The 72089-nt window shown below is 37.6% G+C and overlaps 1 protein-coding gene across 1 annotated transcript; it reads left to right on the forward strand.

Moving 5' to 3' along the window:
- The first annotated feature begins 10302 nt into the window (after positions 1–10302).
- LOC101442415 (gamma-aminobutyric acid receptor subunit rho-3) lies at positions 10303–59975 on the forward strand. The gene is given in 12 exon segments (XM_071214486.1): positions 10303–10378; positions 15576–15700; positions 30599–30710; positions 37175–37242; positions 41292–41354; positions 41357–41415; positions 41857–41961; positions 45449–45531; positions 46752–46804; positions 46806–46893; positions 59235–59247; positions 59807–59975. Coding segments are annotated over 12 exon segments (1014 nt in total).
- Positions 59976–72089: the final 12114 nt, after the last annotated feature.

Consider the following 72089-nt stretch of genomic DNA (forward strand, 5'->3'; position numbering starts at 1 on the left):
TCACTTTCTTTACAAACTCCTTTGAAGTGAAAAAGTTTTTCATTTTGGTGAGGTCACATTTACCTATTTTTTCTTTTGTTGCTCATGCTTTTGGTATAAAGTTTTTGAAACCATTTCTTACTACAAGATCTTATATTCCAGGATCTTTATGATCTTGGCCCTTATATTTAGATCTTTGATCCATTTTCAGTTAATTTTTATATAAGACATGAGATGCTATTCCTCTCTCATTCTTTTGGATATGGATATCCTTCTCTCCATGCACCATTTGTTGAGGGGGTCTTTCTCTCCCAAGCTTCATGACCTTGTCAAATATAGGTTGACCATAAATGCAAGGATCTGTATCAGAATCTCAGTTCTGTTCCATTGGTCATTATGTCTATCTTTGTGCCAATACCATGCAGTTTTGACCACTGTAGCTTTGTAGTATGTTTTAAAGTCAGATAATGTGGTACCTCTAATTTCACTTTCCCTTTTCAATATGTCTTTGGGTATTCAGCATCCAAGACCCTTCCAAATAAGTTTCATAGTTAGCTTATCCAATTTCATAAAAAATACTGTGGTAAATTTTATTGGGATTGCATTAAATCTGTAAATCAGTTTGGATCAGACATCTTAATGATGCTTACCCTTTCTATCCATGAACAGGGAATATTCTTCCATTTATTTAGGTCTTCTTTGATTTTCTTTAACATTGTTGTGTAGTTTTCTACCTACAAGTCCTTAACATCTTCAGTTAAGTTTTTTCCTAGGTATTTGATTCTTTTAGTTGCTATTGTAAATGGAATTTTTTCTTGATTTCCACCTCAGTTTGCTCATTATTAGCACACAGAAATGCTACTGATTTTGCACATTGATCTTTTATCCTAACATTTTGCTGAACTCACTTATAAGCTATAGAAGCTTTGGTGTTGATTTCTTGGAGCTTTCTCAAGGCATAGGATCGTGTCATCTGCAAATAGTGAAATTTTTACTTCTTCCTTTCCAATTTGGATGCTTTTATATATTTTCCCTGCCTAAGTGCTCATGCAAGTACTTTTAAATCAATGTTAAATAGGAACAGTGACAGTGGGCATCCTTGTCTTTTTCCTGATCTTAGAGGGAAAGCTTTTAAGATTTCACCATTGAATATGACGTTAGCTGTGGATTTTTCATATATACTCTTTATCATGTTAAGGAAGTTTCCCTCTATTCCTATATTGTGAAGTGTTTTTATCAAGAAAGGGTGCTGTATTTCATTGAATGATTTTTCTGCATCTATGGAGATGATCATGTGAGTTTTTTTCTTTTTATCTGTTTATATGATGTATTACATTGATTGATTTTCTTATGTTGAACCATCTTTGCAGATGAGGAATGAAACCCATTTGATCATGGTGTATAATTCATTTGATGTGTTGTTGAATATGATTAGCAATTATTTTGTTAAGGATTTAGCATCTAAGTTCATTAGAGAGATTGGATATAGTTTTCCTTTCTTGTGGCATCATTGTGTGGCTTTTACTAGGGTGATGTAGGCATCATAGAATGAGTTAGGCAATGTTCCTCCCGCCTCTTTTTTTGCAAGAGTTTAGGCAGGATTAGTGTTAGTTCTTTCCAAAATGTTTGTTAATATTCACCTATGAAGCCATCTGGTCCTGGTCTTTTCTTAGTTGGGAGGTTTTTGATGATGAATTCAATCTCATTACTTGAGATTTTTCTGTTGAGTTCATCAATTTCTTCTTTTACCAATGTAGGCTGCTTGTGAGTTGCTAGGAATTTATCCATTTCATCTAAGTCATCCATCTTGTTGGCATACAATTTTTCAAAGTATCTTCTTATGATACTCCTTATTTCTGTGGGGTTAGTGGTGACATCCCATTCCTCATTTCTTATTTCATGTATTTACATCTTTCTTTTTTTCTTTGTTAGTCAAGCTAAGGGTTTGTCAATTTTATTAATTTTCTCAAAGAACCAGCTTTTGGTGTTGTTAATTTTTTCTAGTGCTTTCTTTTTTTAATTTCATTTAGCTCTGCTCTAGTCTTTGTTATTTCCTTCTTCCTACTTGCTTTGGGATTAGTTTATTTTTCTTTTCTAAGTCCTCCAGATGTGCAGTTATATCTTTGATTTTAGCTCTTTCTTGTTTTTTAATATAGGCATTTACGGCTATAAATTTCCCTCTCAGCACTGTTTTTGATGCATCCATAGGTTTTGATATGTTGTGTTGTCATTTTTATTCATTTCAAGATAGTTACTGATTTCTTCTTCAAATTCCTCCTTGACCACTGATTGTCTAAGACAGTGTTGTCTAACTTCCACATCTTCATGCCTAATCTTCTTCTCTAATCCTTACTGATTTCCATCTTCATTCCATTGTGGTCAGAGAATTTACTTTATATAATTTCAATCTTTCTGAAATTGTTGTTAGTTGTTCTGTGACCTAGCATGTGGTCTATTCTGAAGAATGATCCATATGCAGTCGAGAAGAATGCATATCCTGCTGTATTTGGGTATAATGTTCTGTATACGTCTATTAGGTCTAGATCCTCTAATGTATTATTTAAGGTCTCTTTATTGATCCTCTGTCAAGATGTCTAATGGTGATAATGGTGTATTAAATTCACCCACTATAATTGTAAAGGCATCTCTTTCTCCACTTAGTTTTTCCAATATTTGCCTCATGTATTTTGAGTGTCCTGGTTAGGTGCATAAATGTTTATGATTGTTCTTTCTTCTTGATACATCACCTCTCTTATTAATATATAGTGTCCTTCTTTGTCTCTTACAGTATAGTTTTGCATTTAAAGTCTATTTTGTCTGATATTAGTATAGCTACTCTGGCCCTTTCTTGGTTATTGTTTGCATGTAAAATTCTTTTCCAACTATTCATTTGCAACCTCCTTGTATCTCTGGGTCTAAGGTGAGTTTCTTGTAGACAGCACATAGATGGGTCATATTTCCTTATCCACTCTGCCAATCTATGTTTCTTGATTGGAGAGTTTAATCCATTAACATTCAATGTTATTACTGTCAAAGATTTACTTTAGCCATATTTTCTTTAGCCTTATATATGCCATATGTTGTTTTTTATTTCTCTTTTTATCTTTTTAGCTATTCTTACCAATAATCTTCATTTCTATACTCTTCTCCAACCCTTTCTTTCCCATTTTTTTTTCCTTTCAACCTGTGGATTTTCCTTTAGTATTTCTTGAAGGGCTGGTTTCTTGTTAACAAACTCTCTTAATTTCTGTCTATCTGTGAATATTTTGAACTCGCCCTCATTTTTGAATGCCAGCTTTCCTGGAAACAGAATTCTTCAGTGGCATTTTTTTCCTTTTAGCACCTTAACTATGTCATACCACTGCCTTCTTGCCTCCAGGTTTCAGATAAGAAATCAACACTTAATCTTATTGAGCTTCCCTTGTATGTGATGGATCTCTTTTCTCTTGCTGCTTTCAGTATTCTCTCTTTGCCTTGAGCATTGGACAATTTGACAAGTATATGTCTTGGGGTAGATGTGTTAGGATTCATACTGTTTGGGTATGCTGCAATTCCTGAACATGTACACCCATGTTCCTCAACAGAGTTGGGAAATTTTCAACCTTTATTTCCTCCAACTCTCCTTCTGCCCCTGTGGGGACAAGGAATGCCCACTTCCCCTTCCCATTAGTTATTTGTGTAGATTGCTGGAAAGGGTGGGGTTGAACTAACTAGCAACCTGACCCTCTTGGGTAGAATGACTGTAAGTGAGGAGACAAAATATTTAACCTCTATTTGTGCACATAGGTTATAGTCAAGTTTACTATTCACTGAATCTGTTCTCATTGTACCCATTACCTGTGCCACAAAAAAATGTGTTGTTCCCTGCTTGTACATGTACACCCCTCTATTCTATATATAAACCTGTACCCCTGAGGGGTTCCACAGAACTTTTCCTGGCCAGCCATCACTGGGTCCTATGAGTAATCATGAGTAATAAAGGCATATCTGATGCTGGGCACCTGTGTGGTTTCTCTGGAATACTGAATCATTTGGTCAGCTTTCCTGGGCTCCTCCTGCATTACAATTGGCATAGATCACAGAATAGTCCAGGTTTCCAGAGTCTCCTCATGGTATAAGAGCTGCAGATGTCATGGCAGTCACTGGTAACTTTACAGGGGAAATCCTCAGGTGGCTCTATTCCTCTAAGTGGTTTGAGCTCACCTCCTAGACACTTGGGGCCCTATACATGACTTGGGGGATGGCCCTTACATGCCTGCAGGGTTAGTACAGTTAGAGAAGAATGTAGAAGATATCTTCATGAAAAAGAAAGCAGCAGCCGCTGCTTAGCCCCTGTTAGCAGCCTTGAGAGATTGCTCCGAGAAACAAATGGCTGCTCAATCCCATGAGTGCCAGGTAGAAGAGGAACTTAAATTAGAAAGGAATTTGCAGACTTCCACCTCTGCCTTAGGGGCAGGTCTGTCTGAGCAACTAGATTAAAAAAAAGATACAGTGATTCAGGTGTAGAAACTATAAAAAACAATCTTTAAACCACATTAAACCACTTGTGAAAAGGAAGGCTAAATCATAGATACAACACCCGGGCATGAGCAGAAGTGTTAAATAGGGCACTTGTCGATGAAACCATGTTTGTAAGAAAATATTCTGCTAAAGATTTAACTGAGATGAAAACATCATGGCAACAAGTCTGCAAACTCAGTGTCTCCTGAATGGTGTGTCTGTGGGCTGGAGGGGCTGATAGAATTAAACTGCTGGAAAAGTAAAAAAAAACCTTAGCAACAATAATGTTCTTTGTTTTCTTTCCATGCTAACTCTAATTGGGCCTGGATAGCCACAATGATAAAATCAGTGCTGTTAAAGTTTAGTAAATTTTGAACTGGACAACTTTAAGAAAGAAAAAAATAAATAATAAATAGAAAAATGCTAGCAGCTTTTGTATGCCTGCAATTAAAGTATTTTACAAAACTAAAAGTTCATAATACTTGTGCAAATTGCAGAAGAGTTTAAATAGGATGTTACTTTGACAATGTTTTAAATTTTAGTCACATTTTTATTTTGATCAGAATTTTTATCAAGGTGTTAAAACCAGTTTTGAATCAATAGCTTACTCCTGAACTTCAAGTCTAAGTGTACTCTTGAAGAGTAATCCAGAATATATAAGTGTTAAATGTCTGTCTGTCTAAATTACTAAATTGGTGATTGACTGCATTTTCACTGGTCAAGTATTGCTAAACGGCTGCTGGTTACTAATAAAAATGTTTCCAAGGATAAGCTTGCATATTATAGGCAATGCTGATTCCAGAATCTTAAAAGCAGTAAAGATCAGAGATGTGAAGTGATGGAGAGCTTGGAGACAGCCATGCCAAAGGAGTAAGAATTATAAGTCAAATCAGTGAGCTTAATGTTTATATTGGTGTGTCTTAAATTTTTGTGTTTGTGTTTCTTCAGTGTATATTTTCATTACCTCCAGATGGTAATATTAAATTAACAAATGAAAATTCTTAAAAGAGCTCTATTCAAATGGCCAAAAAATTTAATAAATGCTTATATTGATAACAAATTATGGATACCAATAAAGTAAATTAGCATTACATATATTAAATCTTTACGATATTGAAAATTGTAAGTTTTTGACTAATAAAATACTACAAATCTTTTAATTGTTTTTGCCTAAATTAAAATGAATACTTTTTTCCCCCACAGGACAAAATGAGGGATATAATACTTCAATGAATATAGAAAGAAGTGAAAAGTTTGTAGAAGTCAATGCCGACTAAAATTTGATAAGATTGTTTAAGGGAATGTGTTTCATCCTAAGATAAGATGGTTGGCTTTCATAAAATCAGGGTGGAAATATGTAGGACAAGACATGGCAAGTTGTAGAAAAGTTAGTGGAAGTGAATTTTGCTTATTGTTGATTATAATTCAGTAAGATTATTTAAAGGTGGAATTTGCCTTAAGATGAAGTAACCAATCTATGTGGTTATGGATAATTATGGGGAGTTTGTAAAAGCATTTTCCAAACTGAAAGATTACAATGTAAATAACTGATTCTGGGAAAACTTTACTAAGTAGAAATCTAGGAGTTGATGTCAACAACAAAAAGTAAACTTATAGCAAAAACCTATTCTCAATCAGTTGATAATCTATGGTAACTACAATTTGTTTACCAAATGGTGTTCTCTTTTTTTTAGATTTATTTATTTATTTCTCTCCCCTTCCCCCCCGCCCCACCCCAGTTGTCTGTTCTCTGTGTCTATTTGCTGCATGTTCTTCTTTGTCCGCTTCTGTTGTTGTCAGCAGCATGGGAATCTGTCTCTTTTTGTTGCATCATCTTGTTGTGTCAGCTCTCTGTCTGGACGGAGCCATTCTTGGGCAGGCTGCACTTTCTTTCCCACTGGGTGGCTCTCCTAATCGGGTGTACTCTTTGCGCATGGGGCTCCCCTACAAGAGGGACACCCCCGCATGGCAAGGCACTCCTTGTACGCATCAGCACTGTGCATGGGCCAGCTCCACACGGGTCAAGGAGGCCCACGGTTTGAACCGCAGACCTCCCATGTGGTAAACGGACGCCCTAACCACTGGGCTAAGTCCACATCCCCCAAATGGTGTTCTGATGCAAAACAAAACTTGACTTTCCCTCTGTTAAAGTAACACAGTTTTCTTAAAAGTAATATATTCTTAACATGAGAAATGTTACTGTTCTGATAAATATGTACTATATTAAGGTGGTAGCAATAAAATAATATTGATTCCATTGGGAATCTTAGGTTTTCATTAAAAATGGAGAAAGTAGTTTTTCCTGTACTGCTAAAATAAACTCTTAGTTAATGTAATCATGATAAAAGTGTAAAGGTGAAAAGTAAAGTAATAAAATAGTTAAGTTCATTTGATATGTTATCAGTTAAATGGAAAGTGCTTAAAAGTGTTATAAACTTAAGGGGAATTTTTTTAACCTTCTGTTAACCAAAATTGTATGAGTGAAATATTTATACAGGGAAGTGGATGTGGTTTAAATAACTTAACTCCTGCCTACCACATGGGAGGTCCCTGGTTTGGTTCCCAGTGCTGGCACAATAGGCAGGCATGGCAAGCTGAAGCAACAAGATGATGCAACAAGAGATGCAAGAAGAAAAACAATGAAAGACACAAGAAACCAGGGAGTGGAGATTTCTGGTGCTTCCTAAAGAAGACAAGCAAGACAGCAAGCTGCTGAAACAGGTAGGTGCAGTAAGCTGATGTAACAAGATGACACAACAAGAGATACAGAAAGAAAAACATAATAAGAGACACAAGAAGCAGGGAACAGAGGTGACTCAAGTGATTAGGCATCTCCCTCCCACATCGGAAGTACCAGGTTCAGTTCCCAGTGCCTCCTAAAGAAACAGGGAAGACACCCAGCGCGGGACATGACACCCGGGGATGAGCCTCCCTGGCAACGAGGGACCACTATCAACTACCAACTGATGATGCAACTGGAAAATGACCTTATACGGAAGGTTCAATGCGGATCAGCAGAATATCCATGTCTACATAAAATACCATGACTTTAAAATGCTGTTTGACCTAAAGTAAGGGGGAAATGGAAAGGAGAAATGAGTTTATATGGCTACAAGTTTCTAAAAAAGAGTCTGGAGGCTGGCAGAAGGTTTGCCCTCATGCACAACTGAGCAGAGTCAGAGAGACAGATAAAGCAGATACAACCCCCAGATATTGGTTCCTTTGAGGGCTAAAGAGACCCATGGGAGTTATGGTCATGGCCGATGGGGTTAACTACCAGGGCAGATGGCCCCTCTTTGGAAATGGTGTTTATGTGTGATGAATCTGGACTCAGATGGGATCTCCCTTCATAAGACTTCCATGCTAATGTGCTGGAGGTGCAGTTAATGTTGGGGTTTAAGATATATTTAGGGGATTTGAATCTCTGGACTGACAATGTGATAGCCAGATCCTGAGCCTCAACAGACTCCAGCACCTACAATCTGATTTATTGGACTTACCACACTCAGCTAAGATGGAGTTGAAGAAGGACAACCACCACACCATGGAGCCTAGAGTGATTACAACTGAAAATGGGAGGATTGCATCCAGCATCCAGGTGGAATCTGAGCCTCCTCTTGACATAGAGGTGCAATGGACACAACCAATCCAATGTCCACATAGAAGAGGTGGCATTGGATTGGGAAAAGTGGACATAATGGACAAAGGGTATGGGGAAAGGCAGGAAGAGATGAGAGGTGGAGGCGTCTTTGGGACATGGAGCTGCCCTGGATGGTGCTTCAGAGGTAATCACCGGACATTGTAAATCCTCACAGGGCCCACTTGATGGAATAGAGGAGAGTATGGGCCATGATGTGAACCAATGTATATGAGGTGCAGAGGTGCCCAAAGATGTACTTACCAAATCCAATGGATGTGTCATGATGATGGGAACGAGTGTTGTTGGGGGGGGGGAGAGGGGGGGTGGGGGGGTGGGGTTGAATGGGACCTCACATATATATTTTTAATGTAATATTATTACAAAGTCAATAAAAAATAAAAAAATTAAAAAAAAAAAAAAAAGAAACAGGGAAGACAAACAGACACAGCAAGTGCAAACAAGGGGGTGAAAAGAAATAAATTTTAAAACCTTAAAAAAAATTTTTTCTGGAAGCAGATGTGGGTCAAGTAACAGGGTCTCCTCCTACCGTATGGGAGGACCCGCTTTTGATCCCTGGGGCCTCCTGGTGAAAAAGAAGAAGAGAAAGAATGCCTGTATGGCAAGCCAGTACCCACATGGCAAGCCAGTGCCCTGATGGTGAGCTGAGTGCCTGCACAGCAAACCAAGTGCCTGCGCACTGAGCCAGTCCTCACACAAGTAAATCATGAAGCAAGATGATGATGCAACAAAAGAGAGATGAAGGGGAGAGTCAAGGTGAAGCACAACAGAAACCAGGAACTGAGGTGGTCCGATTGACAGGGAACCTCTCTTCACATCAGAGGTCCCCAGGATCGAATCCTGATGAATCCTAGAGGAGAAAGACAAGAAGAGAAGACAATAAAAGAGAAATAGATACATACAGAAGATCACACAGCAAATGGACACAGACAGAAAAAACTGCAGAGCAGGGAAGGGGGAGGGGAAGAAAAAATGTTCATACAAATACTTAGAGATTGTATAAAATTCCTAGAAATTTAACAATGCTTTCTGCATAATATTAGATAAAAGTATAATGATGTTAATCATGGTTTTAATTATTTTAAAGATGGTGTATGTCACAGAAACAATCTCTTCACCTGGGAATCAAGAGGTACATGCTTTAGCTTGCATTTTTCTAATTTGCCCCCCTCTCCTGACAAAGCAGCCCTATGGCTACATAAAGAAAATAACCAATTGGGTAGCTGCCATAGGGTGGTGCATAACAGTAGATTATTGTAAATTAAAGTAACACTGCTGTTGTATGCATGAGTCCCAAACATTGTTAGCTTATTACTAAAAATTAGTGCCCACTTATGTCACAATCACTTTGCTTTAGATCTTACTGATGCTTTTGTTAGTATCTCCTTAGACAAGTCAGGCCATCCTGAATCCACCTTCCTGTGAGAAGGCCAACAATGAACTTTTACTGTGCTTCTCCAAGGCTATGTGCATAGCCCAACCACCTGGCCTGGCCTGGTGGCAAAGGATCTGGCTACATGGAAGAAATCTATGTCAGTAACCCTATTTCACTATATTGATGATATTATGTTAACCAGTAATTCTCTTTCAGGATTAAAAGAAGCTTCAGAAAAAAAAATATCTTATCTTGAGAGCCTGGAATGGGCAAACAATTGGGATAAGCTGTAAGGTCCCTACTGCTCTGTCAAATTCTTAAGTGTTGTTAAAGTACAATATTTTCCCACACCACGTACTCCAAAACAATTGATGGCCTTCTGGGGCTCTTGGGGTACTGGCAACACCTCATCCCTCATATAATTGTGCATGGGAATGAAAGGAACTTCCCAGTAGGCAGCTTTTAAAGAAGTGAAGAGGACAATAGCACAGGCTCAAATAGTAAGGGCAGTGGACCCTGACTTACCCTGTGAATTGGATGTGGCCAGCACCAATACTGGCTTTGGGTGGGGTTTGTGGCAAAGACAACATTCTAAATAAATACTCCTTAGGTTTTAGGCACAATTGTGGAAAGGGACCAAAGTACCATAGAGCACCTTAGGAAAGCAATTTTGTGCAGCATACCACACCCTTTGCAAATAAAGGGCTTAACCCAATAGTGTCTGGTCACTCTGAAGACTGCCATCCGTATCCAGGGGTGGATTGCAGGTACTAAAAATAAAACAGAAACAATGGACTGTCTTATGCCACCCTCTGTGGGGGACAGATCTGTGGGAGAACATCTGGATCACCTGCCAGCAGCAACAGGTAAATGTCTATCATGTCTCCGCCCACTCCTCTAACACCCCTCTTGGAAGTGTTGAAGCAGAAGCCCTCATGAAGATCCACAGCCATACCACTGAGACCTGAGAAGCAGCAGAGTGGCTCCACAGGAAAAGTGGACATTGTGGCTACCTAACCTTGTGGCAGCACTTCTAGCTGCCTATTACTCACCAGCTGCTCATGGACATCACCCACAAGTGTCCATTGTGCCCACTCCAACACAGATGGGACATATTGGTCGAGCTCAGGCTCCTGTAGCATGATAGGAAGTGGATTACATTGGTCTCCTCCTGTTCTCGGAAGGGGCAAGGTATGCTTTCACTGCCACAGATACTGCGACAGGACACTTGGAACCAGCCAGTTAGTATTCACTGCCTAGAAAATGTAAGTGCCCTATATGGGGTGTCAGCTCAAATTGGCAATGACCAAAGAACTCCATTTACAAGTCACCTCATGCAGTTTTACACTATGAACCAGGTTATTGTTTGGACTTTTTATGGAAAGGATGAATAGCCTTTTAAAGGAACAAATGAAAGACAATAAGGGATCTTTATAATAATGGACTAAAAAGCGGTATCCAGTCTCAACCCTTTTAAATTCAGCACTATTAGCTCTGGCCCCTGCTCCAGTTAAAATGCTAACTGGGTTGATGCAGGCATTAAGATTTCAAATTAAAGTGCCAACCGCCCTAAGCCCAAAAAGGGAAGTAATAATAATTTCTTGTTGCCTATGCCTCAAACTATACAAACTGGGAAAAATGAAGTCATTTGGTCATGATACTGGCCCATGCAGCCTCACTGATTGGGAATCTTAAGCCCACAGGAAATAGGAGTCACCCAAAACATTGCTGTAAGACCACAGTGGGAAAAGGTCTGGTATTAGAAATCTCCTCATTAAATCCCCCGATGTAGAACTTTGTTATCTACTAATAGAAATGTTGCTTAGAAACAAAGACTTTTCCTTTAAGACTTAGAGCCAACTGTTGTCCTTCACCCTAAATCAAATAGCCCCTGTCTGTATGAAATGAGGGAATCTGTAATATGGGAAGGTTATCCTCCGAATTGTATAATTTCACTGTCAAACATTAATGTTCAATGTTGTCTTTCATATGGTTGTTGTGGCATCTAGATGCAATGCTCCAATGCCCTAACTGTTCAGATAGTCTCTCAGAAGATTTATGCATAGGCGGAAGGTGGAGGGCATTGAGGTGGAGTGGGGACACAGAATGCCCACTTCCCCCTCCCACTAGTTATTTGTGAAAACTGGTGGAAAGTGTGGGGTTAAACTAGCCAGCAACCTGACCCTTTCAGGTGGAATGACCATAAAAGAGGCAACAAGATGTCTAACCTGTATTTGTGCACATAGGCTATAGTCAAGTTTATTATTAAATGTACCTGTTCTCATTGTACCCATTACCTATGCCACAAAAATGTGGTGTTCCCTGCTTGCACACATACACCCCTCTGCTATATTCTCTATATAAACCTATAATCCCCAAGGGTTTGCGTGGAGCTTCTCCTGGCCATCCATCACTGAGTTACATGAGTAATCATGTATAATAAAGGCATGACCAATGCTGGGTTCTGGTGTGATTTCTCTGGAATCTCGAATTTTTGGTCAGCTTTCCCAGGCTTAACCTTCTGCCTAACAGCCTCCTTTCCCTTCTCTTCTCCCTCTGGGATGCCTATAATGCATATGCTTTTGCATTTCATGTTGTCATTCAAATCCCTAAGTACCTGCTGGATTTTTCTGTCTTTCTATCTATCTGTTCGATTATCTGGCTGATTTCAGATGTACTGTCTTTGACATCAGTGATTCTGCACAATGACATACCATCCCAATTGCTACCGATTTATATTAAATTTTGATATCTAGTTTAGCAATCCCCTTCATCATATTCTTCATCCTCTATTAGATTTTATTAAGTCTTTGCATTTCTGTGTGCATTTCTGGGTATTCCTGTCAAGTTCTGTGTACAAGTAAACTAAAAAATTTTTGGGGTGTTGACTAGAATTACATTAGATGTATAGAGTAATTGAAAGGGAAATTTATATATTTACATTAATGAATCTCCTCATCCATGAATGTAATAAATCTCTATCATTTGTCCTTCATAAAGGCTTTTCACATCTTCTAATACATTAACTCTAAGATAACTTATGGTTTAAACCTTCCTTTCCTATCCCCATGTTTCTAGTGCTCCATTCCATAGCTCCTGCTGTCCGGAAAGAAACAAGAAAGACCAGCCTTTGATGACTCTTTGGAATGAAAAACAGTAACAGAAAAGTACAAAATGAAACTGTTGAAAGAAAATTGTGTTTTATATAATCGTACAATATATTTGAAGTAATTAAATAGGTACAAGAAAATGAGCAGGATTTTAAAGACAAAAGAAAAATTTTTACTAAAGAAATGGTTAATTGTGATAGAGTTTAGAATAGTGGTAGCTTGGGGAGTGGAAGTTAGTATGAACTGGAAAGGCTTTTAGAATGCTGGAAGCATTTTATCTTTATCTGCATGATGATCACATGGGTATATGTGTACATAAAAATTCATCAAGCTTTATTCTTAAAATATGTGCACTCTACTGAATCTAAGTTACACTTTGATATAAAAAATAAGGGACAAAGGAAAGAAGAGAGAGAAAAAAATGGTTCACTTGGTGGCATGAGAAAAGAAAGTACCTAGACGTCACTAATGCTAGAAAGATCTTTCTAAAACAAGTATGATCATGTTCCTCCCCAGCTTGAACTCTTTTGCTGGTTGAATTAGTCAGCCAAAGACATTCTGATGCAAAGTGCCAGATATCTGTTGGCTTTTATAAAGGGCATTTATCTGGGGTGAAATCCTACAGTTACAAGACCCTAAAGAGTCCAACTTAAGGTTGATTTCTCACACAAAGTCATTTGCCACTTGTGCAAGATGGCAGGCAATGTCTATGAGGATTTAGCCTTCCTCTTTCTTCTTGAGGCTCCATGGGCCCAGCTTCTTCTGACCTCAACCGTAAGCTGGCATAGGGTTTGGCTGCTCTGTTCTCTTCAGCAGCAAACTATCAGGTGAATGGCTCAGTTATCACGGCCCCAGAATCAAAGTTCTCTCCTGTTCTGTATCTATGGAGCTTTCTCTATTCCCATGTATCTTCTTTGCATTCTCCTTGAGTGAGTGTCCATTTAAATAGTCCACCAAGAGGGCAGGAACTCAGCCCTGCCTGCCCTAATGACATGGTCAAATCAAAGCTCTAATCTTGATTTAACCAAGTAAACTTAAATCTTTGAATTTAATACAATCAAAGGGTGTCATGTCCAGAGGAACAGACCAGTTTATGAACATAATCTCTCTTTTTGGAATTCATAAATAATCTCAAACTGCCACACTAGTTTTCTGACTCCAGGATAAAAAAAGAGAATCTGACACAACCAACAAACCAATAGGGAAAAGTGAATAAAGAAACTGGTTTTTTACAGAAGAGGAAAACTTACTGGCCCAGAAATGCAAGAAAAATTTTCTCAAAGTTCTCTAGCAATTTAGGGAATCAAAATTAAAGTTACAGCATTCATTGTATTCAGTAATTGTTAACAATATTCAAAAAAATATTGAAAAATGCAAACTCTCATTCACTGCTAGTGGAATTATAAATCGGCACAGTTGCTTTTAAGTGCAATATAGTAGTACCTAAAAAATTTGAAGATGTGAAAACTGTTCAGCCTAGTAGATTTAATTGTAGGTATTAAAATTAAGAATCTCATGCACATATGAACAGGAAATAGAAGAAGTCATTGCAGGATTATTTATAATAGAAAAAATAAGAAACAATGTCCATTGACAAAAGAATGAATAAATAAGATGTTATATATCCATACATTGAAATACCATAAAGCAGTTTACATAAATTAACTACATATATACCTATCAATATGAAAAATGTCTAAGTATAATGTTGAGAGAAAAAGTAGGTTGCAGAAGAAAAGAACACAGAAGAAAATGACACAATTTACATAAAGTGCTTAAAACATGCAAAATGCTGTTTAATATTATGAATATATACATATGTAATGATAGTATAATTGCATATAATGATAAACACTAAATAGAAAATGAGAAGAGAGGCAAGGACTTATCACATCCTTTTGTATATTTATTATATTTTACATTAAAAATATATTTTAAAGAGAAAAAAAATGCCTAAAAATCATTAAAACAAGTTTTAATGCATGGGCTAAGAGAAGATATAACAAGTCAAAAGAAGCTAATGCGAATCAATAGCACAAGATACAAGATGTTAAGGAGATAAATCAATTTAAAGAAATTTAAGGATTCCTTCACAACACTGTATTTCTAAGTGAGAATGGCATTCTGAAGTCCTAGCAGACACCTCTGCTATTGCTGTACTGCTCACCTCGTGATATTCCAGTTAGAGATATTTAATTTATTTGGCATGCCCATCTATTTGTCTCTGGAATATTTTTACACTGGAATATTTTACACCTTTAGGAGAGTGTGTTGCCATAATTTAACAGTGACTGTGTGGGCCTTGTATACTACCCAGGACTAATTTTTATTAGACTGTTCACTATATCAACCCTAAACTGAATCATTTTTCGTATCAATGAAATAAATCATCATCATACGATTATTTACCTGACAAAAATAACTATTTATTTTTGTGTTTGTGCTTTCTGTATGCATTTGGGGAAGGAAAGATTAATTTCTGGATAAGAGGGAACAATGAATAAAGGAAAAGGTCTTCAAATGTATAATTAAGTTTAAATTAATCATCTGTCTTCTCATTAAGCATATTATTTGTTGAGTAATGAAATATATTCAATGATATTATGTTGGATTAAGGGAATTTAATGCCTAACCTCACTTCTCTTTCAGCTGAGGACTGCAGCTGAGAGTTTATTAAGTACAGGATAAAGCTTCCCACTAAGAACCTTATCTGGAAAGGGACTAAAGGACTGAAACTGAAAATGAAAAAACTGCTTTGTTTTCATTAAATTGCTGATGATCCAGACAGATGTTTGTCTGTGATTTGAATCAATTAAAACAAAAGACAGCTTTGAAGGCAATGTCTCTCTTTTTTTTCTTTTGATGCATTTTATCAGGTACACTATATATTTTAAAAAAGAAGAGATACTAATAACAGTATTCGTTGCAGCCATCTGCATTTCTTTTGGATGAGATGATCCTGCTTTCCAATTGATCTTTCTCACCAGCACCTGGATCATATTGATGCCAAATGCTTTTGCTGCCTCTGAAATCAAGAAGCCGCACCAGGAGTGCTTATCTTCAATGAAATGAACCCAGTAAAATAGCGATAATACAGTCCAAGAAACCACTGCTCAGTGTCTCTAATGAGTTATCTCATACCTTCTGGAGACCGAGAAATACCTCTTTAATGGTAACGTATATTTGTGACAGTATCTGTCTCTAGAGATAACATTCATCAGTCATCAAAATATGTCACCTCTGACTGATATCTGAAATCAGAATTTTTGAGTATCTGCCAGCATTTGTGTATTTATTTTTTGAGAAAACAGTTAAATTGGATTCAAGTAAGGTTTCTCTTTCAGGGAATGTTTTCAGTCAGTGAATAATGTTTCTTACTAATAATGGCACTTGTTTAATGTTTCTTCAAAATGATTTGAGTGGAAATTTGTCTAAGCACCAACTTTACCTAAAGGCAAGTACTTGTAGAGGTTATAGTTTCTTGTATTGATGAAATAGTATTGAAGGGCATTAATACTGTTTCTTGTCTTTCAAAAATCATTTCCATGACTTTGAAATATCATCCTGAATATCAACACATCATTATTATTTTGCCATCAACAATCAAGAGCACATTTAGACATAGTAAAGGAGAATTGCTACCCACTAGAGTAACCAGTTCATCCCAGTTTCCCTAGTACTAAGTCACTTGTCTTGGGAAACCCCTCAGGCCGAGGCAATCCAGGGTGGTTGATCCTGCTAGCCTTATACCTGTAATAATCAAGGAATTGCATGCTCTCTTTGGGAAAATCTTCCCTTTCCAAATACAAAGCTTTCATAAAGACACACAAGAGGAAACTGAGGAATGAAGCAAGTCCTATCATCCACTCAACCCTGCAATCAATGGCGGGACAGATGTTTCAGCTAGATGGCTCTCACATCTAAAATAGTTATTAGAGAAAGGGAACATAAAAATGTAAGGAATACCTTCTGGATCCTCAGGATTAATAACTGAAAACAAAAGAAGTGTGCTTGGGCAGAGGGGGTTGTACTGGATTCTTGATCCCTCCTTTCCCCTTTGAAGTCAGAGACTGCCTCCAGTGCTTTCCTTCCGTGTTCCTGTTCCCAGACCCCACATCTGACGTGGCATAGCCACTTCCTGAGTTTTCTTCAAGGCAATTAGACAAGGAAATATTTGGGAAATGTAGGATTATATCAGCAGGCTATACTTTTTGATGCCCCTATAAAATCTGTATATGTTTTGTCTAATTTAAAAAGAAAGATTGAGACTGCTTAGAATAGCAGTAAAAGATTTGTCAAGTCTGTTTGATGGCTGTGTCACTGAGGGGAGGGCATTGTCATAGGAGCTAATCCATCACACTGGGACCCACTATAAGCAGAGACAATGTAATTACATAACCTACCATGCATAATTTTTTACCATGTATCATTAAGGGGCAAGAGGAAAACGTCATTTCTTTATGGAGGAGCAGGAATTATTTTCCTTATGTTGGATGCCTCACTTTTAGCTCCTATTTAAATTAGAGAAGAGTTTTAGAAACTACTTTCAAGCCAGATTCCACCCACCCCAGAGGTTTCAGGGTTTCTGCTACATGGTGCCAAGTATGTTTGTCTTCACTTCTTTATACCCTAAGTGAGATGCTCCTTTAAGCCACATGCTAGAGAATGATTCATTAAAATTTATATCTGCTTCTTTTATTCTTCAAAGAAAAATCCTCTAGGACATTAGGGACTGAGTAAACAATCAATCCTGGTAGAAAAGTAGCCACTTACAGTGAAACCCTGGCATTTCCCCTGATGAACAGAGTAATCCAGGCAGCCAATTTCAGAGCTGTCACTCCACACTCTCTCTAATGCAGATGTTAAGGTATTTGGCCAAAATACATAAATAACTATATAGGGTAGTTTCTAGAATAAGGATCACAGGATTCTTCAGACCTTGGTATGTGAATAAATACTATGAGGTTCTTCCTCTCACACCCAGCTTTAAGATAAATCAATCAATAAATAAAGTAATGAATGAACTAATAATCAATTCTTTCCTATCTCAGGAGAACTAATAGAATGAACACCAAAGGAAGGCATAGCCTTGCTTTGAAAATTCTGAAGTAGATTTATATGCATTATTTTGAGCTTGTTTTCACAAATTCAGACTCTTAAATGCTTTGCTATTAACTATTTTAATTTAGAATATATCTCACATTTTATAATACAATGATTTTCCTTTGTTTCTTAAAAGAAAATGCTGGTTGAACTGTGAACGAAGTCAGATATGGCAGTTGAAAATGTCCCTGATTTCCACAGGGAAGAAATTTAGCTCCCTAGTGAGGCAAAAAGGAATAGGAATATAGACTCATTGGGTATTTACCCATTCTTTCAACAATTGTATTGAGTGCTGAGTCCTGGGTTGACAGCTATGATGGTTAGGTTAATGTGTCAATGGCCAAGTAATGGTGTCCAGTTGTCTGGTCAAGCAAGAACTGGGCTACTCATAATACAAGGGCATTTCATAGACTTTAATCATCAGTGAGTTGAATGGGCGTAGATGGTTTGTTAATCTGCAATCGGCTGAGGACCTTGCCCTCACCAATGATTGATGTCTCATCCAATCAGTGAAAGGCCTTAAAAGAGGCATTTATTTCAGCATTCAGAGAGAATTCCCATCTCTACTTTAGAAAGCCAGCATCCTCTGGGGAACTCATCAAGGATCTTCATTGGAGCCTCTGGTTTGCAGCCTGCCCTACAGAATTTGGACTTGTGCATCCTTATACTCACATGAGACAATTTTATAAAATCTCATAATATTTACAGATATCTCCTGTCAATTCTGTTTCCCTAGAAAACCCTGCCTAATACTGGGGCTAAGGATAGTATAGGAATAATACATTCTCTCTGGCTTCAAGAATAATCAGCAGAGGGCTAGAGTTGGTTCATAATGGCTTGCTAGAGTTAATTTTTTAACTTTTAGGAAATTTATGAGTTGTCTGTTAAATGTAGCCATTATATTAAAATTAAACTCTATAAATGTATAATTAAATTATTTTAAAACAGAGGTAATAAATACCTTAAACTCGCCACTTTCTAATTATTTTACTATATTTTACTTCTATCTATTATTCTTGCAGTTATGCATTTCTGTTATAACTGCATGGTATAAAAAACTGTATCATACTATACTATACTATGCCATTCCATACCATACCTCACCTCATCATCACAAACCATACAATAGTCTACTCTACAATGGGCACAGGTCTGTCATGTTAATAACTTGATATAGGCCATTGTGGAAGTATTTACAAACACTACCAGTCAGGTTTTTTTTCCTGGAGAGCTCCTGGGTAAACATTTACCAGCACATTCCTGAACCTAATATAAAAGCCAGGAAGGTCTTAAGGATTGCATATTCAAGTGCTACTGCAAGTAGGACACAAGGAAGTGGTAGGAACTGTGCCAACTAGAGGCATGTGCCCCTCTAGGGTGTGGTATCTGGTGAGGTCCAGGTTTCTATTGTTATAAGAGAACTTGAGCCCAGTGTTACAAGACTTTCTGATTTTCCAAATGAAGCAGGAAATCGCAATTTTTATGTGAAAATTTCCAATATAATCCCTCATGTGGTCTATCCAAAAAGGGTCAGTTCCTAATCTGGTCCAGTTTCCACAGATGAGGAAACTGATACTTCATCAATGAGCTCATTATTTGATAGAGACCTACATGAGTATCTGCATGTCTCAAGTGGGGCATTCTCTCTGGCTGCCTCTTTTCACTGAAAAGCTTACTTGTGTGGGAATTTCCTTTACAAGAGACAGGCTGTTGGCTAGATACAAGCATGTGTTCCTAGAGTTCAGACATTCAGCAGCAGTTCAGTCAAAGCCACTGGATCCACTCTATCTAAGACACCATGTCTTCTCTAAAGAGTCTCAAAAGGAAAGAGGACAATTAAGTAAACATTGGATCCAGAATTATGAAGGTTTTCTTTTTTTTTTTTAAGATTTATCTTATTTATTTCCTCCCCTCTCCCCCCCCCTCATTGTCTGCTCTCTGTGTCTATTCACAGTGTTTTTATAAAGGTTTTCTTAGTGAGCTACAACAAATTGAATCAAGTGATATTTCCCATTGCTTTACTGAATTCTATGAATTTGGATCTATGTGGCCTATGAAAACAATTTTGCTCCATTTTGTATTTTTCTAAAGAAAAAAAAAACATCAATAGTAAGTTAAAAAATATCTTCCTATATAATTTGAGATTGTGTAGCACTTTGATATTATTTATGAATTTCAAAAAAAGGATTATGCTGTGAACTGGTCTGTTCCTCTAGGTGTGATACCCTTGGATTGCATTAGTTTCAGCTGAGATGTCTTTGATTAAATTATGTTAAGATTAGGGCTTTGATTCAAACATGTCAGTAGGGCATAACTCAGGTTAAGTCCCCACCCCCTTGGTAGGCTGATATAAACGGGTTTCACTCAAGAAGACACAGAAGATAACAAGAAGGGGAGAGAGAGCTCCATAGACATAGCAGAGGAGGAAACTTTGATCTGTGGCCCCAGAAAGAGAGAAGAACCATTTGCCTGATAGTTTCAGCCAAAAAGAACAGAGCAACTGAGGATCTAAGGCCTGAGAGACCAGGCAGAGATTGCTTGCCATCTTGCTTCAAAACGTGGAGCACCAACTGACTTTGGTGAGAAACCAACCTTGAGTTGGACTCTTTAGAGCCTTATAAGTGTAATATTTTACCCCAAATAAATACTCCTTTTAAAAAGCCAACAGATTTTGGGTTCTTTGCATCAGCACCCCTTTGGCTGACTAACACAGACTGTAAGTTGGGCTTACAGTGTGCACTGGTTTATGATAGTCCTTGAATGAGAAAAGACATTCATTTCAGCAAGATGGCCTGTTTCTGGAATGAGTTGGAGAATGGAGTAGACAAGGTCCATGACCGGGACCTTATTTGGAAAAGATCCTAGATGGTTTAGACAATTTTTAAAGAATTTATTACAGAAATAGCATTGTAGCAATAATGAATTTTTAACAGAAAAATTATAGAGAATCTCATTTGTGTTTCCCTTTTCCAAATTAACTTCTAATCCTTATTTCTATGCCAACATGAATTTCTTCATGTTTAGAATGACACCAGAGAAATTACTTTCTATTTTTTTTATTTAAACATTTTTCACATTGCTTCATAGATGTTATGATAGTATTTTTAATAACTCTATATTATTAATTTGAATTGAAGGACCAGAATTACTTGCTTTTATTATTGAACATTTTATTTTCAAGTTTGTACCATTATAAATAAAATAATAAATATTTTCATGCATTTAATTTTTTCCTTTACCAATAAAACTTATAATTATACTGGAATTGGATATTTGCTCAAAGCATAGGAATTAATTTCATAGCTCTCAAATTGATTTCAAAAGGGGTTTTACCAATATTTATACTCATATCTGCAATATTTATACTCATATCTGAAATATTCCCATTTCATCATATCCTTATCAGCATTAACTTCTAAAATTTTTATCTTCTGCTCATTTACTAGGCCTAAATAGTATTTGTAGTTTTCTTGGCATCTCACTCTTAACCCTCTGGATTAAATATCTTTAAATATCCTCCATGAGTAGTCTATTCATGTCAGCCTGAATTGTTTTAAAGTTCTAATTTGTTAATCTAATCAAATATATTGAACTTCATGAACTTAGAAAAGCAGTGTTGTAAAGCAACCAGCCAAGTGTTCTTGACAATTGAAACAACAGTTGTTGTTTTTTCATCCCTGTGATGGCTTGAGTCATGTTCCCCAAATTTAGACAATTTTTTATCTTAATTGTATTCCTGTGAGTGTGTACACATTGTAGACATTATCTCTTAAAGATATTCGGGTTATGGGAAACGGACTTGGCCCAGTGGTTGGGGCGTCCGTCTACCACGTCGGGGGTCCGCGGTTCGAACCCCGGGCCTCCTTGACCAGGGTGGAGCTGGCCCATGTGCGGTGCTGGTGCGTGCGGGGGGTGCCCTGCCACGCGGGGGTGTCCCCCGCGTGGGGGAGCCCCACGCGCGGGGGGTGCCCGGGGGGAGAGCCACCCAGCGCGAAGGAGTGCAGACTGCCCAGGAATGGCGCCGCCCGCACTTCCCGTGCCGCTGATGACAGCAGAGGCGGACGGGGAGGCAGGACGCAGCGGATAGACTCGGAGAGCGGACAACCGGGGAGGCGGGGAATTAAATGAATAAATAAATCTTTAAAAAAAAAAAAAAGATATTCGGGTTAGTTAAGGTGTTGCCCAACTGAATGAGGTTGGGTATTAATCCAATTTACTGGAGTCCTTAAAACAGAAGAAATTCAGATATAGTGAGTGAATGCCCCCGGAAGGAGCAGAAGCTGGAATTCAGTAGAAACTAAAAGAGAAAGAAGGACATCACCATGTGATGGGAAAGCAAGGAATGCAAGGATTGCCAGAATGCAAGAATGCTACCACACTTGGAAAGAAAACAGCATTCTAGCCTCTGAGACCATAAGCCAACAAATTCCTGTTGTTAAGCAGATACATATGTTAGTTTTCATAGCAGCTGGGAAGCTAAGACAATTCTACTTATTAAACCTCAGTGCATCAGAATACATTGGTTTCCCTCAACTAATGCTACAACTTTTTTCACGTGTTTCTGCTTAATTTTTTTTAATTAGAGAAATTATGGGTTTACAGAAAAATCATGATAAAATACAGGATTCCCATATACAACACTGTTATTAACACATGACATTGGTTTCCAACATTTGTTACAATTGATACAGTACGTTTTTATAATTATACTATTGACTGTAGTCCATTAAGTCAGGGATCACTGTTTGTATAGTATAGTACCAGTACAGTTTTTATGAGTTTGTTTATTCTAATTATTTCAAATAAGCGAGATCATACAATATTTGTCCTTTGGCTTACATCACTCAACATGACGTCTTTTAGTGTTCATCCATGTTGTTCTATGTATCAGGACTTCATTCCTTTTTACAGCAGAAAAATATTCCATTGTATGTCTATACCACATTTTATTTATCCATTCATTGGTTGATGGACACTTGGGTTGAATCTTTTGGCAACTGTGAAATTGCCATTATGAACATCAATGTGCAAATATCTGTTTGAGTCCCTGCTTGCAATTCTTTAAGATATATACCTAGTAGTGGGATTGCTAGGTCTTACTATAACGCTATACTTGGTTTTCTGAGGAACTGCCAAACTGTTACACCATAGCAGTTGCACCATTTTACATTATCACCAGCAATGAATGAGTGTTCCTGTTTATCTGCATCCTCTCCAACTCTCGTTATATTCTATTTTTTCAATAGCAGCCATTCTAATGGGTGTGAAATGGTATGTGATGATAGTTTTGATTTGCATTTCCCCAATTTCTAATGATGTTAAGCATTTTTTCATGTGCTTTCTGGCATTTGTATTTTTTCTTTGGAAGATGTCTATTCAACTCTTTTGCCCATTTTTTAATTGAGTTGTTTGGTTTTTTTATTTTTAAGTTGAAGGATTTCTTTACATAGTCTGGATATTAAAGCTTTATCAAATATGTGGTTTCCAAATATTTTTCCCATTGTATCAGTTGTCATTTTCCTTTCATGATAAAGTACTTTTATGCACAAAGGTTTTTAACTTTGATGTGGTTCCATTTATCTATTTTGTTGTTGTTGCTTGAGTGTAAAACCTAAGGAACCATTGCTTAACACAAGGTCCAAAAGAGGCTTCTCTACATTTTCTTCTAGGGGTTTAACAGTTTTAGCTTTTATATTTAGGTCTTTGATCCATTTTGAGTTGATGTGTGTGTATGGTGAAGTAGGGGTCCTCCTTTTATTTTTTTTTGCAAATAGGGATCCAGTTTTCCCAGAACAATTTGTTGAAGACACTATTCATTCCCAATTGAGTGGTTTTTGCCCTATTGTCAAAAATCAGTTGACCATAAATGAGATAGTTGCTTTTTCAGCTCTTGATTTGCAAAATTCTGTTGGTCTACATGTCTGTCCTTGCGCCTGCACCATGCTGTTTTGATAGACATGTACAGTGGCTTTGCAACAAGTTTTAATACTGGAAAATGTGAATCCTCCAACTTCATTTTTCTTTTTCAAGATGGCTTTGGCTATTTGTGGCCTCTTACCCTTCCATGTAAATTTGATAATTGACTCTTCCATTTCTGCAAAGAAGGTTGTTGGAATTTTTACTAAGATTGTATTGTAAATTTCTTCTATTTCTTTTTGAGCCAAGTAGTTTGCATGTTTCTAAGAATTTGTCCATTTCATCTAAGTTTTCTAATTTATTGGGGTATAGTCCTTACCCCAATAGTCCTTCTTATTTCTGTGGGGTCAGTAGTAATGTCCCTTTTTCATTTCTGATTTTCATTGTATCCTCTTTCTTTTTTCTTTGTCAATCTAGCTAAAGATTTGTCATTTTTATTGATCTTTTCAAGGACCAACTTTTGGTTTTGCTTATTCTCTATTTTTTTTGTTCTCTATGTCATTTATCTCTAATTTATTTTCTGTTATTTCCTTCCTTCTGCTCGCTTTGGGTTTAGTTTGCTTTTATTTTTCTAGTTCTTCCAGTTTTGAGATTAGATGTCTGATTTGAAGTCTTTCTTCTTTTCAATGTAAACATTTATAGCTATAAATTTCCCTCTTAGCACCGCCTTTGCTGTATCCTACTGGTTTTGATATCTTGTATTTTCATTTTCATTTGCCTCAAGATATTTCCTAATTTTGCCTGTGATTTCATCTTTCAATATTGGTTGTTTAATTTCCATGTTTGTGATTTTTCCATTTCTCCCTCTGTTAATGATTTATAGCTTCATTCTGCTGTGATCAGAGAATATACATTGTATGATATAAATATTTTTTAATTTATTGAGACTTGTTTTGTGACCTACATGTAGTCTATCTTTGAGAATGATCCATGTGCATATGAGAAGAATGTGTATTGTTTTTGTTAGGTGAAGTGTTCTATACATGTCTGTTAGGTCTGACTGGTTTAGAGCATCATTAAGTACTGTATTTGTTTATTCATCTTCTGATTATCTGTTCTATCCATTATTGATAATAGTGTATTAAAGTCTCCTCCTATCAATGTAGAACTGTCAATTTTTCCCTTCAAATCTGTCGGTATTTGCATCACATATTTTGTGGCTCTGTACCCTCAGAGCCAGGCCCCCAGTGATCTAACGTCACTAAACAATCAGGATTAGTGATTGTCTGTGCGCCCAACAAGGATGTGCAGGGCTGACTTCTCAAGACTGATCTTGCCTGAAAAAGAAGCCAGAAGGCTCACCTGAGAAAGAAGTGTCAGGAATGTCTCATTCCCAGGGGATCATCATGGGAAGGCTCCCCAGTGATGTCTTAGAGATGGGAGTAGGTCCCATGCTGCAGAGAAGAGACTGTTGACATTCTGGGATATGGCCATAGAATTGTCTCAGGAAGAACTGAAATTCTTGGACCCTGAGTTGAGGGCTTTGTACGGGACTGATGATGAAGAACTACAGGAACCTGGTCAGCTTGGGTGAGGATAACTTCCTTCCAGAAGTCAGTATGTGCCTTGGGAACCTTTGCATTTTCCCTAATCTTTCTCCTAAATGTGCCATCAAGGAATTATTACTAAAAGAGGATGCTAATAAATGGGAATTATACCAACCAGTGATATTGGAAAGCCATGGCATTGAGGATTTTGACTTTAGGGAAGACTGGTCAGATACGCATGAATTTCAGAGTCAGCAGGGATATGGCAAAAGAAATTGCAAAGGAGTGCATAGGACCCAAAACAAAAGTCTCACTTGTAGAAAAGATCAGTAGCACATCAAATCCTCTAATAATTTCACTCTAAAGCAGTGTTTTTGTTAAAAAAAAAAAAAGCTCATATCAATATTCCAAACATGAGAAGTCATTTTTAAGGACTTCATTAAAGTTAAAAAAAAAAAAAAAGTGGTGCAAGGAACAAGTATGACAGATGTTTTGAAAGTAGACTTGCATTTGACTCACATCTGGCTGAAATGCAGAGATTTCAAACTAAAGAGAAAATTTATAAATGTAATCAAGTTGAGAAGTCTATCAAAAAATGTTCTTAGGGAAGCGGCTGTGACTCCATCAGTTTGGCTCCTGTCTAGCATATGGGAGGCCCGGGGTCGGCATCCCAGGGCTTCCTTGTGAAGACAGGCTCACCCGCACACTGTGGAGAGCTGCCCCACCCGCAGGCACCACACAGAGCCAACTCAGCAAGGTGGCACAACAAAAAAGGGAGACAAGCAAAAAAACACAGAAAAGCATGCAGCAAACGGACACAGATAGCAGACAGCAAGCAAACTGCAAGCAGGGAGGGGAAATAAAAATAAAAAAATACAGACACAGAAGAACGCACAGCGAATGGACACAGAGAGCAGACAGCACGCAAAAAGCCACAAGGGGGAGAGGGATTTAAAAAAAAAAGTTCTTAGTATTCCCACTTCAAAGATTTCCTCCTAGTGTCAAAACCAACATGGGGAATAAATATGGAAAGGTTTTCATGCATCATTCATTGCTTGCACAACAGGATACAAATCACATTAGAGACAAGCCTTATAAATGCAATGACTGTGGGAAGGCTTTTAGTCAGGACTTAATGCTTGCTAATCATCAGATAATTCATTCTAAGCAGCAACCTTACAAATGTAATGAGGGTAGCAAAACTTTTCAGTTTCTCAAACCTCATGAGGCATAAAAGAAATCCATACCAGAAAGAAACCATATCAATGCAAAGTATTGGCAAGGCCTGTATTCAAAATTCAGACCTTACAGGTCATTGGAAAACTCATACTGGAGAGAAATGTTACAAATGTAGCAAAAGTGGGAAAGCTTTTACCCAACATTCATACCTTTCCAAACATGAGACAATTCATACTGGAGAGAAACCATACAAATATATTGGATGTGGCAAGGTCTTTACGGAATGGTCTGACATCCATCAACACGGAAGAATCCATACTGGAGAGAAACCTTACAAATGTAATATAGTGGCAAAGCCTTTAAGTAGCACCCTCCCCTCTCTAATCATCAGAATATACATCCTGATAAGACAATTCCCTACTGGAGAAAAACCATACAAATGCAACAAATGTTGCAAAGCCTTTAAGTACTCCTCAAGCCTCAAGAAACATCAGAATATACAACCAGGAGAGAAACTACACTAATGTAATGTGTGCAATAAAAATTTTATCAAATGTTCACACCTTTGGGGTCACGAGAGACACTCCAAAGGTGTCTCTCGTGTTCATTTTGGCAAGGCATTTAGGCAGTGGTCTGACTTCAGAATTCACCAAAGTATTCGCACTGGAGAGAAACCTTAGAAATGTAGTTAGTGTGGTAAATTGCATAACAAGTTCTCACAATGGGCTGTCCATCATGAAATTCCTGCTAGAGAGAACTAAGACTATAATCCTCAGATGTTCAATTCTATACAGGAACTAAAAGCAAAAATCATTTAAAGCACATGTGATGAGAGGTGTCAATGAAGCAAGGAGATGGTGGAAAAGTAAAACTTCAGTTTATGAAACAGTGTTATTCTATTTGAGGTTTCTTGAAAAGGCTATATTACTATAGATGACTTTCATCTTGAGGTTTGAAATCTACTGATGTTATGCTTTCATTACAGCCCTTTCATGTGTCACCAAGAAGGTCCGCAGGAAGAGAGCAGTAAGATGAAACGGCCTACCCCTTCAATGGAGTTCATTTCTATCTATGTCCCTGGAAGAATAAGGGCACTGGACTTAAGATGCAGTTTTGTGTGAATGTGAATAATGAATTAGATCATGGGCAGTCGGAGAGAATATATATAACACTATGGTCTCAGTCATCATAACTGATGTGTTCAGGCTCTTCTTCTACAGATTTGGTGGTGCCACAGAGGGCTACAGGAGTAGTGGAAAGGATCCCTTTCAGATGACGATGAAACAGAGCAGACCAGGACATTAGAAGACTGAGGTTTCTGTGGGAGCAGATGTTATTAGAGACTGACTAAATATGTCATGGAGACAACAGGGGAAATGATTGTCCATTGAAAGGAATTAGCTATTATTTATCAAAGACTAATGAAAAATTAGTTTTAATCTTGGTAACTGAAGAGAGAGGAAAGTTTAATGAAAAGAACCAGAGTACAATGTGCATGTGTAGGATTTGCATTTAATCACTGTTTTGACTGCATTTGGTAACACTTTATTTCAAGTCTATGATTGTTCTCATGTTTCAATTAATAAAATTTTATAATTTTAATAAAAAAGAAAAAATTTCCAAAAATTTCACTTATTAGTTTTAATAATAATTTTGCATTTATATGAATTATGCATTGCTTAATTTGGACTTATAAAAAAGAAAAATATTAATTTCAATGTATATAAATATATTCCTGCAGGAAAGTATGATGGGGTGAAGAAAGTAAAAGGAAATGTAAGTTCAAATAAAAAAGGAATGATATAAAATTTCAGATTTTTAAAGAAGAGCTTGATTATATATTTTTAAATGCAAAATGTGGATTTTTAGATTCATTGGATACATTTCAAAGAGGGATATCATCATTTTATTTTAGATTATTTAAAACTTTTTTAGTTTATAATGAACAATTGTATATGTTTAAATATGTGTGAAGGAGTACATACATTTTTAAAATGTTTTTGGAGAGTATATAAGAGGTATACATAAAGTCAAAAATAAATATATATGGAACATCTCACTGCGGACCAGAAGAGGCCCAGATAAGGACCGGCACATGTGTTTTTAAGTACAGCAAAAGATACATTTCATAGCAGGCTCTGTGTTCAGTGCCCTTAGGATTCTTAATTAAGATTTATATTTTCCAATCTCAGTGGAGAGGTATGCTTCTGAAAAGACATGTTAATGACATGCCATTTTGTTGTACTAAAATAGTATTATTACCAAAGGTGTTCACAAATTTTCATTGGTTTCCACCCAAAGTTACATTTCCATTTTTCTTAAAGTAATAACAAGCAGCTAGCTTTTATTAAAAGTCTCCTCTATGCTAAGCCTAGGGTCTCCTGAGATAATATTATAAATGCAAATTCTCAGACTCTGAATCTCAGACCTACTGAATCTGAAACCCTGGGCACAGGGTCCAGCAAAGCAAATGATTCTGATGCATGCCAAAGAAGGTAATAGTTACAAAATATTTGTTATAGTGCCTAGAACATAGTAGGCACTTGATAAAAGCTAGCTGCTATGATTTTTTAATAAATAATCAATTTTAGCTCCTTAGAAGAAATAGTTTGTGTTCACTTATTTATAGGATATGATGACCTAATGTTTAAAGTTAAATTCATAATCTTTAACCAAAAATAAATTTCTTCTCTCAGCTTCCCTAGTTCCACAAATGGCAAAAATATATCTATACATTTCTGAGGGTTCCAGGCAGAAACTACCCTATTTGAAAACCAGACAGTGTGATCTCAGGTGCCCATAAGGCCTGGAAATATCTCCCCTACCAGGTGCTTCTGGATTTGAAATTCAACCAGCAGAGTCATGTTACTTGGTTAAAAAACTGCATCCACATGTCTCATGTTAGAATGTGCATCCATTTCCTGAAGACATTTATTAATGCAAAAATATTTCAGGTATTCAGAATATCTAGAATTCATATAGTAGACGCTTCAGGGTCTGACATACAAATGGTATGTGTTATTGCTAGTGCTGATAAGGATGGTGTTGATGGAAGGAGGAGCTCTGCACTGGGACAAGATCACCACATGTCGCTTACAATGGAGCTGAGCTTACACAGATATTCTTCTTTCAGCTACTTCACACTCTTAACATACTTCACAATTTAGCCTGGCAACAGGTCCAATCAATGATCAAACCTATCCATTTCTTTCTTTGGATGGCTCTCCTCTCTTTTTGCATTGCCATCCCTCAACTTCTAAAAGCTCCTACAGGGAGTTTGCCTCCAATCTCAAGTTGCACCCATACTTTCTGCTCACATTGTCTTTATACAGTGCAATTTTCATTAGTTTATTAATTTCCTAGGGCTGCCATAACAATGCACCACAAACTGAGTGGCATAAAATATGATAAATTTATTCTCTCACAATTCTAGAGGCTTGAAATCAAAATTCAAGATGACAGCAGAGTCATGCTCAATCCAGAGGCTCTAGAGGAGGATTCTTCATATCTTCCAGCTCATGGTGGCTCCTGGCATTCTTTGCTTGTGGCAGCATAATCCCCATCTCTGCCTCCATTTTCACATGGGCATAATCCCAATCTCCTCCTCCATTTTACCATGGTCTCTTTCTTGTGTACCTCTGTGTCCTCTTCACTTTTTATAAAGACACCGAAGACACCAATCAATGGGCTTAGGGCCCACTCTAAATCCAGGTGATTTCTTCTCAAGATTCTTGACTAATTGCATCTGCAAAGACCCTTTCTCCAAATAAGTCTCCTTCTGAATTTTCAATGGACATGAATTTGGGGGGATGTTATTGAATTCACTATAATCAGTGACAGTTTTGTGGTGTTTTTGCTGTTTTGTTTGTTTTTACTCTCACTGCAGTGATTGTCTAACTTCAGTGGCTTAAGTAGTTTACTAAAATGCAAATGCCTAGGCAGTGATTCCTGGGGTTGACTCAGCTGATCAGGGGTTGGGTCCATAAATCTAAACTTTGATCACCTCCACCCAGGTAATTGGGATAATCCAAGTCTAAAAAACATCTTCTGAGAAATAGTTCCTGTTAACACATTAAATCCAAACTGCTTGTCATTTAAGGTACTATAAAGTTTGCTTTACCTTACCTGCCCCTCCTTTATATAATAAAGAACAAATGTTGGCAGATCATTGGCCAGGTGTAACATAAATTGAGAAAATTATATTTTATGTATTTATTTCATAGCTTGCAGATGGTTAACCTAAATCAAAATATCCAGAAGCATATTTACTTTTTTCTTTTGGGGGGACAACAAACAAGAAACTAGAATGAGGAAAGATGACAGTACCAAAGTATGGCTCCTGAAGTATGAGTAACTTCTCTACATAGAGGAGTATGATTTTGCAATGAGACCTGGATTTGGAAGTAAGTATTAGCTTTACAAGACTCTTATGTCACAATCCATTGTACTATCAAAATGGAGTTGAAAATGAAGTAGTTATTTAATACCAAAACATAAGCAAAGTCTATTTTTTCAAAAAAAAAAAAAAGCTTATTTAATCATTTCTTGAATATGGACATGATCATTTATCCACTTTTAATTTACCAGAAAGTTCTTTTTTCTATTATACACATGATTATACATAGCATGTGCTCAATAAAGAGTGGTTGAATGAGTGGATATATCCTGCCTTTACAACTGTTTATTGTTTTAACTAAACTCATTTATAAGTTGGACTTCATGATGATATTCATAAAATCTTGTTGAGTATTCTAATGAGCTCCATCTTTGAATGCCTGGATTTCATGGAAGAACTAGTATATCAAATGTCATGGCTCATGATAATATGCATGTTTGTTTTGTAAGTTTGCAACTTTTATTATACACTTATTGTTTATATATGTTTGTGTAGGATGATATATTAATACTTCAATAAAATTCTAAAAAAATGTTATGACCGTCCTTGAACCAATTTCACTAAAATTTTTAACTCTTTAGCACTTCTAACAACTAAAATTAATTGAAAATTTGCATGGCCCTAAGCCCTTTATTGCACTATCTCATTCCACCCTCACAGTGACATCTCATGATCTCTAATATACAAATTTTGGAAACCAGGGTTTAGAGAGGTGAAGAGATCTGCCCAAGTCCACAAAAGTGGTAACTGGTGGAACGAAAATGTGATGGCAGGAAGGGAGGATTAAAGAAAGCCATATCAGAGGTACGTACTTGGAAAGAAGACTCTTCTGCCCCTCAGATCGTTTAATGTGAGTATAGCTGCATCACTAGGGTGCCAAGGTATTCCAGAGAAACACACTGTGGAGAAATCAGCTGGCTAAACTGAACTCTTCAGCTTCCTGCTGAATCCATCCGGACAGACACAAAGTCTCCCACAATTCCTGAACTGACAACTTTTCATAATACTGGAGGTGTGGAGATGAGGGAAGTGGGTATGAGGGTGAGAAGGCAGAATCCTGTGGCAGCAAAATAGGTATGACTTTCTGACAACTAACACCGCAAGTACTTAGGGTAGGGTTGGAGGAACTTAATATACTTCTTGGGTTGTGGTTATGACCAGGGGAACCACAACAAGCATGTAGGTACCAAATAGGACTGATTTGTTAACAGGTAAAATAAAAAAGTATAACAGATAGCTGTTAGATTGAGGGTTTTTTTCTACCCTGGAATCCATTATTTTGCCATTATAAGGGTCTAGACTTGATTTCATTATATTTGGGGCTCTCAAACTTTAGTAATCCTCAGAATCACCTGGAGGATTTGTTAGACTAGATTACAGGGCCCCACCCTCAGTCAGAGTTTGAGTCGCCAGATCTGGGTTAAGCCAAGAATTTGCTTTCTTCTAAGTTCCTAAATAATTCTGATGCTGCTGGTATGAGAATCAAATTTTGAGAACCATTGCATTAAATTATGAGGATTGGATTAAATCTTTGTGTAAGCTTAAATTTTATTGTTCCAGAGCACTTTTACACTTTTGAATAATAATTTAAGATTTAAAAGCCTTGAAATTAATCAGGTTTAGAGATGTTTTTTGTTTCTGAGACTCTATGTCTTTTTCTTCCTGTGTATCACTACATCTCAGCGTGTCATCCTTATCACAATTGCTCAAAGATGCCTGGACTCTTAATTGCCATTCATGATAGAATGTTTCTTCCCCAAGTTTGTCCAGTTTGGATAGTACATTCTACCACTAACGCACAGATATTCTGTACTTTAGTCTCTAGGACTCTGTAAAAGGTTTCTAAAAAATTTTCCCCATCACTGTTTAGTTGGAGAAAATCTGCTTGGGAAGGGACTCAGAAAATCAACTTGCCTGGCTATGAGTCCTTGTAGCCACTAGAGGGCGACAGGCACACGGGAATGTCTCAGATCTGACCTCGCAAGCCTAACAGTTCAACATAATACACTCTTTTTCAACGTCAATTCAAAAAGCTGCCCCAATTCCTGTCAGGTTAGGTTCCTCAATCAAATTAATTCCTATCCTAGAGGAAAGGGTGTAATGGGGTCTATTTTAAGTTTCTGAAAGCCAGAAAGATTAAGAAAAAAAGACTGTCCTTGAATTTGGGCCTTGGTACAAGCTACCTAGGGAGACCTTGCCACTCAAAGTGTGTCCAAAGACCAGCCGCAGAATCACCTGCGGCCTTGTTAAAATGCAGAATGTCAGGTCCCACCCTGACTCTCTGAATCACAATCTGCATTTTAACAAGGTCCCCAGGTATTATCATGCACAGTACAGTTTGAGAAACCCTGCTCTAGACCACGAACAGGCCCTCCTCTTTTATCTTAAAACACTAGTCCTTCACTCTGCAGTTCCTGTATTATCTCCATCCTCCAGAAAAATATACAATTTACCTTAAATTTCCACTTCTCTTGATCTGTTAAATATAGTAATATTTTTTTAAGTGAGAATACATTTTCTCCATATTGTTTTTCCTGAGGCTACTTTGTAGGGTTATTATAAATGTAATTGAAATGTGCTACTTAGTGGCAGATGGCAAATCAGCCCACGATTAAGAAATTTTTCTGACAATCATGGAGACTGGGGCTATACAGTGTCCAAATGGCTTGTGTGTTCAGTCAATTCAGGCAGAAAAAAAATCCATAAATTCAGTCAGAGGTGCCAGTCTGGTACCTCTCTGAAATATATTCCTTAACCTTCTTTTGCCTGTCTTCATAAGCACAGTTTCTTATACCTATTTCTTTGTTCTTCTCAGGGCTGCTTTCATGGGAAAATGAGACTACAGGAAATAAAGTACACGCTTCAGTTTATCTTCTCTTTCTTTATACTTGTCCATAACACAAATGCACACACATAGTACTTTCCTCTTGAGCTAAATGTAACTTCAGCACTTCTCTTGGCTTAATGTGTTTTCCTAATTAGCTTTAGCATTAAAACCAGCTGCTACTGCAGTGTTTTTTACTTTTATAAAGCATTAGAAGATTAATTGACTCATTATGTGGAAACAGGAGGATATAAATTTAGGGGAGCTTTTTGTTTAACTTGGGTTATAAATTGCAGCTCATTTTCTTTATTTATGTTTTCCCTACCCTTTTACATCTCCCATAACTAAGGTTTTTTTGTTTTGTTGTTGTTGTTTTAGTCTTATACATGACAATTTCTTTGTTTCTTTAAAGTGAAATCAATTCAGCATCTAAATACCAACTACTAAGTCAAGGAAAAAGCTAAAGCTGTAAAAATTGCTTGTATAGTCTTTGCCTTTCAAACAAGAGAACTAAACTGGGAGTCAGAGGGGCCTGGTCTTATGCCTTCATTAAATAGCTTTTATTTGGGAGTATGTTTTTTACCTCTCAGGGTATGACAGCCCTCATATCTAAAATGGAGCTAAAATTGGTTCTATTTATCCAACAAAGTGGCTGTAATCAGAGATAACATATTATATAACGTATTTTAAATGCACTGTACAAATAAGATTTAAAAACTTTTATTAACCTTCATTATCCCAGCATGCATCAAAATCAGATGGGTGATGCATCTTTATGTATAAAAGGATAATCCTATTAAAGGATTATAAATGTGTATACTCCTAATAGTTAGTGTTCCTGGAAAATCAATACCATAATCATAATGGTTAATATTTATTTAATATTTACTACATTTAAAATACTTTATATACAGAATTAATGAAAGCATTAATAAAATTGTTATTATTAAAGTTGTAGGTATTACTGATCCCAAAATATCATGGAAAAATTGGTTGCTAAGACATATGAATGGGGTTAGGCTAAGGACTGATATACATTATTTCATGTAGTCAAGTAGCAATCTATTGATATACATTATTTCATGTAATCAAGTAGCAATCTATAAGGTAGGTATATTAATTGCCCCTGTTTTACAGATGAACAAAGAGAGCCTTAGCAGAGTTAAGGGATTTGTAATAGTTTAGCTCTCACTCAGATTCAAATTCCAAGTTTCTTACCCCATATGTTTTATTGCCACTTTCTCTCTGGGACTTTGCTCCTTATCAAACAGAATGATCTTTTGAGCTTTTATTCAGCTCCAGATTTCTGTGATTCTGCATCTTGTCTTTACATGCCCCTCCCCCTCCTCTCTATCCTCAAGAATGCCAGAGTGCAGTGCGGATTCCTAGACCCAAGAGTAAGGTCTAGGAGCTCAAAGAAGAGAGAATGAGGGTAGGCCTGCACCCTAGGCAAACACTTCCCTGGAAATGGAAGAGCTCATCCCCACAGGAAGAATATAAATGTGGAAGGAGGAAAGATGAAATCTAAGATGTTTCCAGAGCCCATTCTTAACGGACAAGTCTATTTTAACTCTACTGTCAGACCAATAACCTTGTGGCTGGTGCTTGGTCAACAGCGACATGAATGTCCTTGGATGATGGCTTTATTATGCTGACCCCAAGCCAGCAGAGGCAGTCATCAGCAACTAGGATCTAGTTACAAGTCATGAGATCCTAAATTCTCATTGTTTTGTGGTTTTCTTCATAAAGTAAGTGATGAGAAGCACTGTATCATTTTTTTGTAAGCGGAGGACTGATTATCCAAATGCTTGAATGTGGGTTGGGAATAGTGCCTTGCATTCTTGAGGGGCATGTTTGCCTTTTTACTTAATTGCAGTAGTAATAACACTTACTCAGTACCATTTACTGAGTACTAGTTAAGTTCACTAACTGTATTATTTCTAGCCCTCAAATGAGTCCACAAGATGAGTATTACTAGAGGATAGATGAGAAAAGTAGGCTTTCAGGTTACTTATCCTAGACCTGGAGCTGGGCTGAAACTCCAGTCTATGTGACTCTAAAGACAGAACTTCATCTGGGAAATTCTTCCAACTCTCCAGGACCTTTCTAAACCTTTCATTGGAGCTAATGGGATGATTTACTCATCCTGAAGGGCCAGATTGAGCCATGGACTAGATCTTTCCATGAATTTTTATTTTCCATATCTCTATTAATTAAAGAAAAAAAGGCAAACAAAACAAAAGCACCAAAGCTGATTCCTGTGAAGGAGTAACATCAGTTCTAAGCTGTTCCCAAGTTAGTGCTTAATCAGTGTTATAAATGAAATAATTGTATTTATAGAATGGTCATTCTTAATGTAAAATATAATTGATCCAATATGGTAGAAGTTAATGGTTTAGATGCAAGTAAGGGATTCCTGAAGCATTAAGCAGAATTTGAGCAACAACCCCAATACCTGACTAGCCATGATAAAGAGAGGGTAACATTAGCCGATTAATGGGAAGGAGTCATAGATGAGAGATAGGGATGAGCAAGATATATCTGTATTGTATATTTAAAAGACTGTTAAATCATATGCACACATATGCCACTTGTAACACATCTGGACATTAATTAGCCCCAATAAGGAAACATTTCTGGTCTGGCTTCTCTAAATCTCAGAATCTTGAACAAAATAGCCAGTGGGATCCAACTAAGCAGGATTTCTATTTTTTTCAACAATGGTTGAGTTTTTTTTTTAACTCGGGACTCTGTTGAGACAAAAGTTAATTGATGATGGCTCACTATGAAAAGAAAACTGTATGTTTAAATATATACAAGCTACTTTATCATAAATATATATGCATCAAATTATACAGCACCAAATGATTCAGTGAGCAACATCAACCTTCCCGCTCACAGGAACTGCTGAAATCCTTTGTTAGGTACAACTAGGAAATGTCTTAGTCTCACTCTGGTCTGGATTTTTCTTGTGCTGTCATTCAGTTTCTGGACCCATGAACCTGATTTTATTAGTCCCAACTGCAAACCAGTCTTGGCAGTTCTCTGTCTGAAATCACTCCAGTTTTGACTTTCTGTGTATTCTCGTCAAATGAATTTAGGATATTTGCTTCTTCATAAAACAGACTGTGATTGCTGATGATCTGGGAAGAGACATTCTGAATCTGTTGAATCCATGTGTACCACTGTCCTATCTTCTCTGTTCCTGTAGTCTGCCAAACATGGCAACAGTGAAAAAGGCTGATTTTTGGCAGGAGAGGAAAATTCCCCATGTAGCGCAGCATCATGGACTCCATTACGCTCCCTGACTATAAGATGACCATTACTATATATAATGCACACTTTTAAATACTTAAGCATGTTTTTTGAAACACTGGTTTTGAAATCACTACTTATCTAAAAAAAAATTACTGAGATGTTCCCAAGCAAATGAGTAGTGATTATGGAATAGCATTTATTTACAAATGTGCTTTTGTTATTATTACAGAATATATAACCAATCCAATAGATAATAGAGCAATTTTTGTTTTAAAAAAAAAACTTGAAATGTAATTCAACTATAGTCTACAAACACTGATCACGCTCTGCTTTGAATGTCTGCACAATAATTGTAAAGCATTTCTCGGCTTATTATTCATTCTTTGAAGAATGCCCAGTGCCATTGAGTATAGATGTTCAGGGTGAAAGCACTCACAGTCTTTCAGAGGTTAACATAGTCAATTTTTCTGTTGGTCTTTTTCAATCAAGCATGTCCAAATCACTAGTGTTTTAATAAGTCGTTTTAATAATATGTTATTTTAATTTGACTTTTATATTTCCTATTTTGCATGGTAGTGTTTTGGTTGCTTTATTTTCTTCAATCTACTTCTTTCTGTTCTTGATTACAATTCTCATTCCCTTCCTATTCTTCTCTTTTCCTTCCAATGGTTTAATGGTGGTAGAACTTTGTAGAACATCATGATATATTTGGTTACATAATATGCTTCAGTAACAATTGTACAGGAGGAAAGGATAATCATAATATACATGCGAAATATGAAATCACAACCCTGAGTCCTTACCCATATAACGATAGACAGTTGAACCAGGCCTAATAGACTGCTTCCAATGTTTCAATTAATATTAATTTTGCTCATCTGTGGACACAGAATCTTCAATAATATCTTCCTGTTCACACTTTTCTATTTTCTATGCCATTATGTATGCCTTTTTTTTCCCTCTTCCTCTCCCTCAACATGGTTTTACCATTTCAGTTAGTGTTACATTTTAATATCATTTGCTATAATTTTTCTATTTTCTGTAGTCCCAATTTAGAGCCATCTTCTTTGCCTCCATAACTACCAGAACCATTTTTTTTATTTAAGCAATTGTCTAAGTTTGTCAGGATTTCACACTAAGAAAAGAATGATTAATACCATGGTTAACTTATTTGCACAAACACCTACATATTTGTTTTCAGTTTTATTTCCTTTTTGCCTACTACTATTCTGCTAATTTGCTGAAGCAGTCTCCAGACTCTGTTTAGCCCCTTTTTAAAAATTTTCAATGTCAAACAAAAAGTGCTTTGTACTTTCGAAATTTCAATGTCCATTTCCTTTCCTTATTTATTTGGTATATGTTCTTATATTTGAATCACTATTTCCTCTGACTTCATTCCCTTCAGTTGTCTACTTTTTCCATTATTTCCTTGAGTTGCATTTAGTTGCATTTGTGTTTCCAACAATACTATATCACATGCAACTATTAATGAAAAAGGCCCTGACAGTTGCCTTGTAGTAAGATGCAGCCTATTAATATATTTTGGTCGAGATTTTGGTTTGGGCTTCAACTTTGGTGTAGATTTGAATTTTGGTTTTATTCCCACCCACACAAAGTATTAAACAATTTAATTTTGAATGACATTGGATGCGGCCTATGCCCTCCAGTTTCCTCTGGAACCCATGTCTTGCTTTTCTCTTAAATTCATCTATTGATGGTAACTGCCTGGTCCTTGGAGTTGTCTGAGATTGCAGCTTCAGCCAGATGTTTACTGTACTTAATTCTCTACCTTAAATATGGCAGCCTAGTTTTTTGTTTTTGTTTTTAGTAAAACCAGGGAGAATTTAAACGACTTTCTTTTCAAATTCCATTTTCTACCTGGAATGATTTAGTTTGTTGTCCAGTCAATCCAGTCATCTAATGTGCATTGCTATATACATTAACACTGTACTTTGCTCCCTTTTCTGGGAACTTCTACCTGTGCTTTTGTGAAATTTTCAAAAGTTGCTTTTGGATCTTCTTGAAATACAAGTATTTTTGATAAATGAACTATAGCTTATACAGAGTGATTTTTGTTGCAATAAGTTTTTAGCATTTTTTTAAATGCTTGCAGCTTGCTTGCTGTCTGTTCTCTGTGTCCATTTGCTGCACGTTCTTCTGTGTCTGCTTGTCTCCCTTTGTTGCATCATCTTGCTTTGTCAGCTCTCCACAGCCGCAGGTCATCAGCTCTCTATGGGCACAGGCCAGCTTGCCTTCACAAGGAGGCCCCAGGATGCAAACCCAGGGCTTCCCATATGGTAGACGGGAGCCTGATCGATTGAGCCACAGCCACTTGCCCATTGCATTAAGTTTTAAAAGTTTAGATTCTGTAAGGTACTTTATATAATATTCAAATATCAAAACGACAAAAATGTAAAAAAAAAAAAATGAACAAGAGAACAAAATAGGGAATTTTTAAGGGAGAGCAGAGCCTAGAAAATATAAATTACTTAAAATGGAAGATAAAATAATCTTTAAATATGTGTACTTAATTAATATTTTGATTTATAGTAATTCCTCCAACTAGTCATTGCTATCCAAATGCTAACTGCATGAAAATTCTTAAGACACATAAAAATTTCAGAAAGGTCTAAACAAAATTTCTATGACCCATTACATCTTACATCAGTCTGTAAACTCTGGCTCTTCAAATCCTTATCATTATCTAATTCAATATTTATTTCAATTCATTATGAAGCGTTAGACTAAACTTACTTCATTTTAACCACCCTACTACCAAATGGAATAGCACTGACAGTACTCACCATGCAAAAAGGTCTGGTTTAGGCTTTGGTTCTTCCCTAGCAGAAGGCTGCACTTACTGGCACTTCCTTGAGTCTGAGTGCTTCAGGAACAAGCTCTTATTTCCACTCTCCTGGAAAAATCTGCAAATCATCTCTGAACAACCCAATCTGCATCAAATTTCTCATTGTCCCTACTTTGCAGCTTCCAAAATGTACCTTATCCTTCTCCCTTTAAATAAGGTTGGCTTTGAAACCCAATATCAGCTAAAATTGGACTGGATGCACCATGCTTAGCGTGAAAATGCTTTCTAATTATCAGTAACCCCAAGTATTAGCTTTTTTTTCTTTTTTTGGCTTCACTTTTATCATCTTCCCACCCTTTCTTGTCCTACTCTGAATTCACTTTAAAATACTTCAAATTTGTTCCTCTCCTACCAACATGCTGGGCATCCAACTGCTTGTTATAGTGCCAGCTAATGCTGACACTGATATATCACTGATATACTCCAATGGGTTCTGTGACCTTTAGAACAGACTGAACATCTAATTCTAAATATATGCTTATTAAAGAAATCCATTCAGTAACTGCATAATTCCCTACAGAGTTGTGTTATGCTATGAATGAATCATTCTGTTTATTCACCCTGACCCTAATCCAAAATTACACATGGTTAATGCTCCCAGATTAATCCAGAGCAATAATGCAATGCATTTCTCTTCTGAACCTAAGAAAAACAAACTAGTTCATAATTAATTGGTGACATCTATAGTTTACTGAGATATATTGTTTGTTTGTATAATAAATGCCAAAGTTCTCATATATGTGTTAGTTCAAGGAAAACTTTGACTACTTTTGTGAAATAAAAGATATCAAGATTTTAAAAGCTGTGAAAATTCTATTGTCACGGCACCCACACATAAAGACTTGGATGAAGCTAGGAATGCTTCTTTTTAAACAACTAAAATATTAAATGTAGCATTTGAGCACTAAACAAAACTTAAATTACTAACCAATTTTTTCCTGCTAATAAAATTTTCATATAGCTTTCTCTTCTACTTACCTCTTTACTGGGATAAACATTAAGAATTCAAATTCCTGAGCTCTACTGAATCATAATTTCTGGAAACTAGTTTTCACAAACTTCACATGTGATTGTTTTACACAATAAAATTGGAGAACCACCATTTCACAGTACTCTTTCCATCCATCAAACTGAGAAAGATCATTGTCTCTGTGCCCAGACCTCTGACAACTTGCTTTATACTGACAGCCCGGATAAATGTTGGACCCAGGTATGGTGTAGACTGTAGCTTACTGAATTTGGGGAGTCAAGATAAATAATTCAAAATTTTATGTAGAAAATTAGTTATGAAAGTGAATATTTATTGAGGATTATAAAATAAATCACAATAAAATACTGGACCAAGGTTCCTTTCTCCCAAGATCTCTTTAGGTGATTTACCAGATTGCTTACATAGAAATGCTTCCTAGTTATAACTTGGCTTCTCCTCCTCAACTCGAACACTCTGTACCTCCCAGAAACTCTCAATATTTGATGGAGTCCATGTAAGGGAGAGACTCTCCTAAAAATACTATATAAGACATTTTCACTTGTCACTCATTAACACCCATGGCAATCAACCTTGGTACTATTAATGTTGAACTGGCCTTCCTGAACCATATTGCAACTGACTTTGACTTGTCTACTTTTTCTCTACTTAGGATTTTACAATAGCTTTTTATCTCAGGCATTACTGGAAAGATGAGAGGCTCTCCTTTCCTAGCATAACAAAAAAAAAAAAAGCTTGACCTTTGGCCACAGATTGATCAAAAAGATTTGGGTGAGGAAAGCGGTTTTGGCCCAATGGATAGGGCATCCCTCTACCACATAGGAGGTCCTCGGTTCAAACCCTGGGCCTCCTTGACCCGTGTGGAGCTGGCCCATGCACAGTGCTGATGCATGCAAGGAGTGCCGTGCCATGCAGGGGTGTACCCCACGTAGGGGAACCCCATGCACAAGGAGTGCACCCCATAAGGAGAGCTGCCCAGCGCGAAAGAAAGTGCAGCCTGCCCAAGAATGGTGCCACACACACGGAGAGCTGACACAACAAGATGACGCAACAAAAAGAAACACAGATTCCCAGTGCCACTGATAAGGATAGAAGCGGTCACAGAAGAACACACAGCGAATGGACACAGAGAGCAGACAATGGGAGAGTTGGGGGGGAAGGGGAGAGAAAGAAAGAAAGAAAGAAAGAAAGAAATCTTTTTAAAAAGATTTGCATTATGATATCTTTTTTCTCCATTCTAAAAGATCCTTAATCCATGATACAATTGTGGAGAACATCATGCTGCAAATGCACCCTGATGGAAGCATCCTCTTCAGTATCAGGTAAGGAGGCTGTCTATTATCTTTGGCCTCTTTATGCTGTGATGGACTACACCAAAGCTAGTGGGTCTCACTTCAGACAAAACTCACAATAATGCTGTTTAGTGAACTTGGAGATTGCATACAAGAAGAAGATATGATTTTTCCAGTTCTAACATTATATCTTAAAGAATGGTTTCTTTTTTTTTTTTTTTTTTGCTTAAAACAGGAAGAATTTATTTTCTCACAGTTCTAGAGGTTCGAAGTCTGAAATTAAGGTGTTGCCATGGCCATTCTTCTAAACATGTAAGAAAGAATCCTTTCTTGTCTCCTCTAGCTTCTGGTGTTTGCCGGCAAAAAGAATGGTTTCTTATTCTTAGTATACCTATTCTGGGTAAATGAAAAATAATAGGAAATAAAATTGGACAAGTAGAGTAGAGCTGAATTACGGAAATCCTTAAAAGTCTGGCATACAATTTTGACCCAGCCCACAGGTCAAACGAACCGGCACCTGAAAGAGGGAGTGGGAATTGGGGGACAAGAGGCGAGAGAAATGGAGACAAGACAGGATTCTGATCAAGTCTCCGTTTATTGAGGGTAGAGCATCAGAATATATACTAAGGGGAGGGTATTAGCAGGGGGTGATAGGCTGATGAAGCGGCTCTTCCATATAAGGCAATAAAATGCTGTTACACCACTTGCTATAGGTTGCGAGTCTTCAATGCTGGTCATGGCTGCAACATCTTGTTGCGCAGGCGCTACACTTTTTGCCCGGGAAACTGGGGAAAGGGGAAGAAGAAGGCGGAAGCACAGGGGTGGAGTAGGCGTAGTTATGAAAACCACCATGTTCCTGGAGACCGCAAATGCACGTAGCTCCGGGCGGCTCCCCACACAATTTTATAGGTATGCCCAACTTTTCCTCCACACCAACTCCACCCCGCCCTCAACTCCAACTAAACAGTTTCAGACGGTTAGATTAGCTAAATAATTTTCATAATCAATTCATTCCTTTTCATCAGTTGTACTAATACTAAGCTGAAACAATCCTCTATAAATGTACCATGTCTTCTTTTAGCATGAGTCCTGTGCATACTAAATTACTTGTCATTGTTAATTCTAAAAATGTCTGGTAATTCCAAGCAATTCAATTTTTTTCATGTCCTAGAAATTCCCAAAAGATGCCACAGTAGGCTGAAAAATGCTCTCCCCACAAAGATATCCATGTCTTAATCCTTGGAACTTATGAATGCAACCTTTATGGCAAAAAAAAAAAAAAAAGGATCTTTACAGATGTGATTAAGTTTAGGATCTTGATATAGGGAAATTATCCTGGATCATCAAGGTGGGCCCTAAATGCAATCACAGGTAACCTTGTAAAAGAAAGTCAGAGGGACATTTAAAATACACAGAAGAGGAGCAAAGCAAGTGATGAAAGCAGATATTAGAGTGATATGACCACAATCCAAGGAATGCCAGTAGCTACCAAAAACTGGAAGAGGCAAGGAAAAGATTCTCCCCTAGAGCCTCTGGATAGACTAGACCTTGAATTCAGCCCAGTGATACTAATTTCAAACTTCTGACCTCCAAAACTTAATTTCTTTTGTTTAAAGCCTCCCATTTTGTGGTAACTTGTTGCAGCATCATTAGGGAACTAATGTAGATTCTTCTTATTTATTAAAAATACCTTGCTCACTTTAGCACAAAAGAGCTATTACCAGTCATTTCATAAGGGTTGGCAAAGTTTTTATAAAAAGGAATTAAAGAAAAGTACTGCTTTCAATGGGAATTTTTAATCAGGAGTAACATAGACCTCTTATAACTATTAAAGCCAAGCTTCACTAGGATTCAGCAGCAGAAAGGTAGCATCTGACCAGACTGCTTTCCATTAATTATTTTGGTGAGTGATTAACTCAGTGAGTTGTCAATACTCTGACACTCCAGAGAAAGTAGCCCAGCTCATGGTAATCACTCAGCCCTTGGAATGTCCTGCCTGATGAATATGTTTGTTTACCTGGGAACTTCAGTCTATGCTACCAATGTGATTTATGGTGAAGGCCTTGGACCATGCAGCATTAGCCTGACTTCTGAAGGGGCTGGATACTGTCAGGCACTTGGGCAATCAACCATGCCTATGTGAACAACCCTCAATTAAAACCCTGGACACCGAGGCTCAGGTGAACTTTCCTGGTTGACAATATTCCAGGCAAGTTGTTGCATGTCATTGCTAGGAGAATTAAGTGCTGTCTGCACAACTCCAGTGGAAGAGGACAACAGGATATTTGTACCTAGTTTCTCCTAGTCTCTGCCCTATGTGCCATTTTTCTATTACTGATTTTAATCTGCATCCTTTTGCTATAATAAAGCATACTATGTTTTTAATAGATTTGCTGAGCTCTATGAATCCTTCTAGAGAATCATTGAAGCTGAAAGTAGTCTTAGAGACCTCTGGTCACAAAAGGATTCAAGATTGTTGCCTTCATAGCTATTCCAGACAACAGCAGAGCCAGTCCAAGCCTAGAAATTGACTCTGATATCTCATCACTACCTAACCCCTTTGGTCCTTAATTTCTTCATGTGTAATATTAAGTCAGTGTACTCAAAGAACTCAGAAATCCCCTCCAGCTTTAAAGTACTAAGAATACACCAAAATGAGTGTGTTTTGTCACACAAGGTCATCCAGATATATCCCTGGCTTGGCATTTTGCTAAATGACTATTGACAGTGGAATTCAGTCCACAGGAGATAAAGAGGTTCTACTTCTCTATTTAATTCAGGGGCACCATGGGTAGGAACATCTGTTGCCTTTGTTTTTTGCTGACTTGCTCAGGGGCCTTTTATGAACCTCTGATCTGCTATTGTGTGTACCAGTGTTTCTACTCTGAGGCAGGATCATAGTACAGCAGCCTCTGCCTGAAGCCAGGAAAATCTAGGAGGATATAAAATTTGAAAAAATAATCCTCATCAGTATGCAAGCCTTTTGACTGCATTATGCATTGTGCACATCGATCTATACCTAAAAGTGCTCTGGGCTTCCCCTTCACTACAGGAAAAGAGAATTTCTTCAGATAAATCTGCTTTGTGAGGGAGAACTTTACCCATGGGTTTTATTATTACCATCCCAGTCTTTTATTATTAGAGACTGTTCCAAGTTTGGACCTTTCAAGAAACAAAACATATTTACATCTACTTAAAATTATTCTCATTTTGAGGTATTTTCCTAAAGGCATCAAAACCAGAAAATACAGAAGAACCTGACCAGGAAATGATGAGATCAAAAGCAATTATTGAGCTGGAAGTCACATTAACACTATGTCTCAAGCAAATCACACACCTTCCTAGATTTGTTTCCTTCCATGTTCTTTGGATGGAAGGTGGTAAAGCCTATTTTGCATTATTCTTGAAAGGCACACAAAACTGAAAAACAATAAGAAAGCCTAATTGTTACATACCTATTTAGCCATATGGTTAATTGTCTGCTGTTTTGTTTTGTTTTTCTCATTCTTTTTTATAGGTTAACTGCTTCAGCCATGTACTTTATGGATTTCAGTAAGTTTCCTCCTGACACTCAAAATTGTTCCCTTGAAGTAGAAAGTCGTAAGTCTTACTTCCTGATGGAGTTTGTATTTGTGAGCCAAACACACCAACACATTACCTGTATGTAAATCAGCATGCTCTCAAGAAGCATTAAAGAATCTTGATATAAGTTAAATGGATTTAGCTGTAACCATTGAATATTTTGTTTACTAAGGATGATGACAGTTTGTCATTCAAATGAAAAGATTTAGGGAAAAAATTATTTGATAATTACATATTCTGCAGTTTTCACAGTATAATAAAGGAATAGCCCCTAAAAAGATGCATTTTTGCTACTGTTATTACATAGGTTGACACAGATGTTCCAAATTTTTGAGGGTCTGGAATTCATGTTCCTTTATTAGTGACAATCCTTCATTAAGTGCACTTGGTTTCTCAGGGGAAAAAAAAAAGTTTTAGAAATAGAACCCATAATCAAAGACCTATCAGAGGCAATCTGAGATGACTGAATGTCAATCAATTTGACCCATCAGCTATTATTGATATAATGTCATAAAAGCTGTCTGCAATTTTTCATAAGGGGTCTAAAATGCTGGAAATCAGGAATGGAGGTGGCTTAAATGATTAAGCGCCTCCCTCTCACATCCGAGGTCCTGGGTTTGGTTCCTGGTGCCTCCTAAGAAACAAAGAAGATGAACAGACACAGCAAATGCAAACAATGAGGGAGTGGGGAGAGAGAAATAAAATGCTGGAAATCTCAATGGATGTCTTCTAGTAGATGCTCCTCCCCAAATCCATTGGAAATTTTCTATAGTATTATTTAATTTTAGAAAAATATTCTTTATAAGTTAAGTCTATTTTGTAATTCTATTCAAGAAATGAATGGAATTAGCTACAAAACTAAAGAGGCCTAAAGTATGATTGTAAGGTAGTGCTGTGACATCATTCTGAGTCCTGAGTTAGTATTGTATGACCCTGCATGTAAGAGAATGCACATACATATAACAACAGCTATTTGGATAGTGTTAACTTATCGCATGGGCACAAGGAAAACCTCCACACTACACCAGTCATCAGAATCCATTTTGGAGGTTATTCTTCTTGAAGATATGAGTATTATCAATCTATCAGCACACTTGTTTGACAGCATCTAATATATACATGTCATTGGGCCAGGCACTGGTGATACAAAGCTGTATAGACCTCACAGACCTTACCTTCAGTTCTAAAAATGTTCTTTTCTTTTCTTTTGTGTTTGGTTTTTGTTTTTTTTTTTTAAGATGCCTACAGTGAGGAGAACCTAATGCTATACTGAAAACCCAGAAACAAGTCCCCTAAATACTAATGAGCATGTTCCCTTTCACTCAGTTCTTCTTTGAGGAGTTCAATGCATCCAATGACTCACTTTCTATAGCAGCACAGGTACAGCAATTTACTTGGACTACTTATCAGAATTTATTGAGAATCTACTGTATGCAAAGAACCACAGCATCTGAAGAGACCTGAATCCAAGCATGTGACCTATTTGACCAATAACATCATCCTTATCCTTTAACAGGCAGCCTTCTCAACCTCTCCAATATATCACTTCTCTCCTCCATATGCAACTACCTGTAGCTATATCCCTTGCTTCCACTCTTGCCTTCTCCAGTCAACTCTCAATACATTAGACAGAGTGATCTGCTGAAAATATAAAGATCACAACTCTCCCCTGCTCAAAACCCTCTAGGGTTTTCTCATCACACTTAGAATAAAATCCAAGCTTCTCAACATGCCTACGGTTCTGACCTCACCCAGTACCACTGCCTTCACTACCACATCCTGTCTCCCCATACTGTCCTTCTGGCTTGCCCTCAAACACATCTCCTTTTGTCCATGGGCCTCTGTTTTGACTTTTTCTTCCCTAAATTTGCATTCTGGATCATTTTAGGCAGAACCCATATAAAATACCATTTCAGAAATAATGAAGCAAAGCTCAGACCTGGAAGTGTTTCCACAGGTGCGCCTGAGTTTAAGAGCTGCCTTGGCCAGAATCCTTTTACTCATTCTGCTTTGATGGGGGTGACTTTTTTCCCCACCCCCACATCCAAGATGTTCTACTCTGCCCTTATGACTTAAAAAGGAGTTATCAGTTATCATCTTGTTGTCTAAAGACCTGCATCTTTAAGAGAGAGACCAAACTTATATCACTGAGAATTTAAATGGTTTAGATCCAGAAGAAATGCTCTATTTTCAACCCATTATTTGTCTACATTATTGGGATTCAGCAGATGATATTAATTTTAATAATATTTATTGCCTTTTCTGATTATATAAGTGTACTTGTTTGAGTCTTTTGTGAACCCCAGAAAATTCTGTTCTTAAAGTGAACCCATTGCTTTGTCTATAAACACATAGTAGATAGGATCTTTTGATTAGATTCAGTTAAGGGATTTTTGATTAGATCAATTCAGTCAAGGGCTTTTGATTAGATTGCAGGATCCATAGTGGGTCTTAATACTCTTTAAATGGAGGTCTAAAAAGCCTGAGACACAGAAAAATGTGGCAGAGACAGAGGAACCTGGAGAGGCTGAGAAAGATATCCTGGAGGCCGGAGGTTGGAATCAGCAGAGCACGGAGGCTGCTCTGAAAGAGGCCCCCTGAGAGGCTGAAAGAGATAAGACCCAGAGGAGAGGGGAGAGATGAACCATATGCCTGATCCCCCACAGCCAAGCTCAGGGAGAAAATAAGCCTTGAGGAAAAGGCAGAGACTTACAGAGTTGCCATTAGGTCCTGCCATGTCCCTGATCACCCACAGCTGCAACTTGGTGAGACAGCATCTACTGATGATCCCTTGATTTGGAAATTCCATGGTCTCAGAACTGTAAGCATACAAACTAATAAATTCCCATTATGAAAACCAACACATTTCTGGTACATTGCTCCTAGCAGTCTTCAGCAAGGTAAAACAAGTAACACATATTTATTTGATTTGTTTATTAATATAATCCTAGACTTTATGAGACATTCCATAGCTAATTGTTAAGTAATAAATAAATGGTAGATAATTTTAAAGAATTCAAGGAAATTTATAGAAAAAATCTTTATAATCCCACCTCAGAGATAAACTCTATTATTATTTTGATATATTTTTGTGCTCCTCTTTTTTCTCCTTCCTTTGTCCCTTTATCATTCTCCAAATAAATATAGACTTTTATCAGGACTTTTAATGCTCTTAGTCCTACTAAGGATACAATTAACTTTTAAACCAAGGAATGCATGCAAGGAACAATGATACGTATTGAACAATGATACATATTGAAATATAATTCATAGGGTTTTTTTTTATTTTACCAATGCTATGATGAAATAACTTGGGAACATGATAAATTTTGAATGGAATATTTGAATATTTCATGTTATTTAAATGTGATACACATGAACATAGAAATCCAAGAGTAGTGTTTCCTGCACAGAAAATATACAATATTTGTAATTATAATAGCAATGACATTTCTTCATATTTTGAAGCACTAGTATCCATTAATAAACATCCAGATATCCTGTTAAAAAGAATAGGAAAAATTTCATTTCCAAGTTTTAACTTCACCACTGACTCATTCCATTGGCTCCATAGTTTGTTTATGTTTGTCAGCCTTTTTTTTAAAATTTGGACACTGAATGGATATTTAATGATAAAGAATTATCATTGATTTTTTAGCTGTTATAACTGTAATTATTATAAAAAATTATTATAAAAATATTTTTATTATAGAAGGTGCAGGTTTTCAGAATAAACATGCATAAAATACAGGATTCTCAGATACCAAACTGTTATTAATACCTTCCATTGGTGTGGTACATTTCTCACAATTGATGAAAACACATGTTTATAACTATGCTATTAACTTTAGTCCATGGCTTACTTTAGGAGTCACAGTGTTGTTCAAGTCCATGGATTTTCATTTTTATTCTATTACCATATATAGAACCTAACATTTCTCCTTTTGGCCACATTTAGATAAATATTTTAGTGCTGTTAATTACATTTGTAATGCTCTACTATCACTACCACCACCATCCTTTACCAAAACATTTCCATTGTTTCCAATAGGAACTCTGTAAATTTTAAGCCTAACCTTTCTGAGCCCTACACTAGTTGATTTTTATCTTCTTCTAGTCATGTTTTTGAGTTTGTCTAAAGCCAGGCAAAATACTTGTATCGAAAAACTTGCTTCTTAGAAAGATGTCTTTAAGACTTTTAAAGTGAACTACAAATTCTTAACATTCGAGGGTGTTACATTTTTAAGAAATAGAATGTTGATCTCTAAGAAAAATGAAAAAATATAATTGGGTTCAAATGTACATATTTTGTGTAACATGAGATGGAGAATTCTCCATAATAAATTACAATTTAAAAGACAAGTTACAAAAGAATACATAATATAATCCCATTTTTTTTGTTATTTGAAAAGAGTTTATTCACATATAAATATCATATTTTAAAGTATGGAAAGATTAACAATGGTTACCTCTGAGAAGTAAATGTAGATTGGAAAATTTTCAATTTTATTTTCACATGTTTGTATTTTTTAATTTGCTGCAATATACGGAAGAGGGGTCCTGGCAGTCCTGGGCTGGGTTCATTTTCAAGGCATGGCAGAAAAGATAGAAAAGATAGACACACCAAACTAGGTTAAAAAGGAAAAGAGGCTTTATTCAAAAGTGGGAGATTGGAGACGTACAATCTCAAATCACCCTCCCATTAAGGTTTTTCTCACAGCTTTTACATCAGTTGAAACAAAGAAAGTTAATCATTAGGGTGACAGTTGCTCTTTTATTGGTTTCATTTTTTAAGAGGTTTTGGATCACAGAAAGGTTACAACTGTGACAGGAGGATCATTGGTGCAGGGTGTCAGTGATGGGAGATACATAGAAGGAAGCTCACCTCAGTATACATATAAGGCATATAAATGTGTTCAAATGTTCATGGGGCATTGTCATGATGGGTGGAGATTCACACAATAACCAAAGAATATTGAATTCCTATCCTGGAAAGCTCTGCCATATTCTCTAAGGGAACAGCAAGGATCCCCCAAATACAGGGGCAATGACTAGTGAAGGAGGAAGGTTCATTCACAGGCCCTTGATATTGATGACTGTGCTTATGAACATTTACTCTTGAAATTGAAACTTAGCCTAGTATTATAGGCTACCTAAAAGTTACCTCCTGAGAGTCTCCTTGTGGCTCAAATGTGGCTTCTCTCAAAGCCAAACTCAGAATATAAATACATTACCTTCCCCCTAGTATGGGACATGAGACTCGGGGATGAGCCTCCCTGGCACCAAAGATTGGAAAGAGGTAAAGACAAATGAGTTTTTATGGCTAAGAGACTTCTAAGTGAGTCAGGAGGCATTGCCAGAGATTACACTTATGCATGTCTCAGCAGGACCTCATCGACTGCCAAAACAGACACTACCCCAAATAGAGGGGCTCCTGAGGGCTCTGGAGACATCCAGACACTATAGTCAGGGCAGATAGTTCAGGAGTTAGGTGCCTTGCCAATGGGCCCTACTTTGGAATTGTTAATCCCTTTTTAATACCTTCCCAGTGTGACAGAGTTGGACTCAGTTGTGGTTTCTCTACACATGGCTTTTCTGCCCTTCTCCTTGAACCTGTAATTAGTACTAGAGTTGGTAGGTGTATGTCCAAGAGACTGAAATCTTTGTGTCAGCTGGACCCTAAGTCTCAACGGAGTTATAACACCCACTCTCCAGTTCATTGATCTCACCCAGGACAACTAACAAGGTGATGGATGGACAACTATCATACAAAGGAACTAAGAGTATCTATAACTGCAAGCAAGAGAGTCCCATCCATCAGCACCAGGGGATTGATGCTCCCTCTCAATTGGAGGTGGAATGGACATCACAGTCCCAGAATCCTCAGGACTGGGGAATGAAATATGGACTAAAGTAGACTTACTGGTATTCTACTACAGACTTACTGATTCTAGCAATGGAAAAATTATGTCATTGATATGGAGGCAGTAGTCACTGGAGGTTCTGAGAGCAGGGAGAGGGGAAAACAGTTGTAATAAGGGGGAGTTTTTGGGACTTGAGAATTGTCCTGAATGACATTGCAATGACAGAAACACACCATTATATATCTTGCCATAACCTACAGAATTGAGTGGGAGAGAGTGTAAACTACAATGTAAACTGTAATCCAAGTTTAGTGGCAATGCTCCAAAATGTGTTCATTAATTGCAATGAATGTACCACTCTAATGAGGGATTTGTTAATGTAGGAAAGTATGGGAGATATGGGGAGCAGATTATGTGGGAATCCCTATATTTTCTATGTAACATTTATGTAATCTAAGTATCTTAAAAAAATAAAAATTAAAAAAAAGAAAGTTAATTATTAGAGTGACATTTCTAAGAACAGCCCAGAAAAATTAGTTTTAGTTTTCTCAGTTAATCTTAAGATACACATGGTACCTGGGGTTGGGTAATCTTGGGGTAATAAGGATTTGGGGGGAATGGGGGTATGCATGTGAAGATACAAATATGTGAGGAAGTGAATTATTATACATTCTTGGCTGAGCTAAATCTGGTTAATGTTAAATCTGTAGCTCTGTGTGCCTCCTGACATATGAGCAAGGTTATATTGAACTTTTCCAACATTAAAAGGTACAGTATAATGCTATAATATCTAAGCTATAAGGTTTTTCTAGTACTACAATGCAAATTTCAATTTTTTAATAAGAAAGATTAAAGTGGGGTCTAAGACTAGAAAAATGTATGAATAAAGCATGTTAGAAGTTGTATTCAAAATATCAAATTAATAATCCTATTTGGGTTCATTCAACCATTCCTTAGGTTTCAGAATGATCAGAATTTAGAAATCTATCTTACTTCATACACATGTGATAATTCTGCATTTCACATAATCCATGAATTATTAAAGAGAGCCTCCTAAGACCAAATTAAGTGTTTTTTGTCAGATCAGTATCCTGTTTAAGTATATCAGCTTCATTAAAAATCATTTTTTTCATTGCTAACTCCAGCATTACAACAACCTCCATAAAGGCCACACTCAAATTAGCTATAGAAAGTTTGTAGTGCACTCCAAGTCACAATAAATATGCTTACGATGTTTTAGAACATTAATTTTGTTTTATAGTCGAATCACAAGATTCTTATTTCTTTTTTTGGTATTACATTCACAACCACCATTGCTCCTTGTTCAAAAATCACAACTACCTGGTATAATGAACAAGTAGGTGACATCTTCTGCCCCCTCATCTCTTTCAATGTCCCTCAAAATTATGCTCTGTAGTTTTACAAAGAAAAAGTAAATGATTCCTGCCCCTAAAGGATATATTAAACAATTATTCTTTATTATATCATATAATGGCTAAAAGCACAGGTTCCAGAAAGAGACCACCTGAGTTCAAATTCTGACTCTACCACTTACTAGCAATGTGATCTTGGACAAGTTGCTTAATCTCTCTAAGCCTTAGTTTCTTCATCTTTAAATGGATTTCATAATACTCTCTACCTGACTTAGTTGTAAGGATACATGAGTTAATATATTTAAATAACATAATAGTTTGCCGTATAGTAAGCTTACAATAAATATTATTGGCATCATCACCATTTTCATCATTATCATCATCATCATCATCTAGATTCTTTCAACAAATACAGGATTTAAGATCAATAGTCCATTGAATGTGACAGTTTCCAGGTGTAAAGACCTTGACCCTTGCCTTGGGACTGACTCTCCAGCTACTGTCCCTCTCCTCCATTTTTCTGCCTGCCAACTCTTAAGCTCTTTTCTCTTTCATAAAATCTTCTTTCTACCACTGTGACCACCTGGAAAAAGCCGAATGGAATGCTCACCTAAAATTTGGTTCAGATATTAAAATGATGAGCCACACATACACCAAGAGGGTATGAAGAGGTTTCATGGTTAGAACTCCCCACTGACACCAAAAGAGGAAGTACTTGGACTTTCATATCAGCTTGCGCAGGTGTGGGACAAAAGGACCAGGATGAGTGGTGGGTTTGAAAGCTTTCAATAAATGTTAAAAAAATAGAATGAGAATGTTATTACACTTCCCAAACCAAGGGTCCCATGTCTTTTCAAGACAACACTACTGTATTAGTCAGTCAAAGAAGTGCTGATGCAAAATACCAGAAATTAGTTGGTTTCTATAAAGGATATTTATTTGGGGTAGAAGTTTACAGTTACCACTCCATAAAGCATAAGTTACTTTCCTCACCAAAGTCTATTTCCACATATTGGAGCAAGATGGCTGGCAACATCTGCCAAGAGTTCAGGCTTCCTGGATTCTTCTCTTCCAGGGGCTCAATTCTCTCCAGGCTCAATAGCTGTTTTCTCCACTAGGTCAGCTGTAGACTATGAGGCTCTCTAGTCTTTGCCTCTCTCCACAAGTCCAGCTGTAGACCATCAGGCAACCACCTCTCTCTCCAGGGTTTGATTTTCTCTGGGCCCAGCTCTTATGCTCCTCTGTGTGCTTACTTCCTAGGGCTCAAGCCCAAAATTCCAGCATCGAGACTCAACAACAAAACTCCTCTGTTCTGCCATGTAGTTTCATCTGTGAGTCCCTGCCCCTTTGGACTTACTGATGTGGCCCAATCAAAGCCCTAGTCATAATTTAATCATGCCCAGGTATAGACCAGTTTACAAACATAATCCAATATCTATTTTTGAAATTCATAAACCATATCAAACTGCTACAACTACCTTTCTTGGTAGGTGTAGCTGTTTGGCACTATTATATTTATGAATTCCAAATATAGATATTTGACTGTGTTTGTGAACTGGTTTTTTCCTCTAGGCATATTAGATTATATTGGATTCAGAGGTTTACTTGATTAAATAATGGTTAAGGCTTTGATTGGGCCACATCAGTAGGATGTTGACTCACAGAAAAACTGCACCACAGAAAATGGAGCTTGGTGTTTTGAGCTGAAGCCTGGGAAGGAAGCACACAGAGGAGCAGAACAGCTGAGCCTGGAGAGAACATAGGGAGGGAGACAGAGCTGGTCACCTGATGGTCTACAGCTGGCCTTGTGAAGTGAGCCAAAGCCTCATAGTCTACAGGTGACCTTGTGGAGAAAACAGAGAGAAATGAGCCCCAGAAAGAGAGAAACCCAGGAAACCTGAACGCTGGCAGACATCAGCAGTCATCTTTCTCCATCTTCTCCATGTAGAAATAGACATTGGTAAGGGAAGTAGCTTATACCTTATGGCCTGAAAACTATAAGCTTCTACCCCAAATAAATAACCTTTATAAAAACAAACCAATTTCTGGTGTCTTGCATCAGCTCCCCATTGGCTGCTAATACAGTAGGTAATGGTACATCCTCCTGGCCTGTGGCTCCAGCCACAAGACCACCTGTAGTCTTTCCTTCTCAGCAGAACCACAAACTAGAGCAGCATTTCTCCTGCTTGGTGCCAAAGGGAAATAATTATTCTTCAGGAAATTGTCAGTAAAGAAATACTTTTGTTAATTGCGGCGGCTTGCTCGGTCGGTAGAGGTGGGGTCTGGCTGCGGACGAGGGGTCGGTCCAGCTTAGGACGAGGGGTCGGTCCCACTTGGGACGAGGGGTCGGTCCCACTTGGGACGAGCGTTCGGTCCGGCAGCAGACGAGGGGTCGGTCTCACAGGGGTTGCGCGGTTCGGCTGACGGGGTCACCCGGCAAAGCCGGCGACGAAGGGGTCGCCCGGAGAAGCAGGCGACGAACTGGGGACAAGGGAGGCCAGGCCCTTGTCAGGGGCTCTCAGGACTGGAGGGCGCACGGCAGAAGAACTACCACGGAGACAAGGTAAACACACAAGTCCACTTTACTGAGGGAGAGGCAACAGTTTTATAGGGGCTGGGGAAGGCTGATTGGTCAAAGCCACGCCCTGTTCTGATTGGTTGCCGGCGAAAGGTGAGTGGGCGGTACTGGACGGGGGAGGGGTGGTGGTTAGGGATTGGCTGTCGCTGTTGCTGGGATGGAGGGCAGACTTGAGTTTCCCGCCCACACCTGGCTGTTGCTGCTGTCGGGGGAAGGGAAAAGGGCGGGCTGGATTTTTCCGCCCACGCCAGGCTGTTGCTGCTGTCGGGGGAGGGGAAAAGGGCAGACTGGAATTTTCCGCCCTGCGCCTGCACAGGGAGAAGGAAGAAGAAGGGTGCCGCCCCACAGGCATCGTGTGGCGCCATCCGGGAGGAGGGGCGGCCGCGGAAGCACGGCTGCCGAGAAGGGGAGACCCGAGGGCACTCTGCGCCCATGCCGAGCTTCCTTCAGGGGTGGCGGTGAGTCCGACCAGCCACCCTATTATGGGGGCAGCGGCTTGGCCTGCCGCGGCTGCTCCCCCGCCAGGCCAGCAAACCACACTTCAGCCCGAGGGGTGACCACAGTTAATTATTTCAAGATTTAATAATGAGTAGAAAATCATATACATTAACAGTGTTATTCTTTAATGGTGTTTTTCTTTATGAAGTACTTTCACAGGTTTTTCTTTTCTCTTCTAACCTGGCAATAATTATATGATGTTATAAGGTCAGAGATGCCATTTTATCCCCACTCTACAGTCATAATAAAAAATCTCAATTGCACATAATAATAAAGTAGGGCTATGCCTTGGCTAATACAAACCGTTAAGTAGCCTAAAAATAACGTATTCTTTTATTAGGCACTGCCTATGTTCTTGGGAGACTCTTGCTCCTCTATTTGAGAACATAGGACAATTCCTCAAGATGGGAGTTTAATATTTTCTTCTTTGCTGTGTGGGTCTCCACCCACTGAAATAACACAGTATAACAAGATGGACACTTACATATTCCATAAAAGCCTGCCCCAGGTGCATGTTGTCCTGTATGCCCCCATCCATCCAACACCCTATACCAGTAACCCTCCCCTGATATATTTCCAAAAGAAGATTCCCAATGTTGTAGTTTTAACCACAGACGTGTAAATGCCCAGAGTTCACCTGCAACTTCCCCAACCATCCCCCCAGTTCCATGGATAGTCCAACCCAACCCCCCAACCCTACCCCAATCACAGACCAGCAGCACCAAGGTCAATAGCATCATTGCACCACTGTCATTCCCATCCACTACACAACTACACCCTTCCACCTTATCATAGGTTTTGCCCATGTGGCCATTGGCTCACAACCCTCTATTCCCTTTCTATCTCCTGTAAACCTAACTTCCAGACTCTAGCTCTGTGAGTCTGCTCAATTTGCTTAATTCATATCAGTGAGGTCATGTAGTATTTGTCCTCCAGTGCCTGGCTTACTTCACTCAACATAAGATCTTCAAAATTCACCCAGGTTATCTTGTGTCTTAATACTGCATTCCTTCTTACAACTGAGTAATATTACATTGTATATATCTACCACAATTTGCTTATCTATTCATCTGTTGATGGACATTTGGGTTGCTTCCAACTTTTGGAAATGATGAATAATGCCACTGTGAACGTTGGTGTGCATATATCTGTTCGTGTCCCTGTTTTCAATTCTTCTGGGTATATACCCAGCAGTGGAATTGCTGGATCATATGGCATATAGTTAGATTCCAGAACAAACGCTAAACTGTCCTCCACAAAGGTTGCCACATTCTACATTCCCCTACATATTTTATATAACATTTATGTAATCTAAAGTTTTAAAACCTTGACCAAAATGGGAAAAGGTAAAGACAAATGAGCTCATATCACTAAGAGACTTAAAAGTGATCTGGAGTTCAGTACAGAGGTTATGTTTATGCACATGTCAGCAGGATCTCATTGACTGCCAAAGTAAATACTATCCCCAATAGTAGAGCTCCTGAGGGCTCTGGAGACATCCAGACACTGGCACCCTGCCAGTAGGCCCTACTTTGGAATTTATGCTTCCCAGTGTGACAGAGTTGGACTCATTTGTGGTTTCCCTACACATGGTTCTTCTGTCCTTCTATTTAAACCTATAATTGGTACTAGACTTGATAGGTGTATGTCCTAGAGACTTAAATCTTTGTGCTTTCCATATGACAGCTGGGCTCTGAATCTCAACAAAGTTGCAACACCTACTGTACAGATCATAAAACTCACACAGGAGAATTATCAAGGAGATGATGATGGACAACACCCATCCCAAGGAACAGAGAGAGTCTGCAACTGCAAGCAAGATAGTTCCATCCATCTGTTCTATAGTATTGGAGCTCCCTCTCAATTAGAGGTGGAATGGACATCACAGTCCCAGAATCCTCAGGACTGGGGAATGAAATATGGACTAAAGTAGACTTACTGGTATTCTACTATAGACTTACTGATTCTAGCAATGGAAAAATTACATCATTGATATGGAGGCAGTAGTCACTGGAGGTTCTGAGAGCAGGGAGAGGGGAAAACAGTTGTAATAAGGGGGAGTTTTTGGGACTTGAGAATTGTCCTGAATGACACTGCAATGACAGACACAGGCCTCAATATATCTTGCCATAACCTACAGAAATGAGTGGGAGAGAGTGTAAACTATAATGTAAAACTGTAATCCATGCTTATTGGCAATGCTCCAAAATGTGTTCATTAATTGCAATGAACGTACCACACAAATGAGGGATGCTGTTAATGTAGGAAAGTATGGGAGATATGGGGAGCAGGTCATATGGGAATCCCTATATTTTTTATGTAACATTTATGTAATCTAAGTATCTTAAAAAAATAAAAATTAAAAAAAAGAAAGTTAATTATTAGAGTGACATTTCTAAGAACAGCCCAGAAAAATTAGTTTTAGTTTTCTCTGTACCTGGGGTTGGGTAATCTTGGGGTAATAAGGATTTGGGGGGAATGGAGGTATGGATGTAAAGATACAGATGCATGAGGAAGTACATAATTATACATTCTTGGTGGAGCTAAATTTGGTTAATGTTAAATCTGTAGCTCTGTGTGCCCCCTGACATATGAGCAAGAGTGTCATTTGAGTGCGGATTTTGCACCTCTATGTCTTAGGCTGAATGACTAAATATTTAGCACATATATCTAATAAGAATGCCACTTTGGCTTTCTTAAGAAATTATTACTAAGACTAGTACAGGGGTTCACTAGCTTTGTAATACCTATGATTTTGTTTTCTCTTTTAACCTACAGTCCCTCTGTTTTGAATAATTTTATCTCTTAAATCACATTTCTCAAATGAAAATTAATCTTCCCACTTATTCATAAAAGGCATGTTTTCAGATTTATTTGTTTCATTATTCATTGACCTGTTTCTATAAAGATTTAATAAGATTGGCATCATAGTGTGGAAAAATCAAGATTATATGAACTAAAAGTGTGGGGTAAAGAAAACTGAAAAAACAATAAGGTATTAAATGCGACCTGGTATGAGGTTATTTTAGAAAGGCAGTAAATAGAAGTCCTATAGATGGTCCAAATATTGGGGTTTAAACTCCTTGCAGCCAATGTGAAAAGGGAAATCTGAAAAAAATATGTGTGTGGATGTGATAACAATGAGTATTTTTGATCAGCATGAATTAATCAATGTTATCAACATGTGTTTATATAATTCCAACAAGAGGCAAAGAAGGATCATTAAGTTAATTTTTGCAGATTTATAATAGATAGATGATGGTACCATGAAACTTGAAATAATGAAAATAGTGTCTCATTCCCTTCCCCCTCATTGAATCCCTGGCTGTCTGGACCCCAGGTGGGCCTTAGGTCCTTCACTAAGGGTAGTATTTCCATTCTAATGAAAATTTTGCCTTTTTCTCACAGGTTGGTATAATAGGTTTTTCATCAACTTTTTGCTAAGGAGGCATATTTTCTTCTTTGTACTGCAAAACTATTTCCAGATTGTATTGATGGTGTGCTTTATTGAGTGTCATTTGGGATTGACAGAAGAACTGTCTCTGGCAATTCTTGCCTTCAAATAAAATAACGCATTTCATATGTCATAACTAATAAATAGTTTTTTGGTTATTACAAGGAGTCATGGATCTTCTATTGAAGATTTGTCCACTTGCAGAAATACTACAAAGACAATATATTACTGAGAAAGGTCTTTAAGGGCCATCCTGCCAAATATAATTACCGTTCATCTCTAAACAGCAGGCATGGAATTTTAGGGGGAACTTTGCATTACATAATTAAGCAGACTGCAGTTCAGTTCAATAAAATGTATAGAGTGTCTGGTCCAGGTCCTGTACTAGAACTAGGTAAACAAAGATAAAAATGTTAAATTTGATGTTCCCTAAGACCTCATAGTCTAAAGAAGCAGGTCATTCACTAAGTGTGGTATTTCCATTTTAATGAAAACTTTGTCTTTTTCTCACGGGTTTATACAACAGACTTTTCATCAACTTTGGGCTAAAGAGGCACATTTTCTTCTTTGTACTGCAAACCTATATCCCAACCATATTGATGGTGATGCTTTTGTGAGTTTCATTTTGGATTGGCAAAAGAACTGTTCCTGCAAGTTTCCCTGGGTTATTGTCTCAGACTTTTCTGAAATGTTAAATGGGAGGAAAAGTCAGGAAGAGTGGGATAAATAAAAAGGGATGATAAATAGCAAGGAAAGAGGGTGATGGTGATAGAGACTAGCATTCATCTCCACAGTCTCAAGGGTAAGTTGTAACTGGGCTCCTTCCTTGGGAACCCAGACATTAGATGTTCATTTGCTGGGGCTGCCATAATAAAGTACCACAAACTGGTTGGCTTAAAACAACAGAAATTTATTGTCTGACAGTTCTTGAGCCTAGCAGTCTGAAATTAAGGTGTCAGGCAGAACCATGCTTTCTCTGAAGTCTGTAGAGAAGAATGTATTCCACACCTCTCTCTGGCTATGGCTCATTGGCAATTCATGGTGTTCTATGTCTCAGTCAACCCATGGCCTTCTCCCCTAAGTCTGTCTGTCTGTGTGCAGAGTTCCTCTTCTTTTAAGAATACCAGTTGTAGTAGTTTGATATTATTGATGAATTCCAAAAAGAAATATTGGATTATGTTTGTAAACTGGTCTTTTCCTCTGGGCATATGAGATTATATTGCATTAAGTACTTGATTACTTAATCAAGGAAACCTCTGGTACCAGTAGGGCATTGGGTCCCCACCCACCATAAAAAGCATGGCAAAGAACAGAGTTGAGGGCTTTTAATGTTGGAGTTTTGATATTGGAGTTTGATGCTGAAGTCTTAAAGTGGAGCCCAGGGACAGAGACAGAGCCATTTGCCTGATAGTCTACAACTGACCTTGTGGAGAGAGGTAAAGCCTAAAGAGCCTCACAGTCTACAGCTGACCTTGTGGAGAAAACAGAGGGGCTGAGTCCAGAGGAACCCAGGAAGTCTGCACCCTTGCAGATGTCAGCATCCATCTTGCTCCAACACATGAAAATAGACTTTGGTGAGGGAAGTAACTTATACTTTATGGCCTGGTATCTGTAAGCTCCTACCCCAAATAAATACTCTTCATGAAAACCAACCAATTTCTGGTATTTTGCATCAGCACCCCTTTGGCTGACTAATACACCAGTCCTACTAGATTCAGGGCTGATACTACTATGAAGGGACAGTGTGACTTCTTTTTAACCTGCCTAATTCCATACTTAATGACCATATTTCCAAATAAAGTCAGATTTTGAGGTATTGGGGATTATGACTTCAATATATCTCTTAAGGGATGCAATTCAATCCATAGCATTAGGGAGGAGGTTGCACTGACTGCCCTGCAACTGGACAATAGCAGAGAGAGGTTGATACTATAAACTATCAGCAACCTCTCTTTAGCAAACCTATCTCATCCTCCTTTTCAGGAAATCCCCTCCATCCTAACACGAGTCCATTTGGTATTGCATGACCAACCCTTACATAATGGAAGAAAGAAACTTCAAAATAATTTGCAGTGTAGCATTGGTGTCAATATATTATTTCTTTTTTTCTCTCTCACTCTCTCTATTTTTTTTAAAAAAAGAGGTCCCCATATACCCCCCCACCCCCCTCTTTCCACTCCTCCCACATCAGCAACCTCTTTCATCATCATAAGACATTCATTGCATTTGGTGAATACATTTTGGAACACTGCTGTACCACATGGATAATGGTTTACATTGTAGTTTACACTGTCCCCTAGTCCACCCAGTGGGTCACGGCAGGACGTACAATGACCAGCATCTGTCCCTACAATATCATTTAGGACAACTCCAAGTCCTGAAAATGCCCCCACATCACATCTCTTCTTCCCTTTCCCTACCCTCAGCAGCTACTGTGGCCACTTTCTCCACATCAGTGCTACAATTTCTTCCATTACTAATCACAGTAGTTCTGTAGTAGAATATCAGTAAGTCCACTCTAATCCATATGCTATTCCTCCGTCCTGTGGAGCCTGGGATGGTTATGTCCACTCTACCTCTATATTGAGAGGGGGCTTAGATCCCACATGGATGATGGATGCAATTCTCCTACTTGCAGTTGCAGGCACTCTTGACTCTCTGGTGTGGTGGTTGACCACCTTCACCTCCCTGCTTGCTGGCCGAGGTAAATCCAATAAACCAGAGGGTAGGAGTTGCAAGTCTGCTGAGGCTCAGGGCCTAGCTGTCACATGAACAGTCCAGAGATTCAGGTCTCCTGGGCATACACCAACCCCAGCACCAACCACTTCTTAGGAAGATACTTGAATTTGGAAACATGAGTGCTGATTAGAAATTGGGGCTTAATCCAAAGGCCAAAACCAGAAACAATCACAGTAGAGTTTTAAGTACTGTGGCACTTCAGCTGGCAAGAGATTTCAGGTGGAGAGATGTTGCCAGCTCTATTAAATCACCACACATGTGATTATCTAATCCATCTAGCACCTTATGTGCTACTGTCACACACTGATTTATAGGACCCATTTCAGATCAGTTAGCAGTAATTGGGTCCTTACAAAGTGAGAGGTGCCAAGCTAAGCACCTAGATAACATATTACCTAATGGGAACCCAGGAGTCAATCCCAGTTGCCTTCTTTACTGGTTCCAGGCAGAACTCCCTCATTTTGTCTGATTTTGCTCTTTCAGCTAAATGTTCTGTCTAGAGAGAAGATTGTTATAAGTGGTTCACAATCATTACAATTATCATACAATTCATTTCAGAAAGAGTGGTTTCTAAGTTAATGTTCACAAATTATATGCATACTTCAAAAGATCATTTGAAAGACATAAATTATTACTATTAATAATTTGTTCACTCTCCTCCCTATTAAAAGCTTCAATCTATAAGCATTTGAATCTTAACTATCTTTGAGGAAAAAATACCATTCTGAATGTATAATTAAATTATTGGGACTGTTTCCTTACATCAGAGCAACAGTGCCCCACTTTAGTGCTACAGTGGGGCCAGAGTAGGCTGGAAGAGTAGACTAAAGGCACATTCCCAGACCTCAAGAGAGAATGAGAAATGTCCTCCCTCTGTCTTTAGAGAGTTTCGAGCATGTTTTTTTTTTTTTTCAAATACCTATGTTATTTTATTTTATTTTTTTTATTGACTTTGTAATAATATTACATTAAAAATATATATGTGAGGTCCCATTCAACCCCACCCCCCCATCCCCCCTCTCCCCCCCCAACAACACTCGTTCCCATCATCATGACACATCCATTGGATTTGGTAAGTACATCTTTGGGCACCTCTGCACCTCATAGACAATGGTTCACATCATGGCCCATACTCTCCTCCATTCCATCCAGTGGGCCCTGTGAGGATTTACAATGTCCGGTGATTACCTCTGAAGCACCATCCAGGGCAGCTCCATGTCCCAAAGATGCCTCCACCTCTCATCTCTTCCTGCCTTTCCCCATACCCATCGTCCACCATGTCCACTTTTCCCAATCCAATGCCACCTCTTCTATGTGGACATTGGATTGGTTGTGTCCATTGCACCTCTATGTCAAGAGGAGGTCAAGCATGGTTTTTAATTGGGTTCCTGAAGCTGGCTGCTCAGCTTTTACTCCTTGAAATGACAGCAGTCAAAGCTGATTTCCTGGGAGGTTAGGGGTGAATGGAAAACATTGAAATGCATTTACTTGCCCCAGAAATTCTGTACTTCTTGCCCCCATCTCTGATCCCTTAGGGTCAGAAAATTGCTCTACAGATTTATGTAGAATAATAAACAAATCAGAAATGCCTTCTTGCCTTTTTTTAAATAAAGGGAGCTGAAGCATTCCTATTGCACTGTTATTTTCCCAGGCTTCTGCTTCCTACCACCCTCAAGATTTTTCAGATACTTTGCCCTGTTCTTTTCTGGCTCTTCCCTAATGTTTTGCTACTTGATTCTCTGGAACACTCCTATGACAATTTGCCTAATCCACTTGCTTTTTCTCACTTGCTCTCCTCCTTCACTCTCTCTGCAGCATTTGACACTATTAAACATCCATTCCAAATTCGAAACCAAGAGTAGCAATTAAAAGGCCAGTCTCTTCTTCCTCATTTACAAAATGAGGTTATTAATACTACCTTAATAAGGTCACTGTGAGAATGAAATGAGAGAAGTCTTGTCAATTGCTTAGCCCATTGTCTGGTCCATAGTAAGTGTCTGATAAAGCCAAACAAACAGGCAATAAAATAGTTTTTGTTACTCTGCACTAGCGTAGCTTTTCTCCTACTTTGGATTTTTCTTCCATTTCTTACTCTTTTTATTTTTTCTCTCCACTATTTAAATATAGGTAACTCCCTGCCAAGGTTTTGTCCACTTTTGATTTTTTTTATCAAATTGAATAAGTCTCCTAGTTCCTCTATTGCCCAAGTGAAAATAAACCCCAAATCTGTGTGCATATCTCAAATCTTTCTCTCAAGTTCCAGATAAGTATTTATAGCTACCTGCTGGACTTCAACTTCAATTACAGCTATCACTCAGCATGTTCAAAGCTGAACAGACTATTATTTTCCCCTATCTCACTTACTCTCTTGACTTTTCCCTTTCTCTTAATGGCACCCCAATTTATCAAGTATTTTATATATTTGAAACCTCTTACCTCCTTAGCGTTTGGCAGTAGTTCTCAAACTCTGATCTTAGAATGCATTTACAACTCTTAAAAATTATTAAGAACCCCAAAGAGCATTTTTTGTGAGGTATATTGATAATTGTTAACTTTATTAGATATTTTTAAAAATTTTAAATGTCATTAAAAAAATAATAAACTCATTGCGAATTAACATAACATGTGGTAAAAAACATAAAAATGAAAAAAAAATTAGTGAGAAGAGTGGCATTACTTTACAGTTTTGCAAATCTCAATATTTGACTTTATAAAAGACAACAGGATTCTCCTCTCTGGTATTGTGATCAGTCTGTGGCAATAGATTTTGGTAGAAATATATGAAGCAATCTGGCCTCACTCAGATATTTAGTTGAAAAAAGTGATATTTTAATAGTCTTTTCATATAATTGCTGATAGTTTTCATTGACACTGCACAAAATCACAGCAAGATCACTTCTTAATGGTGAGCTGAAAAGTGGAATCTACAATCATATCAATGAATTTTTTTGTGCCTGGTTAGATTAAAATCCATTGGTCTATCTTGTATTTTGAATAGAACTTTTACACACACATAGGTAATTTGAAAAAATCCATTATACAGATCTTCCAAATGTTTACAGAATATATTATATTTTAAATCATATTTGTGAATACCACTGTTAATCTCATCAAAACGTCAGTAAGTAGTGGGAAGCTGTCAAGCTCCTATGGATGGTTACAAGTTTAATAAAATTCTACTTTGGACTTGAAAGGTCAATTTTTATCATTGATAACAAATACTGTTAGTTGTTTTCCTTGAAGTGATAGGCTTACTTTACCCAGTTTTGAAAAAATATCTGCTACATACCCAACTCTGAGAAGCTATAGTTTGTCCATTGTTATTTTAAGTATAAATGGTATTCTATTTTTTAAAAATAAGTTAATTCTGATCACAACTCTATTACCTAAATGCTTTTCCATTGTTTTTCAACATTGGGAAGTGCTTTCTGTATACATCTCAATTTTTTAAAAAAAGACCTAATAATGTTAACTGCTTTTCTTTTTTAACTAAATGCTCAGAGGTGAAAAGTATAATGACTACTAGTTCAGTTTTGTGCTAAGACATCGGCAGTTTACCCACCACTGCTTTTGCACCATCAGTGCAAAATGTCCACACAGTGAAAAAGGTTAAGAATGTCTTAGAAGGCTTAGCAATTTCATTTTCACCACACAGAGCCTCTGAAAATGTCCCCAGGAGTCTACAAACATTTTTTGAATACTGCTGCTCTAAGAATCAGTCTTCTCTATAAAAAGTTTTCAAATCTTGTTATCATCTCTTTTCCATTCCTCCTGCCTTGCCCAGAACTGTGCCCCCTTTAATTTTCACTTGAGTTGCCTTAATAGATTCTTAATTGCCCAGAGGTGTCTTTTAGGCATAGCTTTTAAGACACAGCCCAGGTACAGAGTGGGTAGCTGAAATCCAGGCCTAGCTCCATGAGATTTTGGGAGATGGCATTTCTGAGAGGAGTGGACACCATATGCTAATGTACACAAAGCTGTAGTATAGGCTCATAGAAGCCATGTAACTTCTCATTTCATACCCTGCTCTTCTTGCCCCAATTCAACACTGCTATCGGAGTAAAATGCAAATCTAAACATAATGCTCTCCTTATCTTAAAATGCCATTGAAAAAAATATTCTCAGCTTGAAAGGTGTGTTGCCTCCTAAGGGTTTCCAGATGAAATACTGGATGCCTGGTTTAATTTGAATTTTAGATAAACAACAAAGAATAATTTAGTATATATGCAAAATACCCCATAGGTATACTTATACTAAAACATTATTTTTATTAAAATTCAACTATAACTGGGTGCCCTGTATTTTTATTTGCTAAATCTGGCAACCATATCTCTGTCTGACTGTACTTGCCCTAAAAATTCAGCTAATTTGGACATCCAGTGTTGTCAAATAGGCTCCCCCAAACCCCCTAACTGCTTAACTCATCTCTGTTTATTTGTTCTAGCTCTCACTCTCCCTAGAATACCCTCCCTACCTCTCTCTCTCAGTCAAAAGTTTACCATAGCTCACTGGCCCTGAAGTCTTCACCATTGGCTCCAAGCAGACATGGTCTCTTCCATCTTTGAACTGCTGTGTACTTTGTATCTTTCCTAAGGTAACTTACTTACTTTTTTTTATGTTTAGCTATGACATGGGAGTATCTTGGGTAGTTTATCTTCTCTTCTCTATTAGAATATGAGTTTTTAAGAACAAGGGACCATTATTGGCATCTTTTCCTTTTCTTCAATGACTAACACAGTGCCATGCATGTATTTCGTGCTCAATATATAGTTGTCAAATTAAACCCACAATGTTTTTCCTTTAGTAACTATATTTAATTACTAACTGGACAAACAATCAAGGATAATCTCATTTGCTGGTTAAGACTCTTCCACACCTGTCATGTTTCACAAAACTCCCCTTTCATGATAAAGAATAATAGAGGCTGAATAGCATAAAAGTATCAAATATCACCCATGTGATTAAGGCATCCTCATAAAAGGTAATGACTATCATAACTTGTGATGTGTGATGGAAGGAGAAGTAATACTGTACTTTCTCCTCTCTTATCACCTTTCTTCTTTCCTTCCTTCCATCACTATCTCTTGGCATAGTATATGCCATTCCTGTATAATGTAATAAATAATGGGGTCATTATCTGGAAACAGAAGTGGCATGGAAAGACAACCAAAGCTTTCAAGCCCGTGCTCTTAAATAAAACATTGCCCAACTTAGGATATGCAGTTTCTTAGTCACTGAATTCCTACTCTCTGTTTCGACAGACCATATTGAAAACTATTGGAAAAGTGACTATTAGGGAACTAGAGAAGAGCTGTTCACTTAACCATCAGAGAGGTCAGCATAACTTCTTGTGATAGTCTCTGGAGTCTGACACAATCTTTGTGGGGAAATGGTTGTTTCTGATCATGGAGCAGTGTCGAAATGTCCAGCTCAGCCCACTTCCTTTCCATCACATTATTTTCTGCTTATAAAAAACAGGATAAAGTTTTTACTCATTTAAAGGTAAATATAGGTTCCCTTCCCTTTAAAAGTACTTCCCCAACAGCCACCAAAGGGGTGAAAAAATGCAGTAGTTCTAGGAATGAATCCTATCTGCCCTACCTTTATCACAAGTGTTAACTAACCTCTCCATCATTTTTGGCCAAAAATGACAAACGAAAATACAAAGATGAATAATCCATCTTAGACAAAGGGTTCTTAGGATCTTGTATGTGCCCTTAGGAATTAATATGGTGAAGCTGCAAGGGCTCAGGGGACGTAAATCAAATGGCCAGATGAAATCTTTTCTAACATCTCACCAAGCATTTATCCTAACTATGCATAGCAATATGAGTAGGTGGGAAGGTAATGTTCTAATCTAACACATGACCTTTCTTTGTCTAAATAAGCACTTCATATAATTCAAAACTCTTTTATTGGGATATTAACTTTAATGGGTTTGGAAGGAATACTATTTGTCAAAATTAATGTATTTCTGAGGGATAAGCTCAACATAAAATAAGTGTGTTTAATGTAGCTGTAAAACTCCATGTTCAAGTTCTATTGCTTTAGGAATTTATATGTCAGTTTTCTCATCATTCACTCCCCCTACCCAACAATTCCTCCTTCACACTCCATAATTTTTTTTTTTTTTATTTTTTATTGTTCACTTTAAAGAAGGAAAACCTTGAATGCTGGCTTCAAAATAAATAAAACTGTAGGAAGTTAGTTGTACTAAGCACCCTTTTAAAGATAATGACTGATGTTTTATTGCTGTCTGGGAAATATAGATAATGCAACTCCTTTTTATTAGCCTAACAGTCATCAAATTAAGATATGTGACAAAACCTTTCTGGCATACAAACTGATGTGTTCTTTCTAATCCCTTATTTTTTACATTAAGTCCCATATGACTGTCTACTAAAAAAAAAAAATCAAATTCTACCTTGCATATTTTAGAAAACATTTTAACTATTTTAATCTAATAAGAACTAAGCAGAAATGTCAGTTCAGGGCCTGTTACATCATACCAGTGACATATTGAAGAGAATGAGACTTTTGACCTGTTGAAAAACATAAAATATCTTCATAACTTCCATCATAATTCCACACTGAATTTGGTAGCATCATATCTCAAAGATGCTCCTATGTATAGATTGACTTATAATCTTATAAACAAAAGGTAATTCCTTTTACAGGCCAGAGTGAGAGGCAGTAGGTTTGAGTATAAAAATCATGATAGAAAAGTTTGAGCCCTGCTCTTGACAAAACAAGAGCTAATTAACTACTCTAAGCTTATATTTCTTTTCTACAATGTGTAGCTAATAATATTTACCAAGGTGTGTGGTAGGTAAATATTCAATAAAAGGAAGCAGATTTTATTTAATAATCTTGGCTTCAGCCAATATTATACACCTGTAACATTAATAAAGATTTCATATCTCTATGTTTATGATGCAAACAGTATCCACTGATATACACATGGTTTACATCACGATTGTTGGAGAAAACTGCATCTCAATGAAACAGTGGTCTGTGCTTGATTACATTTAGGTTTCTTATTCTTAAATTCAAGTCAGTGAGATCCTGGGCCCTCCAAAAGTAACTGTCATATTCAGGTTGTATTGGTCTTGATCATACCAGCAGAAAACTTTTCATCTGAACTGGAATGGCTCTGTAGAGCTGTCATTGTCTTTGATATGGGCTCCCTTGGATGAGAACCTCACAGAACAGGAAAAAATAGAAATGTGTCGGTGAAAGCTGCCACATGCTGAGTCAGTACATTTAGGAGTAAATCACAGAGCTCTTCCTGCTGTTTGGGACTCTGTTGGCAGTAAAATGTCCCTACAACTTATAAAAATCATTAAGGATTCCATTTGCACCTCCCTGGTGGAAAGTTAAGAAATAAAATCAACGCAGCCAGTATCCATTTCAAATATTTACAATACTAGTCTTTCTCTCCAGGCAGTACTTTTGCAGTTCCCCTCTAAGAATTTAGTGTAGACATGGAATAGCCCTCCCCAAGGCCAGTGTTTTATTAAGGAAATTGCAGAGTCACTTCTCCATTGTCGCCAGATACCTGATATCCTCACCTCTGAGACTCACACGAGAGCAAAGAAGGAAAGAAAAAGGGAGAGGAAGAAAGGAAGAGGGAAAAGAAGGAGGGGAGAGGGTGGGGAGGGGTAAGATGGGAAAGGAAAGACGAAGGAAGGGAATGATAGGGGAAGGGAAGACGAGGGAGAGGAATGTGGAAAGGAAGGTGAAGGAATGGGAAGATAAAGGGGAAGAAAAGGACATGGCAGGGAGGGGAAGAGAAAAAACTTGACTAGTATTTTATCAGTTGCTCACTAAAAGGTTGTAATGAACTGAGTCTCCAACCAGAAACTGACACTCCGAATTTCAATTGGACTATAGTTTCCGTAAGAAAAAGACAAAGCAATGGCAATGGTGATAGATTTTAAATACAGAAACATAATATGGAGAAAAGCAATCTTTAATGCTACTAGAAATCACTCATGATGAAAAAGGCTCACTGAGAAGCACAGTGAAGTATGCTTAAACATAAAGACAGCTTCTTAACAGCAGAAATTGTGCCATAATGGGAATGGTTAATGGAAATGGCTTTGGAATTTCTTTCCCTTAAAATTTTTTAAGAATTGAATAAACTTTTACCTCTCTAGGATGGTTAAAAGAGGACCATCTGAGGGCGGCCAGCAGTTGAATCCTGAAAGACACATCCAATTCTGTGAAGTACTGTAAAGTCTTTAGTGGAAAAAAGGAAACTTTATGAACAATAGAAGTGAGAGCAAGTAAAAAAGGTAAGGAAAAAATCCAATGAGATCTTCTTGCTTATGCTCAATATATGTACTAGGTTAATATGCAGAAATTTACACATATACCCCATTCCTTTGATTGGCAGATTTTTGCTCTTCTAGAGAGCTTCAGCTGTTGTATTCCAGAACCAGATGTCAGAACTCAGTGCTTAAGTCACTGAGTGAGTGGCTTTTCTGGAATGACAGGAATCACCTGGGTGTGAGTACCTCCATGTCCCACATGAAGGTCCTGGATGTATACTTGTGGGTCAGCTCCCTCTTTGTGTTCCTGTCAGTCATTGCATATGCAACCATGAACTACGTCACCACAGTGGAAGAGCGGAAGCAAATCAAGAAGACAGGGAAGGTTCTGGCTAGCTTTGACTATCTGACCCCTTTTACAATGTGAAAAAGGTTATCCTCATCTGTAACCCTTTCCTGACCCCATTGTAAGCTCTTGTATTAAGTTCAGACGCCTTGCAAGAGGCAAGTTTATAGATGGTGGCAATTTTATAATGAACTTTAATCTCTGCTCTGTACTGACTTGTTCCCCGAAGATCCTCATTCACCATCACCAGGAAGTTTTTGTAGAAAGCATTTTCCACATTGTGCTATTCTCCCCTGACTCTGCCCCTTGAATAAAAGAGACTGATGTACAAATCACATCCTTTCAAGTGGTTGATAATAATAATTATAATAGCAGCTAACATTTAATGAGTGTTTATTATGCTAACCACCAAACATATATTTTGTCATTTAATTCACATAATAACCCTGAGATGCAGTACTTTATCATCCTCATTTTATAAAGATGAAGCTGAGACATGGACAGTGGTAATTTGGCCAAGGTCACACAGCTAAGGAAGAATCCAGGTCTCCCTGACTCCAAAGACTGTGCTCTTAGCCAATAAATGATACCATGTTTCTCTCCAAGAGCCAGGATTTATTTTTCTTTTCTTGTCACTCAGCAGGATGGTAGAGCATAAAGGTAGAAATTTCTCACCACAGTATACTGCGAATAAGATGCCTTCTGGGCTCTAAATGTTATCACATGTGGTTTTTGGTTTTTTTTCGTTGTTGTTGTGTGTGTGTGTGATATTGCTTAATAAATGTGGTTAGACTGATATCTCTCTGCTTTATCTCACAAAGGATTTTGGTACCAGTTCCCTGTAATTATGAGAACTGACAAAAGACCACTGCTTCAGAAAGCTAACTGATCAAATTCGTTCATTGGATTGCTAACCTATACTTGAGAGACTATACATATTTATTTTGTTTTGTTTAGTGAAATGTATTCACTTTTAAGAAATTCTTATATCAGCATTTATATTCACTGAGAACAATATTTCCCATTTTTTTATACTCTTGTGAGAGCATTATATAATTTTCAGAGTGCTTTTATATTCTCTTCTCTCACCTAACCCTCATATAAGTTCCCTGATGTTGGTCTTGCAGAGATTAGTGTCTCTTTTATAAATGAAGAAGCTGAGTTGGAGTGAACCAAAGAGATTTGACAAAAGATTCACAGCTAGCAGAGCTTCAGTTGCAATTCAGACCTACTGGAAGGCTAACTTAATTCTCTTACTTTGTATAGCTTTTGAGAGAAAACTCTAAAGGAGCTGATTTTTTGCAGATTCTTCCATTTCTTTTGCCAACAGCATCTGAGTATGTGTTCCACACACACACCCATAGTGATTGCCATGGTGATGTGAGAAAAGTGGGAGTTTTTAGACCTGTACACAACAATCAGTGCACAGGAATAGCCTGGGATCTTGTTAA

This window comes from Dasypus novemcinctus, chromosome 4 (genome assembly GCF_030445035.2).
Source record: "Dasypus novemcinctus isolate mDasNov1 chromosome 4, mDasNov1.1.hap2, whole genome shotgun sequence".
Classification (NCBI taxonomy): Eukaryota; Metazoa; Chordata; class Mammalia; order Cingulata; family Dasypodidae; genus Dasypus; species Dasypus novemcinctus.